Genomic DNA, 72,089 nt, shown 5'->3' on the forward strand with positions numbered 1-72,089 from the left:
ACGTGTTGTTCTGTCTAATGACATTACAAGTGGAAAGATTACAGATTTTAATCGTCTTTAATTTTGTTACGTTATACATTTTAGAAACGTTTCATCCATACAAACACCACAAAACTATTTTCGATTGTATTTCTGAATAGTATGTTACACTTAGTTCACTGTTTTAAATACATCTAATTAAGAAAGTTAGGTGTTAGCATAAACTATTAGCAATCAATAATATTAAATTTAGCACTGTAATAAGATGTTGCACTTTCCCCCGCATCTTGTAAAAATATATTTTCATTGTTCAAATATACATTAAGTCTGACTATCATATAATAAGTTAAATACAAAACTAAAGAAAAAATAGGGTTAAATATAATTCAAAATATTTTGCTAACAATGTTAACTGTTTATGAATAATAAAATGTATTAACTAAGGAGTAGGATGGCACAGTTGTTAGTATGTTTTTTGTTTTGTTTCTTTTTCATAAATACAACAGTAGTACCTGATGTCTCAGTGGCTTTCAAAATTAAATCATGCATGCAAACCTGTGAACTAGAAAGATAACTAAGATATTGTCATGGAAATATAACTATCAAGGAAGCCACAAAAGAGAGTTCTCACCTGAGTAAGGTCTTTATTTCAATATTGCAATATTGGGAGCCCTGCTGCCACTTCGCAAAGTGCAACCAGAGACTCAATTTGTTACAAGCAGTACAGGGTTTTTATAAGACGTTGCGCTGTAAAAAAGTTCAGCACTTGGTCCCTTCTAAAACTTCCCCTTTCTCTAAGAGAAAACAGATTACATCATAGAGCGAGAGAAGAAAAACTAGATTTGTTATTCAAAGCTTATCGGTTACTTTCAGCTAATTCTAATGACCCAGACAGCATATATTGTTTTGGTACATTGTCTTCTAAACTAACCTAAACAGTGTACTTTGTTGACGAACTGTTTTCTAAAATTCTGCACGCACTGTAGCACAGCAGTTACATCCTTGAAATATATTATCTAAAAGCACCAATATATTTTTTTTCAAAGCTCTCTACATTTTTAAGAATCAATTTACTTATTAGATTTCCACTTCAATATCCATCCATTTATAATGGTGGCGAAGTGGTTAGCATTGCTATCTTGCAGCTGAAGAAAGATGTGAAGACGGGGGTTTGAATTTAATCCTTTCTGTAGGGGGTTTAGACTTCTAAGTCACAAGCTGGGGTTTATGGCAGGAAAGGGGGTTAACTGATAAGGATTGCAGATGCAAGCTAGGAACCCCCCTGGGTGTAATGTTAAACTGACCATTTGCCCAGAACATCGTAAACTGGCCAAATACCATGAGCCCCCCTCTTTACCATCAGACCGAGTGACGTCAGAAACGGAGAAGAAAACACTATTTAACCCAAAAGTTTGTAACAGTACGTTGAACAATGCTTCGGTTTTGTTGTTTCTTGCGGGAAACAAGACTTCGGCTTTATTGTTCCTTGCATGCAATAAACTCATCTGTTTTACTTCATCTCAGGATCAAGAACCTTATTTCTTCTGTTACAACAAATTTGGCGTAGTCGGCGGATGCTCCAGAAGGCGCAGAACTTCCCATCGGCAGGAGAGACGGTCAGCGCGCACATAACTAAGAGGTAAGGACTCCTCTTTTATTTAAAAGTCCCGACTCTCTCTGACCGATTGGGAAATCTCTGCTCCCTGCGAGAATCGCCCGAGATGACGGAGTAAACGTGAGTTTCTGAATTCCTCTGGCCCGGGGAAGGCACCGGTGTATGTAATGGGTTGGTTGCTGTAAGCCCAGAATTTGGTCTGGCAGGGGTTCCGCGGTATTGTGTACAGGCGTTCGAAGCTGGTGTATGCCTTAATTGCGCGTGGAGTTTTGAACGGGTTTTGGACCCTTACCGTGAAGTTCAGGACTGGTGTGGGTCTTAATTGCACCCGGAGTTCTGAAGGTCAGAACTGGTTTGGGTCTTAATTGCACCCGGAGTTCTGAGGCTCGGGATCGGTGTGGGCCTTAATTGCGCCCGGGGTTCTGGAGCTGAGTGGTGCATTAAATGCACGTATAATCCAGGATTGGTGTGGGCTTTAATTACGCCCGGGGTCCTGAGATTAGCTACGCCTTGATCGTGCACAGATTGGAGTGGCGTGGTTTCTGGCGTGGCGTGGGTTTTTTTGTTTTAAAGGAAACAGGAGTAGAAGAGATATATGCATGTATGTTTTTGGTGTTTTCCTTGTTTGTGAAATACATATACACACGCACGACACTAACATAAACACACCTCATAATAAAAGAGCAAAGCATTAAGTAGCAGGATTTAAAGGACGTTGAGACCCGAGAATCGCCCTGATTGAGCTCAGTGCGTAAGTCCACCCCGGGGCAAAAGCAGCGATGCTGGCGTTCTGGGGATGGTGAATTACTGATCAAGAAAGGGGGTTTTCGAGGTCTCGTTTCTTACCTGTGAACAGTGCGGTGTAAATCCTCTCTAAAGTCTCTGAGAGGTATTTAGATCCGGAGGTAACAGACGCCCTTGGCTGAATGAGTGCAGGAATGCACAGGTTTTTCAAGTGAAAGCATCCCCCTACTGAATGAGCTGTTACCTCACACACGACAAAAGTAAATCTTAAAGAGACCGAACATGTGCGCTAACTGATGGTTTGAGAAAGTGGTGGAAGGGTCCGTTTAAATATCGGAAAAGTGTAAGTTGACGGAAAAGAAGGAGAAAAATATGGAAAAAGCTATGTTTGTCAGAGGGAATTTGGGGCGAAGACGCCTGTAAAGAAAGCATATGAGTATTGATTGGCAAAAGCACAAGCATGTAGCTCCCACCCTGGTGCACGGCCGGCACCAGTAGTGGCAGATACATGACGAAAAAGAAAGAAATTGGGATGTGACTTAAAAGTGTGTTTACGGGGAAAATAAAAACCCGGAAGAAAATATACTTTACTCGCTACGAAAGAGTATAGAAAAAAAAAGCTAAAAGAGGCAGTACAGGAGAATGAGAAACTAAAGAAGGAATTAACTTCTGGTCACGCTGCACTGGTTAATGTGCTGCAGCCAGCGACTAAGTTATATCCTGCTCTCCCACAGGGGAACAAACAGGCAGGAAACGAAAATAATTGGGATCAATTCCCTCAGTGGCCATATGGAGAAGGGGGGTCTGATTGGGATAACACTTGGTATGAGTGTGATAAAGACGGATCAGGGTCTCCCCTGTTAGAGGGAGGGCGCCCGCAGATCTGTACTCTCACTCGAAGTGGGAAAGGACTTGATGTAGCAGGGGCTGGCGCCGTTGATGACAGCGCCACTCTAACACTGTCTCGCACCCCGTCGAGGGGGTCTGCAATCGCACCTACCTTCCCTGATTTCCCCCATACGATCAAATCCAAAACCGTAAGATATTGACCGGTGGGCTAAAGTACCGCACCCGAAATTAGAAATGCAGCGAACCTGGAGTGCGCTTCAGGAATTAAAAGGATTCATGTAGAAGTAAAACAAGAATACAGCACATTGTATTACGAAGAGAAAAATATATTCTCGATGTGTATGTGTGTTTTATGAATTTGTGTGCCGGCATGTATGTGTGTAACTGTGAGTTTTGGTATACTAAATGACGGTGTGAGTGTGTTTAGCCAGCGGGACTGGCTAGAGACGTAACTAAAGAGACTTGACGAAAATCAACTTAAGGAGATTGGAAAATATAAGAGCGTCTGAAACGTATAAGTACAGTACAGGTGGACGTAAAAGTAGTTAAACAGTTTTTGTATTATTATAAATTATTATAAATTGTAATTTATACAATTAGTTGCAATAGTGGAAACAATTTGGTTTTATTCGAATGTCTCGAAACCAGACATGCTGAAACGCTGTAGGTTTAGAATCGAGACTGGGGAGAATAACGTCTTGTGAGAAAATCTGTTTACCTAACGATTAGATCCTGTAAATCCCTTGTAGCCTCCCTAAGTCTGTCCCAGTCCAGTGGATAAAAATGTACTGTTAATGGAGTGTTGGTTTCTCTGTTAGGGGATACTGGAGCACTACTGTCCTGCTTGTTTCACTCCTCTGTTCAACAGTGTACTATAGAGCAATGTATAGGGGAAGATGGCAGGAGGCCACAGGAGTATTGGAACAGCAAGTTTTACTTGCCGAGTACCAGATTTTAATGGGTGGTTTTATTCCAGATCTATTGGGTTGGAATATTATGCATTACAAAGAATGACTATGCAGAACAGGGTATCACGTAGCTTCAACTGGCTGTGATCACTCAGTATGTTGATGGTATTCTGAGTGCTTCCCCTGATGAGGAAACCCACAAGTCTGAGTTGCTTCAGCTTTAGAATGTCTAATAGAAGCAGTTATGATAAGGCCCTTTTGTGTCTAGCATTGTGAAATTGTAACAGGGCCTGGGTGCAATGTTTTTTACAGGGTGAGCACAACTCTTAACAGATCTGCTTAAGGGGGGAGTGCAGTACAAGGACAAGATTGCCTTGGTTCCCGCAGCAAAAGCCGCCTTTAATAATTTGAAACAAGTTCTCTTACAGGTGCTGAGACTGGGGTTTCCTCAGATGGATCAACCATTCCTTTGTATTATTGCAAGTTGCTGACAGAGGCCACCCAAGGATCCCGCGAGCAGGTCCTGGAGGCGTGGGGACCACCACCTGAAGGAGGGCACAACCTCATCCCAGGAGAGTGGGTGTGGATCAGGAAATTTCCTTCACAGGTTCTCCAGCCCAGGTGGGACGGACCCTACCAGATCCTGTTGACAACCGAGTCTGCGGTTCGAGTGGAAGGAAAAGATCGCTGGATCCACGCGCCACACTGCCGACGAGCCTCATCCCCATTTACAGACTCAGAAAGAAATCATTTCTGTTTATAAGAATAATTGTTGCTGTAGGACTATGTTCCGCAGGAATTAATGATCATCTCTCCCACAAAGGAGAACATGGAATTAATTCCTTTTTAGGCCTCTCCTATCTGACAGCTAAGAAAACCAACCAAAGTGCCTGCTGGGTGTGTGCCACATTACCCAAATATGTACAGGGAGGACTTCCTATGGGAGCCATTCCTTGGCGTCTCGAGGAAGTCATAGGCATGATCATTTGGAGGGATAATTTAGGAGATTTTAATATGACAAACTATGGGGGGTTGCCATAACACGACTTTAACCTGCACAACATTACAATATCTACAGGAGCGAGGCTTAGAGCCCACGAGTTTCACAGGCTCTTACGCTCCTAAATATAACAGAAGCCATACACCACCATACCTGACTCTCAATAAGGAACGTGAGGGAAACATATGTTTTCAGCACACTAATTGGTCTGCACTTGGTTGGATGGAGTCGTTGCAACCTTACCATCGCTGCAAATATATCCACCTCTACCTTCCAAATTCCAGGATGGGATCGGCACACCCCACAATTCAGTATAAGCTTCTTGTTTTCAGAGGCATGGGGAGCGCCAAACGGAACATCTTTCATTTGTGGAAAACGAGCCTACCCATGGTTGCCAGCCCAGTGGTCTGGCTCATGTTATTTAGGATATGTGGTTCCTCATATCCGTGTTCAAATCCACAGCCCCTTCGGACCTAACCACAGACCACAAAGAAAATTGGCTGATTGGGAATATTATTTAGGTATAATATTTCCACAAGCCGGCATGAACTTTCTGAGTCGAGAGTTAATTCAAATGGCCTCGACTTTAGAAGAATTAGCAAATTCTACCTCATCTAGTCTGAAGGCTGTTAATGATGAGATGGTAGCCCTCAGAACAGTGGCCATGCAGAACCGACTAGCTTTAGATTATGTACTGGCGGCCCAAGGAGGAACTTGTGCAGTAATTGACACTGAATGCTGCACATATATTCCTGATAATTCTGAGCACGTCTCAGATCTGGCCCAACACATTTACAATGAGGGACAGAAATATCAGGACTATTATACTGAAAATTGGGGAATTGGGTCTTGGGTAAAGTCTGTGTTTGGGGCCTGGGGTGGAACCTTTTTATAGTGTGTATCTGTAGGAGTAGTATTGTTTATATGTATAATTGTAATCATCACATTCACAAAAACATGTATCACATCTTGCTATAACCGTGGAACGTACAATGACATGGCAATACATACCTGTTCGCCAAGAAAGGAAAGATCTGCCCTGACATTGTATGTATAAAAATAGGCTACACTGACGTATGCCATATTTTATAAGGGGGGAATGAAGAAAGATGTGAAGACGGGGGTTTGAATTTAATCCTTTCTGTAGGGGGTTTAGACTTCTAAGTCACAAGCTGGGGTTTATGGCAGGAAAGGGGGTTAACTGATAAGGATTGCAGATGCAAGCTAGGAACCCCCCTGGGTGTAATGTTAAACTGACCATTTGCCCAGAACATCGTAAACTGGCCAAATACCATGAACCCCCCTCTTTACCATCAGACCGAGTGACGTCAGAAACGGAGAAGAAAACACTATATAACCCAAAAGTTTGTAACAGTACGTTGAACAATACTTCGGTTTTGTTGTTTCTTGCGGGAAACAAGACTTCGGCTTTATTGTTCCTTGCATGCAATAAACTCATCTGTTTTACTTCATCTCAGGATCAAGAACCTTATTTCTTCTGTTACAACACAGCACTGGGGTCCTAGGTTCAATTCCTGCCATCCTGTGTGTGAGGGGTTTACATGTTCTCTCTGGGTTAGATGGTTTTTCTCCATATGTGTGATATGACTCCCTCTCGCACTCCAAAACATACTGGTAAGTTAATTGGTTTATGGGAAAACTGGCCCTGGCGTGTGTGTGTTTGTGTCTGTCTGTCCTGTGATGGACTGGCGCTATGTCCAGGGTGTATTCTGCCTTGTGTCCTTTGCTTACTGGGATAGGCTCCAAATCCTCTGTACTGGATAAAGAGATTAGAAATGGATGGAAGTAAACGCACTGTGTGGATGGAACTATACACAGTGTTAGAAACCCACGATGAAATGGCAGCATCTCACTGAGAATAAAATATTTTATAGTGCTGGCTTAAGGAAACCTTTCCACCTTTCCACCTCTCTTGCACATCAGTATCCATACCTAGTTATTTAAACAAATTGCCTCTAATTATAAACATCTTAATATGCTGGCTCTGTGGATCCGCATCAGCTATGTTTGCCCATTCCTTCAATTCATGTGCATCCAACACACAGTTCAATGCCAGCACCTACACATAATCTAAAATACAATCCTTATTTCAGTATCTATGTAAACATATAGTCTGTTAACTTCATCATCTTCATCAAAAGTATGCCTAACCCCATTAGGAAGTGTTCTTGTTATAAGTGTATTCCTCAGCTTTCCCCAAATTATCTTCTTCTTGCCAACATCTCTAGTCTTTTATCCTGCAATAACTCAGCCAACACTTAAATCTCCAAAAGCTGCTTGTGTTAATTTCTTTAAATCACAAATATCATGTGTAAATACTGGCCATGTAATACTCTGCATTGTGGAATAATAGTTTATTTTAAAGGGAACTAGAGAAATCAAGAAAGGCTTTTTTCTAGAATTAATAAATGCACATCCTGTTCACTGGGGAAATTAAGTCCACACCGAGCAATCTTCAATATGTTCAGAATATGACGGCAAGAATCCTATCAGGGATGCATTACACCTGTTTTCAAGTCCTTGCACTGGTTACCTATCAGATTTCGAGTCAACTTCAAAATCCTTATCCTCCTTATATACTGTCCTACAACTGTTATTATTGATCACCGAATTATTGTACTTGACATGACTTCATTCAGCCTTTCCTGAACGTCTATGACAGGCAGAGAGAGTGCTGTTTCTGGTGCGATCTTTTGCAGCTGACATTTCACTGTTTTAAACGAACAAGAAATTAGATTGCTCATAAATCAGTTATTCTATATAAACACAGCGTAATTGCCCTCCGAAAATCCTCTTTTTCTTGTTCGTTTTAGAGACCTCGATCGAAACTGATTTTAGATGTCAGAAAGGATTTATTTTCTCTGTATTTCCTACATTGCTTTGTCGAGATTTTAACTTTATATCTAACTTTATATCTAGGCTCAGATTTCAACTATAAATCGTACAGTAATTAATAGCAGTAAATACTGATGTTTTGCGCCCTCTTACCACAAAAATATATGTTTTGTAGCTAGGATTAACTTTATTTCGTACGCGTAGCTACTCCGATTCAGACACCGAACAGTTAAAGATGGCGGCAAATCAGACACCCAGAGGGGGGAGGGGGGGGGCGTCTTCTCGCCTCCATAACTAAAATGCCAAATAGGAGTGGCTTAAGCGACATACACAGTCGTGTAACTGACAGATTGAGGTAGCCTATCGTGTAAATTTCGCTTTGTTGCTGATAGGTTAAGCTTTCGAAACTCTGCCCCAAAGTCATGTGACTGATTTTTCGCCCTGTTTCGTTGGTTAAACGCAATGATCACAAGCACCACCATGGTAACTGGGATGTGTAGTTTTTAATTCCGTTTGAATTATAACTGTACGTACTGTCTTCATATTTGGCCAGGGCTTTAAAGAGAAGGCGCGCCAAAAAATTTCGGTGCCGTCGTCTCCGCTTTAAAGGTACCCCCGTGCTGGAAGAATTTGACCTCGGAACGTTTGCCCAGCGTAGTTATAGTGGACATAAAAACAAGAGTTTGCTGGCATTATATCCTAGAAGACACAGACCGGCACCAGACCGGTAACTGCTTGATGAACTAGGGATTGGACAGTTTCCAAGTGCTTGTACAATCGATGGAAATGTTCAAATAAATGTGCAAAAGAAATAAAATAATCATTTATTTCTTTATCATATTGGCTAGCTAATGTCCTCTCTTTGCTAGTTAGTGGCTGTGTTTCTGCGTTGGGTAGCAACGGGTGACTGTTCTCAGGCGGAAGATGTAAACAGCTTAATTTTCATGTTAAATAATTTTTAAAAATTAAAATTCATTCTATACAGCAATCACATATTTGGGTACTGTTTCATAAAACTTTCATGCTTAAAATGTTTAGGGAGAAATGGAAGACTGGTGTGTATTTTTTCTTTAAACTATCAAGACCAGCCATACACAGTACAGTTTATGTACATACAGTAATGTTTATGTTCCTAAATTAATATCGTTTATGACCTTCAGATGCGTTATGCTCCTCTTCTTTTTATGCTCAGCTACTAAAATTTCCCTTTAGTGGTAAAATTCCATATAAATATTCAAAACTAAGCGGATTGAAATGTTCACAGTAAAGACATTAGTAAAGGTGCACAGTAAAGGCACCACGAGTGCCCCTGTCGGTCATTTTGACCAGCCAATCACATACCGCGGTGCCCTACGGTGCCCTGCGGGTTTGTTACTGTACTACGGGTTTTTACCGCTCATTTTGAATGGCTGCATCTGTAGGTTGTCTCTCGCAGTGTTCAGGAATTGCATTCCGAAACTGAGTCAGATCAAAAGTTGTAAGAAAAGCACCTATGGTGTCGGTTCTAACAGCTTTATTGATTCGATGTTAAAGGCCGGAAATGGGGCACAAGACACGCGACCGCAAAAAGCGTCGCCATCTGCTTCCAGCTGCAAAATGCCGTTTGCGGACGCTGAAGCATTTGAACTTGAACTTTATTGCCATATGTAACCGGTACTGGTACAATGGAATTCTTACTTACAGAAGGTCTCTCGATTGTAAAACAAGTGTAAAAAACAAGACAAAGTGCAAACAGTGCATCAAGACAATGTACAAACAAACAATAGACAATGTGCAAGTAAACATGTAGACATTTCTTTCCAAGGCAGCGGGTACAAGCGATCTCGCGTTTTAAAACCACCAGGAAAAGCAGAAAGGCACTTTTCCTTGCTTGCGCCAGCACACAACGATGTGAGGAGGACACCGTAGTCGGCAGGATTCGAACCTGCGCGGGGAAACCCCAATGGATTTCTAGTCCATCGCCTTAACCACTCGGCCACAACTACAGCGAGCACCACCGTTGCTGCGTTCTTGCTACAATCTCACATGGATCGCGAGGCGCCGGCGGAAACATTTTTCAAAGTCAGTCTCCATTAAAAAAAAAACCTTTCCAAAATACAAGCCATGCAGACAGACACGCCTCAGAGGACTTAAGGGTGGCTTCATGTGGGAATGATAAAGCCTCCCCGTCCGGACAGGAAAATGGCACTTTGTTAGACACAAAGAAACAATCAACAACAGACAAATGTCCACAAGCATTTAAGAAGCCGCACCATGTTCTTGCTACAATCACACACGGATCGCGAGACGCCGGCGGAAATCTTTTTCAAAGTCGTTCTCCGTTAAAAAAAAAAAACCTTTCCAAAATACAAACCTTGCAGACAGACACGCCTCAGAGGACTTAAGGGTTGCTTCATGTGGGAATGATAAAGTCTCCCCGTCCGGACAGGAAAATGGCACTTTGTTAGACACAAAAAAACAATCAACAACAGACAAATGTCTACAAGCATTTTAGAAGCCGCACTTGAAATAGCTCTTATATTCATGTTAGACGCAGGAATCGCCTTTTTATTGACGTTCTTACGAACACCATGGAAAGCAAAATAAAGCAAAGCAGAGCAGAACAAAACGAACAAAATAAAACCCTCACGTCCTGCACTTGAATATAATGCCGTTACGTGCCGAAGCGGTATTGGACGTCATCCTAGCACTGCAACCCGGGGCGTACGGTATATGGGAACGAGCACACGTCACGAATCGTCTCTAATCACTCCCTGCACTGTAAGGCGCCTTGAAGCGTGCACCCTCAACATTCATCTTTGCGCATCTGTGAAAGGTAAACTCTTGAGCAAACTCTGAACCAGACGCTCAAACTCCAGCTAGGATTAGGGGTAGCATTCCCACGCTACTTGAACACTTTGTTTACGCTCAGTGCTGGATTTTGGGAACTTTAGGACGAGTGGGACTTTTCTCCTATCTGTCAATTCGTTTTGTTTTGGAGACTCTTGGCTGTCAGTGTTGTATAGTGCAGCGTGAAGAAAACGTTTTCGAAAACTGTGCCGGCTCAAAAGTTGTAAGAAATCCTCTCCAGCTCTTTTAAGTCTCTTCAGTTTTGTCATTTAAAGTGAAACTAGATGTATAACTGGAGCCTCACTTATGCAAATGGTGAGGCTCCAGTTCGACATCTAGTTTCACTTTATATGACAGAAGTACGTCAGACTGCGCCGGACTGGGGGATCACTTCCGGTTATTTTTACCATCTTAAATATTTGAAATCCTCCCCTATGCAATTGTGACACTTCATCTTGGCTCCACCTAGGACACTCTTCAATCTTCCATCACTTCTCTCTTCTCCCGCAACACTCTCGTCTGTCGGCAGTATGTGGCGTCTTTGCATTACCACCAATCTCACCACAGCAAGAAAGCAACGTGTTTTGGCAAGAGAGGAGGAGACTGAGAGGTATGTCTTAACACCGATACTACAGTGCTTAAGTACTGCTCACGTACATGTTTCTTGGTTCATATTATGCATTTCATACGGTCAAATTACTTTTGAGCAACTAATAAGAAGCGCGAAACGGTATGCGTTTTAGTTTCGTTTTGTGCTATGACCCGTAGATTGATTAGAGATATCAAGTACATACAAGTCATTTTTTAAATGTTGTAGTTCGTCTTGAAAAAATGTTACGAGTACATCATCTATCAACAATTACACAGGTTCTGTTTCCATATTGCGGATTTTGGTTACGTAATATTATTTTCTAGATTTCACGTTGTGAATATATGATTTGGGCAAACAGAGCCGCAAAGAAGTACATTATGGGTTGTTGTTGTTTTTTTTGCAGTTTTATCTAGAACAAGCGATGCTTAAACCTTTGTCTGATTCTTGTGAAACTATCCACACGACAGTTACAGTACCTAGGAGTTGACTTCAGTGATGTCACTGATGGGATGTTTCTAAAAATCCATCCTCTGCAAAACGTCTTCTCTAGTTGTCCTGCATATGTATTCGCTAATGAAGCTGTGTGTTCTGAGCCTGGATCTCTACATTTCTGTATGAACCAGCTTAGAGGGCTAAAGACAGCTTGTGTTTAAATTGAGTGTAAGGCAATTTATGCTTCTAAAGTCATGGTCAGCATTTATTATTGTACTGTGCTGTAAACTTGTTCTGTGCCTAGTCACATTATTTTATAGCGTTTTTATAGTGTTATCAAATCCGGTGGCGCTGTGTGTTAGTTTCCTGACTCCCATGTCACATGGTCTGTGATTGAAACCTGTGAAACCGGTTTAATTCGTCACAGCCAGCACTCCGGCAGAGAGGGGGTTGTGCTCGTAAAGTAGAAGCAGGCGAGATTTCCAGCGAAAGACACCTCCCCCCCACCCTCATACGATTCGCATTGTAATTACACATTGTAATTGTATTACACATTGTACACATGCTTAAAAGAGAAGAGAGAAAACGCAAGCCTTCTTCAGGTGTGAGGGTCTTCTGCTCAGAATGAAACGCTAAAATGTAATGTAGGCTCTGAATGGGTTCAATTATGATTTGGGCTTGATTAAGGTCGCTGCCTTTCATCTAAAACCCTACTTGAATCCTTCTAAACTAAAAATTAGTGTTAGTGAGTTCTAAATAAAGAGGTATCCAGGTAACAGTGAAATGGGCGGACAGTCTGGGGAGATCGCCCGTTTTCCATGTAAATAGTTCCCTGGTTCCGCACCCCTTGGTGTTTCTCTCGCTCTCTCTCGGGTCACCTGATCATTAGCTCGAAAGATTTCAGTGCTTTGTGTATATTCTAATGGTAGTGGGGGCAGGGTGTGTGGGAACAGGTTTGGTTGAAATTGCATTGGAGATCTATGTTCTTCACACCTGAAACATTTTCTCTGAAAGCATTTTCTTCGCAGTTTAACCGATCTTGTTACAGCATGTTACAGTTTACTATTATTAACCATATTAATTTTAAGTGCTTAATGCCATTTTTTGACCAGGCACGAATATTCTTAAGTCCATATCTTCGCAAGGGAATCAGTGCGAATTGCAATACTAATTAAATTAAAACTACTAACTACTAACTAATACTAATTAAAACAAACCAGAAACGTGTTGTTCTGTGTAATGACATTACAAGTGGAAAGATTGCAGATTTTAATCGTCTTTAATTTTGTTACGTTATACATTTTAGAAACGTTTCATCCATACAAAGACCACAAAACTATTTTCGATTGTATTTCTGAATAGTATGTTACACTTAGTTCACTGTTTTAAATACATCTAATTAAGAAAGTTAGGTGTTAGCATAAACTATTAGCAATCAATAATATTAAATTTAGCACTGTAATAAGCTGTTGCACTTTCCCCCGCATCTTGTAAAAATATAATTTCATTGTTCAAATATACATTAAGTCTGACTATCATATAATAAGTTAAATACAAAACTAAAGAAAAAATAGGGTTAAATATAATTCAAAATATTTTGCTAACAATGTTAACTGTTTATGAATAATAAAATGTATTAACTAAGGAGTAGGATGGCACAGTTGTTAGTATGTTTTTTGTTTTGTTTCTTTTTCATAAATACAACAGTAGTACCTGATGTCTCAGTGGCTTTCAAAATTAAATCATGCATGCAAACCTGTGAACTAGAAAGATAACTAAGATATCCATTCCTTTATAATGGTGGCGAAGTGGTTAGCATTGCTATCTTGCAGCACTGGGGTCCTAGGTTCAATTCCTGCCATCCTGTGTGTGTGGGGTTTTTACATGTTCTCTCTGGGTTACATGGTTTTTCTCCATATGTGTGATATGACTCCCTCTCGCACTCCAAAACATACTGGTAAGTTAATTGGTTTATGGGAAAACTGGCCCTGGTGTGTGTGTGTTTGTGTCTGTCTGTCCTGTGATGGACTGGCGCTATGTCCAGGGTGTATTCTGCCTTGTGTCCGTTGCTTACTGGGATAGGCTCCAAATCCTCTGTACTGGATAAAGAGATTAGAAATGGATGGAAGTAAAGGCACTGTGTGGATGGAACTATACACAGTGTTAGAAACCCACGATGAAATGGCAGCATCTCACTGAGAATAAAATATTTTATAGTGCTGGCTTAAGGAAACAGCCTTTCCACCTCTCTTGCACATCAGTATCCATACCTAGTTATTTAAACAAATTGCCTCTAATTATAAACATCTTAATATGCTGGCTCTGTGGATCCGCATCAGCTATGTTTGCCCACTCCTTCAATTCATGTGCATCCAACACACAGTTCAATGCCAGCAACTACACATAATCTAAAATACAATCCTTATTTCAGTATCTATGTAAACATATAGTCTGTTAACTTCATCATCTTCATTAAAAGTATGCCTAACCCCATTAGGAAGTGTTCTTGTTATAAGTGTATTCCTCAGCTTTCCCCAAATTATCTTCTTCTTGCCAACATCTCTAGTCTTTTATCCTGCAATAACTCAGCCAACACTTAAATCTCCAAAAGCTGCTTGTGTTAATTTCTTTAAATCACAAATATCATGTGTAAATACTGGCCATGTAATACTCTGCATTGTGGAATAATAGTTTATTTTAAAGGGAACTAGAGAAATCAAGAAAGGCTTTTTTTCTAGAATTAATAAATGCACATCCTGTTCACTGGGGAAATTAAATCCACACTGAGCAATCTTCAATATGTTCAGAATATGACAGCAAGAATCCTATCAGGGATGCATTACACCTGTTTTCAAGTCCTTGCACTGGTTACCTATCAGATTTCGAGTCAACTTCAAAATCCTTATCCTCCTTATACAGATGCAGCCATTCAAAGTGCGCGTTACAGACACGTACCGCAGGTGGCGTCGCTCAGTGTGACGCAAGATGACGCGTGGCACTGCAGTACGTGATTGGTTGACCAACAGGGGCACTCGTGGTCCGTTGGTCTGTCGTAGAAAGACTTACAGTACAGTAAACGTCTTTGCTGTGCCCGTTGTAGATATTGAATTTTACCACTGAAGGGAAATCTTAGTAGCTGAGCATAAAAAGAATAGGAGCATACTGTAACGCGTGTGAAGGCCATAAATGATATTAATTTTGGAACATAAACATACAGTATATAGCTGGTCTTGGTACTTTAAAGAAAAAAATACACACCAGTATTCCATTTCTCCCTAACGATTTTAAGCATCGAAGTATTTAACTAGCATGTGAAATAGCGTGTGAAAAAGTGGTAGTTTTAAGCTTTTCTGCTAATATAATATGGAATCGCGTATCTAAAGAATTTAATAACGGTATTCGTGTGCTGCGACAGGGCTGTGTAGGGCTGTTTCGCCTGCCTGTTCATGCGTGCTGTCTTGTAGCCGACTGGTCTAGGTGCGTGACTACCAGCTGGCAGGTTGTGTGTTCGAATCCAGCTGGTGCTAGACTCTTCTTTTAACAAACATTTCTTCGAAAAAATAGAATAGCGATATTATGGACAATCAATTGACTTTTATATTTCAAAATATCGCAACATGATCGATATTTGCGATATTTTGAACATATCTTCCCTCCTGACAGTGGCTCCTGCTTCTATTGTGTGTGTGTGTGCAACAGAGTAAATTTTTATAGAGAAATGGAGGCTGGACAGTATGCGTTACAATATAAACATTTATATTGATTTAAATCGTGTTCTGATTTAAATCGCAAACGCGTGTTTAATTATATGTGTTTTTTAATCATAATCAGGCTAATGCAACATAAATTGATACAGTATCTTTGTCTTCTAAGTATCTTAATAAACTTTCAGCATAGCTTTCTACCCGTCAAGATTTATATTTCTTGGGATTTTGGGATCAAATGTGGAAGGATTAGATTATAATCGTTTTTATTTGTCAAATACGTGATTGTATTTCTGAATGTTATGTGACACCTACAGCAGTTCACTGCTTTAAATACATCGAATTAAGAAAGTTATGTGTAGCACTTTAGAACTGTTTTCTGAACCAGGGAAAATCTGATCATGTTTCTCTATAACAATAATAAAAAACTTTATTTTACATATCGCCTTTAAAAGTGGCATCTCAAAGCAATACAGTAGATCGAAAAACAGTTAAAAGGGACCAAATTAAATACCAGACAATCGCAAACGCGTTTTCAATAAAATTATTTTATTCATTCAGCAGTTTGTGAGAGGGACATCCAGCAGGGAGAGACACACACACCGGTTTTCATTGACAAAATTGTTTTTTTTCAATTCCTCTTGTCTAACAGGAATGTTTTGTTTGTGGACAGACTGTTAGACAAGAGGAAAAGACCGCCTCCTCCTACGAAGCATTAATCGCGTATCTAAGGAAAATTGCAGTATACCTTTGTTCATGCACATCATTATACAGTACAGTATCTCAATTTGTATTTCGATTAAAAAAAATCGTTTGCCCAGCCACTACTGTTGTTATTGTTTTAATCCTGTAAAGCGTTTCCTTTTTCTGCGTTTTCCATTTCCTTTTTCTGATCACTCGCTTTCTGGATACACATCTCACCTGTCCTGTTCTTTGTTTTCCTGGTTTGCTGATTATGCCTGCTGCGGTCCACTCCTACCCTCACACCTAAAGAATACTATTTTAAATTTCTTGGCGCAGTTCATTAACCCTTGTATGTGCTGTCCGCGCCGAAAATGCAATTAAAAAAAAGTCAAAAAACGCGCTCAAAATACAATTTATAGCTTAATAAGATACACTCCACAGGCAAATTTAATTGTGTGTTAGTTTCCTGACTCCCATTATTTAAACTGCGACACTGATCATTCATCTCTAAATAAACTTTATTTTATATAGCGTTTTATGCGAATAGGTAATTAGATTGCTCATAAACCTAATCGCTTTTTCTACATAAACACAGCGTGATTGCTCTCTGAAAATGCTTTTCCTTTATTTTTAAAGTAGGCTCAGATTTCAACTATAGATCGTATTATTATAAACTTTCTTGGAAAAATGTATTTTATGTAAACCATGTTTGCTATTAATTCATTTAGGGCTAAAATACGTTCATTGTCTTCCAATCGAGTCGAGTTGACATTGGAAGCCTGCCACACCCGGACTGTTAAACCAACGCATTAGCACGTCAAAGCCCGTATTGGTATTGAGCCAGTATTGTCTTTAGTATTCCCCCCCTCTCCCCTCAATTCAATTCAATTCAAGGTGTTATATTTGCATGACAGATGGGTACAAGCAGTGTTGGGTATGTATATTGTAATGCTTTCGGCAGACAGGCACTGTGTAAGAGCCGGCGCACCAGAGGAGCGCACTGAGGGAGCGTCTGCATTTATAACTTAGTTTTTAAAATTAGTCAAGCAATATGAAGCATCTCCTTTTACGTTTAAGTCCCTTAAATACATTGAGCCAGCCACTACTGTTGTTATTGTAGTGGTTTGTCATCACTTAAGATTGCTTTTGATACCATCCTTACACAAAGCAGAAGGGAGATCTTAGTGCCTAAGCATAAAAAGAATAGGAGCATACTGCAACGCGTGTGAAGTCCATAAACGATATTAATTTTGGAACTTAAACATACAGTATATGGCTGGTCTCGGTACTTTAAAGAAAACATACACACCAGTATTCCATTTCTCCCTAAACATTTTAAGCATCGAAGTCTTTAACTAACGCGATACCGGAGTCAACAAGCATACTTTTAGAATTTGATTAAAAGGGAATATAATATGGAATCGCATATCTCAAGAAATTAATAACGATATAATTATGTTCATGTTGCAAAAGAACTGCAACGGACATAAAAACTCCCTTGCCTTTAACAGAGCGTTCCATAATTTCTAACTACGAAAATGCCAGGTGAAAGGATTTGTAAACATATTTTGTTAAAGCGAGTCAGTTTTTTCCGCAACACATAAAAGACATTTTTCCAAGAAAGTTTAGCCTTTGTCACTAATGAAACCACTAAATAAAGACATAAATCTAGAAATCTTAAGATTTGTTTTATTTAATGTTGGTAGCAGGATGAACTGTCAGAGTGTATATTTTGTCGCAGAGTTGCTGCAAGATGTTAACAGTGAAAAAGGTATTTAGAAATGAGTTATTTCAAGATGAAAATTTTCAGAATAATTGCAAATCTAGCAGGATAGAGAAAGCACAGAAAACTGGCAGTTAGATTGATCAGACTAGTATGAAAAGTCATTTAGCAAAGGGAATGAGAAGAGTGACAAACTAGTATACTTTAGATCTTTTTAAATCTGATCATGTTTCCCTATAACAATAATAAAAAACTTTATTTGATATATCACCATTAAAGGTGGCATCTCAAAGCAATACAGTAGATGTAAAAACAGATAAAAGGACCACAGATTACAAAGTAAATGCATATAAGAAAGACAAGCAGTTAGAGGTGCTACCAAAATTAGAAAATGAAGCAGATACAGACACTAAGTCTTCTGAAAAGAAAGGTTCTGAGGTTAGATTTAAACTGGCCCTGGTGTGTGTGTGTTTGTGTCTGTCTGTCCTGTGATGGACTGGCGCTATGTCCAGGGTGTATTCTGCCTTGTGTCCGTCGCTTACTGGGATAGGCTCCAAATCCTCTGTACTGGATAAAGAGATTAGAAATGGATGGAAGTAAAGGCACTGTGTGGATGGAACTATACACAGTGTTAGAAACCCACTATGAAATGGCAGCATCTCACTGAGAATAAAACATTTTATAGGGCTGGCTTAAGGAAACAGCCTTTCCACCTCTCTTGCACATCAGTATCCATACCTAGTTATTTAAACAAATTGCCTCTAATTATAAACATCTTAATATGCTGGCTCTGTGGATCCGCATCAGCTATGTTTGCCCATTCCTTCAATTCATGTGCATCCAACACACAGTTCAAAGCTAGCAACTACACAAAATCTAAAATATGAGCTCTACTTGCCACTTACAATACCAACAGTACCAGCTAACTTTAGTAGTGACATTTTCATGGATCTTTTTAACAATAAAATTTACAACATCAGACTTCAGACACAATTAAACAGGGCTCAAAAAAGTCTGGTACAAACATTTTCAGCATGGAATAAACCTTTACTTTAATGGTATAAACCTTAAATGGATTCATATTCTCAATAAGATTTGGTGCTCAGTAACATGACTTAGAAACTGACAGAAGACATACGTATCATGCTTATCCTTCTATTTTTCATAATTGTAAACTCCTTAAGGCAGTTACATTTTCTCTGTTCTGACCTGGAGTTACAGAGAAATTTAAATTCTAATAAGAGATTTGTAATGAGGAAAGTCATACCAATCACTCATACCAGGATTTGCAATCACAATACAAATACTTTCTTTCTGTATGTGTTTATTTTGCAGTTTGAGTCTATGGCATTCCTTTGGGGGTCTATACTCCAAGGCATGACTTTTTTATGGGAACATGACATTTTTTTAAAGTCTTTTAATGCAAGCTTCATATAAACCCTTAGCAGTGGTTACTGTCTGGAGCAGGTACTTGAATGGCACAGATTCATTGAAATGATTCAATTTCTTTTGAAAATATTTGGGATAATACATATTCCAGAAATCACAGCCGTTGAATTATCCAGAAATTAATTTCTCTCAGGGTGTATTTAACCCCTCATGGATGGCATTGTATGAAATGAGTTTGAAGTTCCCCATTTGCCTCTATTATGAGATGCTGTGGACACTATTTTATACATTTTAGGAGTGTCCATAGGAAGGTATGTTCTAGAAAGAGTGAACTTCTGTTTTGCCATTATTTTTAATAGGGGCGTTACATGTTTACACTTGGTGCTCCTACTAGAGGAGAGGATATGATTAATCTAGGCTTATCACAGAAACTGAAACACATCTGGTTGGTGAGTCTACTGTGGGTAAAATGTTACTGGTACCGCATGTTGTAAAGCTCGGTATTTTCTCTCTTGGCCTGACTTTTTTTAATGTCTGAGTGTTAGAATCCATGTTGTTGCTGGTAAGGGAATGGTAGGTGCTGTGATTGACACAGTCAAAGCCTTGTACAGAGATACCATTGTAGCTGTTTGACAGTATTTTAGATGCCCTTAGTTAAAAGCATGGGAGGAAGTACTGCCAAGGGAAGGGGGGGGAGCAAGGATTTTTTCTTTGATTTTGTGAGGTTATTTTTTGTTATATTGTGTTTCAGAAAGCAAGAAAATAAGATTTACTGTATGATAAAAAGAGAAAGAGCTGGAGTAGATCCTCAGATCAGTTTGCTACCAGCAATCAAACAAAAAAATGGAAAGAATTGTCTCCTCCTGATTGGAACCTTTCTTACTGTCTTATTATAATTTATCAGGCTATCTTTTAATTTCCACTGAGAGAAGGAAGTCACTTGTCATGCAGCTATTTTATTCTTCATTGCACAATATGCTCTAAGTTAGCAAATGAAACATGAAATAAATCAAGAATACGATTAACATGAATGTATAAACATCCAAACTATACTTTATCACATTTAATTATTGGGTTAGCTTTTTATTGAGCCAAAATGTTATAAATGTGTGAACGTCTGTAAAATGGAAATATTTATATTTTTCTCTTTTCTGTTACCTGCCTGACAGCATTTTGTATCCCATTCAGTATATTACTGGAAAATATTAGACCCAACCTAAAGAATTCATGGGGGTAGTGGGACACAGTACTGCAAAGAGTCTCCTAAAGGGACAGAGCTATTAGTACTTATGTGTTTGAGTCTGGAGAATATAGTAAACTCTAAACATTAAGGGAATGCATGGAATCGGAAAATATAAATTGCATAGTACACAAGACTTAACTGGTTTTATTCTAGGAAAGCAGACAAGACTGAGTCATGGGACTCAGAGGATCCAAGGCTAGACTGAGTATAATAGGCTTCGGGCTTCTATTGTGACATCTACTGTAAATTACAAAAATGTTAAAAGTAAACAAAATAAAGTAACTAGAATGTGGTCTGAAATCACCCCTTTAGACACCCCTTTTACTTCACTGGAGTCAGATATGAAAGGCAATAGTCTCCCGTTCTGTCTGCTGTGTGTTGCAGCAGAGGGACTCCCTGCAGCTGAAAGGGGCAGAGTAACTTGCATGCCCTCTAGTACAGTTTACACATGCACGACTTTAAAAGCTAGCAAGACAGGTTTCGATTCACATTAGCTGGCGAGCCTTGTTAAAAAACGAATGATAATGTAACATGCCACTGTTCATGAACAAAGTTATACTGAGATTTCCTAAGATACGTGATTAAAAAATAAATAAATAAAAATTTGAATCTCCTGCGGAACACATTCCATAAGAATCAGCGGTTTTACAGTATATATCGCCTTTAAAGGTGGCTTCTCAAAACGCTTTACGGGATAAAAACAACCAGAACAGCAGCAACAACAATATTGTATGTCGTTGCATTTTGAAAACCAAGTAATAACTTAACTATACAGTACGTGCAAACGTTTCGTATGTTGCTGTCGTGAATGCCTGCGTACCCATAAGTATTTTATTTGCCTTGAGTCTGTCTACAGTATCTCTGTCCCACTACCCCCCTCTCTCCCTCAATTCAATTCAATTCAAGGTGTTTTATTTGCATGACAGATGGGTACAATTCTTGTTGGGAATGTATACTTTGATATTTACACCCGGCGCGGCACCGAGGGAGCGTCTGCATTTATAACTTGGTTTTTAAAATTAGTCAAGCAATATGAAGCATCTCCTTTAACTTTTAAGTCCCTTAAATACATTGAGCACAGCTTTCTCACCATCCTTACACAAAGCAGAAACTGTCCGATGACTCACAGTACAAGTGGAAAGATTACAGATTTTAATCGTCTTTAATTTTGTCTTTAATTTTGCCTGTGGAGTGTATCTTATTAAGCTATAAATTGTATTTTGAGCGCGTTTTTTGACTTTTTTTTAATTGCATTTTCGGCGCGGACAGCACATACAAGGGTTAATGAACTGCGCCAAGAAATTTAAAATAGTATTCTTTAGGTGTGAGGGTAGGAGTGGACCGCAGCAGGCATAATCAGCAAACCAGGAAAACAAAGAACAGGACAGGTGAGATGTGTATCCAGAAAGCGAGTGATCAGAAAAAGGAAATGGAAAACGCAGAAAAAGGAAACGCTTTACAGGATAAAAACAATAACAACAGTAGTGGCTGGGCAAATGATTTTTTTTAATCGAAATACAAATTGAGATACTGTACTGTATAATGATGTGCATGAACAAAGGTATACTGCAATTTTCCTTAGATACGCGATTAATGCTTCGTAGGAGGAGGCGGTCTTTTCCTCTTGTCTAACAGTCTGTCCACAAACAAAACATTCCTGTTAGACAAGAGGAATTGAAAAAAAACAATTTTGTCAATGAAAACCGGTGTGTGTGTCTCTCCCTGCTGGATGTCCCTCTCACAAACTGCTGAATGAATAAAATAATTTTATTGAAAACGCGTTTGCGATTGTCTGGTATTTAATTTGGTCCCTTTTAACTGTTTTTCGATCTACTGTATTGCTTTGAGATGCCACTTTTAAAGGCGATATGTAAAATAAAGTTTTTTATTATTGTTATAGAGAAACATGATCAGATTTTCCCTGGTTCAGAAAAAAGTTCTAAAGTGCTACACATAACTTTCTTAATTCGATGTATTTAAAGCAGTGAACTACTGTAGGTGTCACATAACATTCAGAAATACAATCACGTATTTGACAAATAAAAACGATTATAATCTAATCCTTCCACATTTGATCCCAAAATCCCAAGAAATATAAATCTTGACGGGTAGAAAGCTATGCTGAAAGTTTATTAAGATACTTAGAAGACAAAGATACTGTATCAATTTATGTTGCATTAGCCTGATTATGATTAAAAAACACATATAATTAAACACGCGTTTGCGATTTAAATCAGAACACGATTTAAATCAATATAAATGTTTATATTGTAACGCATACTGTCCAGCCTCCATTTCTCTATAAAAATTTACTCTGTTGCACACACACACACAATAGAAGCAGGAACCGCTGTCAGAAGGGAAGATATGTTCAAAATATCGCAAATATCGATCATGTTGCGATATTTTGAAATATAAAAGTCAATTGATTGTCCATAATATCGCTATTCTATTTTTTCGAAGAAATGTTTGTTAAAAGAAAAGTCTAGCACCAGCTGGATTCGAACACACAACCTGCCAGCTGGTAGTCACGCACCTAGACCAGTCGGCTACAAGATAGCACGCATGAACAGGCAGGCGAAACAGCCCTACACAGCCCTGTCGCAGCACACGAATACCGTTATTAAATTCTTTAGATACGCGATTCCATATTATATTAGCAGAAAAGCTTAAAACTACCACTTTTTCACACGCTATTTCACATGCTAGTTAAATACTTCGATGCCTAAAATCGTTAGGGAGAAATGGAATACTGGTGTGTATTTTTCCTTTAAAGTGCCGATTCCTGGAATCTGACTGGCTGACACCCCTCTGAAGTGGTTCCATAAAATCTGGTATACGGAAAAGAAAGCGTTGATAAATACAAGTGTCTTTTAATACACTCTTTGCTGTGCTCTTGAGGATCCTTGTGATATTTTAAGCTCTAGTTGAATGATAGGTGTCGCATTTTAAATCATTTTCGTAGTTAGAAATTATGAAACGCCCTGTTAAAAGCAAGGAAGTTTTTATGCCCGTTGAAGTAAAACAAAATGCCTGACAAAGTATGGCTTGGACAGATTCCAAGTGCTTGTACAAATGTGCTAAAGAAATTATACTTTGAGTATACAGCTTGTCCAAAGTCATCCATTATTAATACTATTAGTAATATCTTCAGTAAAGGCTTTGATGCATAAATATTTCTGATAAAGGTAGGTTGTGTACTTTTGTCCAACTGAGCAATCTTGCTTTCATAAAATATACCAACATTTTAATGACTGATGATTAACATGCTGTAATACACAGTTCAAAATTAAAGGCTCAAATGCTGTACATGAGAGGTTAAGCTCCCCCTGGCGGTTTTACAAGGCGACGCCGGATAGTTAACCACGTGACACCACGTTAACTGTGTCATACTGCGTGATACTGCGACACGCCCACCGGGGTATGCCGCGAAATACCTCACTCATTTTGAATGGCTGCATCTGTATACTGTCCTACAACTGTTATTATTGATCACCGAATTATTGTACTTGACATGACTTCATTCAGCCTTTCCTGAACGTCTATGACAGGCAGAGAGAGTGCTGTTTCTGGTGCGATCTTTTGCAGCTGACATTTCACTGTTTTAAACGAACAAGAAATTAGATTGCTCATAAATCAGTTATTCTATATAAACACAGCGTAATTGCCCTCCGAAAATCCTCTTTTTCTTGTTCGTTTTAGAGACCTTGATCGAAACTGATTTTAGATGTCAGAAAGGATTTATTTTCTCTGTATTTCCTACATTGCTTTGTCGAGATTTTAACTTTATATCTAACTTTATATCTAGGCTCAGATTTCAACTATAAATCGTACAGTAATTAATAGCAGTAAATACTGATGTTTTGCGCCCTCTTACCACAAAAATATATGTTTTGTAGTTGGGATTAACTTTATTTCGTACGCGTAGCTACTCCGATTCGGACACCGAACAGTTAAAGATGGCGGCAAATCAGACACCCAGAGAGGGGGCGTCTTCTCGCCTCCATAACTAAAATGCCAAATAGGAGTGGCTTAAGCGACATACACAGTCGTGTAACTGACAGTTTGAGGTAGCCTATCGTGTAAATTTCGCTTTGTTGCTGATAGGTTAAGCTTTCGAAACTCTGCCCCAAAGTCATGTGACTGATTTTTCGCCCTGTTTCGTTGGTTAAACGCAATGATCACAAGCACCACCATGGTAACTGGGATGTGTAGTTTTTAATTCCGTTTGAATTATAACTGTACGTACTGTCTTCATATTTGGCCAGGGCTTTAAAGAGAAGGCGCGCCAAAAAATTTCGGTGCCGTCGTCTCCGCTTTAAAGGTACCCCCGTGCTGGAAGAATTTGACCTCGGAACGTTTGCCCAGCGTAGTTATAGTGGACATAAAAACAAGAGTTCGCTGGCATTATATCCTAGAAGACACAGACCGGCCCCAGACCGGTAAATGCTTGATGAACTAGGGATTGGACAGTTTCCAAGTGCTTGTACAATCGATGGAAATGTTCAAATAAATGTGCAAAAGAAATAAACAAAATAATCATTTATTTCTTTATCATATTAGCTAGCTAATATCCTCTCTTTGCTAGTTAGTGGCTGTGTTTCTGCGTTGGGTAGCAACGGGTGACTGTTCTCAGGCGGAAGATGTAAACAGCTTAATTTTCGTGTTAAATAATTTTTAAAAATTAAAATTCATTCTATACAGCAATCACATATTTGGGTACCGTTTCATACAACTTTCATGCTTAAAATGTTTAGGGAGAAATGGAAGACTGGTGTGTATTTTTTCTTTAAACTATCAAGACCAGCCATACACAGTACAGTTAATGTACATACAGTAATGTTTATGTTCCTAAATTAATATCGTTTATGACCTTCAGATGCGTTATGCTCCTCTTCTTTTTATGCTCAGCTACTAAAATTTCCCTTTAGTGGTAAAATTCCATATAAATATTCAAAACTAAGCAGATTGAAATGTGCACAGTAAAGACATTAGATGATTAAATCTTTTCACTACCAACCAATGCACCACGAGTGCCCCTGTCGGTCATTTTGGCCAGCCAATCACTTACCGCGGTGCCCTACGGTGCCCTGCGGGTTGGTTACTGTACCACGGGTTTTTACCGCTCATTTTGAATGGCTGCATCTGTAGGTTGTCTCTCGCAGTGTTCAGGAATTGCATTCCGAAACTGAGTCAGATCAAAAGTTGTAAGAAAAGCACCTATGGTGTCGGTTCGAACAGCTTTATTGATTCGATGTTAAAGGCCGGAAATGGGGCACAAGACACGCGACCGCAAAAAGCGTCGCCATCTGCTTCCAGCTGCAAAATGCCGTTTGCGGACGCTGAAGCATTTGAACTTGAACTTTATTGCCATATGTAACCGGTACTGGTACAATGGAATTCTTACTTACAGAAGGTCTCTCGATTGTAAAACAAGTGTAAAAAACAAGACAAAGTGCAAACAGTGCATCAAGACAATGTACAAACAAACAATAGACAATGTGCAAGTAAACATGTAGACATTTCTTTCCAAGGCAGCGGGTACAAGCGATCTCGCGTTTTAAAACCACCAGGAAAAGCAGAAAGGCACTTTTCCTTGCTTGCGCCGGCACACAACGACGTGAGGAGGACACCGTAGTCGGCAGGATTCGAACCTGCGCGGGGAGACCCCAATGGATTTCTAGTCCATCGCCTTAACCACTCGGCCACGACTACAGCAAGCGTCGCCGTTGCTGCGTTCTTGCTACAATCTCACATGGATCGCGAGGCGCCGGCGGAAACCTTTTTCAAAGTCGTTCTCCATTAAAAAAAAAACCTTTTCAAAATACAAGCCTTGCAGACAGACACGCCTCAGAGGACTTAAGGGTGGCTTCATGTGGGAATGATAAAGTCTCCCCGTCCGGACAGGAAAATGGCACTTTGTTAGACACAAAGAAACAATCAACAACAGACAAATGTCCACAAGCATTTAAGAAGCCGCACCATGTTCTTGCTACAATCTCACACGGATCGCGAGACGCCGGCGGAAATCTTTTTCAAAGTCGTTCTCCGTTAAAAAAAAAAACCTTTCCAAAATACAAACCTTGCAGACAGACACGCCTCAGAGGACTTAAGGGTTGCTTCATGTGGGAATGATAAAGTCTCCCCGTCTGGACAGGAAAATGGCACTTTGTTAGACACAAAAAAACAATCAACAACAGACAAATGTCTACAAGCATTTTAGAAGCCGCACTTGAAATAGCTCTTACATTCGTGTTAGACGCAGGAATCGCCTTTTTATTGACGCTCTTACAAATGCCATGGAAAGCAAAACAAAGCAAAGCAGAGCAGAACAAAACGAACAAAATAAAACCCTCATGTCCTGCACTTGAATATAATGCCGTTACGTGCCGAAGCGGTATTGGACGTCATCCTAGCACTGCAACCCGGGGCGTACGGTATATGGGAACGAGCACACGTCACGAATCGTCTCTAATCACTCCCTGCACTGTAAGGCGCCTTGAAGCGTGCACCCTCAACATTCATCTTTGCGCATCTGTGAAAGGTAAACTCTTGAGCAAACTCTGAACCAGACGCTCAAACTCCAGCTAGGAATAGGGGTAGCATTCCCACGCTACTTGAACACTTTGTTTACGCTCAGTGCTGGATTTTGGGAACTTAAGCACGAGTGGGACTTTTCTCCTATCTGTCAATTCGTTTTGTTTTAGAGACTCTTGGCTGTCTGTGTTGAATAGTGCAGCGTGAAGAAAACGTTTTCGAAAACTGTGCCGGCTCAAAAGTTGTAAGAAATCCTCTCCAGCTCTTTTAAGTCTCTTCAGTTTTGTCATTTAAAGTGAAACTAGATGTATAACTGGAGCCTCACTTATGCAAATATTGCAAATTTACATAAGTGAGGCTCCAGTTCGACATCTAGTTTCACTTTATATGACAGAAGTACGTCAGACTGTGCCGGACTGGGGGATCACTTCCGGTTATTTTTACCATCTTAAACATTTGAAATCCTCCCCTAGGCAATTGTGACACTTCATCTTGGCTCCACCTTGGACACTCTTCAATCTTCCATCACTTCTCTCTTCTCCCACAACACTCTCGTCTGTCGGCAGTATGTGGCGTTTTTGAATTACCACCAATCTCACCACAGCAAGAAAGCAACGGGTTTTGGCAAGAGAGGAGGAGACTACCTGGCCCGAACGGGGATCGAACCCGCGTCCTTGGCGTTATTAGCACCACGCTCTAACCAACTGAGCTAACAGGCCTCGTGCCCGCTGTCCTCTCTGTGCTGCAAAAAATGGAATTCAGGGAAGTTTCTTTTGTCCTTCTTTGAATAGAAAGCCCTGCGATTCAGTGTACGGGCTTTCTCGTGCTGTTTAATTGTTCTTGTAACCCAAATCCTACACTGGCCTGAAGTGCCCCCCCATTTCACAGCATTTTTCAGCTGATTTCAAATGTACCTAAAGGAGAAGCATTATTGAAGACCATCAATTACCAAGAGCTTTTGTCAAAGGTTTTGGTGGTCACTTTTAATGACCACAGAGAGCTATGACCTCGGTTTTACATCTCATCCAAAAGACGGCGCCTTTTTACCACACAGCGTCTCCGTCACTATACTGGGGCATTGGGACCCGCACAGACCTCAGGGTGAGCACCCCACCCCTGGCTCCATTAACACCGCTTCCAGCTGTAAGCTTTGCTTTTCCCTGTAGGTCACCCTCATCCGGGTACTGACCTGGCTCACACCTTCTAAGCTTTAGTGGGTTTTCAGTTGCGAGTTGAAAGGGGATGCAAGTGATGGAGCCGCTCGCTGCAAAAGCCACTGCATTGGCCGGGAATCGAAACCCAGCCTCCCGCATGGCAGGCGAGAATTCTACCACTGAACCACCAATACACGCTGCAAGGGGCTCCAAAAAAGACGCTTTTTTACCACTCTGTGCTGGATGTTGGGTCCCAAGGGAACTTCTGGACGAGTGAGAATTTTCTGCTATCAAAATTTGGTTTCGGAGACTTTTGGCAGCCTACAGATGCAGCCATTCAAAATGCGCGGGCGATACCGCATTATTTTGCGGTACGCTGTACGCAGTCTACCGCAAGCTTCCGGTAAATACCGCGAGTTACCGTAAATTCTCCTATAATACGACAAGCAAAATAATAGTATCCGGAATTTCCGCAAGGTGGAGCTAATAAAGCTCAACCTCTCATGTTTGAGCTGTGGCCATCAAAGTCTTTAACGAAGATATTACTAATAGTATGAATAATGAATGACCTTGGACAAGCTGTAAGTGTAAACTCAAAGTATTGCCCTGGTCAACATTCTTTTTTTCATTGACCGTCTTTGTAAAAGTAACACCACAGCATTTCGCAATCACGCATTTGTTTCCAATCATGCAAAGTACAGTAATTTTTGAGAATCGATTCACCATGCCTTTCACATGCTCATAAAAGAGATTGATTTAGGAACATAAACATATTACCGTATGAAAACTGTACTGTATACAGTATGTATATGTATATTTAATGTCTTAACTGTGCCCGTTTAAGTATTGAATATTCATATCTAATTTTACCACTGAAGGGAAATCTTAGTAGCTGAGCATAAAAAGAATAGGAGCATACTGCAACGCGTGTGAAGGCCATAAACGATATTAATTTTGGAACATAAACATAGAGTATATGGCTGGTCTCGGTACTTTAAAGAAAACATACACGAAACATGGTTTCATTATGACCAGAATCGGTCTTGAGATATTTTTAACTTGATTTACAGTATTTGAGAGGTATGTCTTAACACCGATACTACAGTGCTTAAGTACTGCTCACGTATATGTTTCTAGGTTTATATTATGCATTTCATACGGTCAAATTACTTTTGAGCAACTAATAAGAAGCGCGAAACGGTATGCGTTTTAGTTTCGTTTTGTGCTGGGACCCGTGGATTGATTAGAGATATCAAGTACATACAAGTCATTTTTTAAATGTTGTAGTTCGTCTTGAAAAAATGTTACGAGTACATCATCTATCAACAATTACACAGGTTCTGTTTCCATATTGCGGATTTTGGTTACGTAATATTATTTTCTAGATTTCACGTTGTGAATATATGATTTGGGCAAACAGAGCCGCAAAGAAGTACATTATGGGTTGTTGTTGTTTTTTTTGCAGTTTTATCTAGAACAAGCGATGCTTAAACCTTTGTCTGATTCTTGTGAAACTATCCACACGACAGTTACAGTACCTAGGAGTTGACTTCAGTGATGTCACTGATGGGATGTTTCTAAAAATCCATCCTCTGTAAAACGTCTTCTCTAGTTGTCCTGCATATGTATTCGCTAATGAAGCTGTGTGTTCTGAGCCTGGATCTCTACATTTCTGTATGAACCAGCTTAGAGGGCTAAAGACAGCTTGTGTTTAAATTGAGTGTAAGGCAATTTATGCTTCTAAAGTCATGGTCAGCATTTATTATTGTACTGTGCTGTAAACTTGTTCTGTGCCTAGTCACATTATTTTATAGCGTTTTTATAGTGTTATCAAATCCGGTGGCGCTGTGTGTTAGTTTCCTGACTCCCATGTCACATGGTCTGTGATTGAAACCTGTGAAACCGGTTTAATTCGTCACAGCCAGCACTCCGGCAGAGAGGGGGTTGTACTCGTAAAGTAGAAGCAGGCGAGATTTCCAGCGAAAGACACCTCCCCCCCACCCTCATACGATTCGCATTGTAATTACCCATTGTAATTGTATTACACATTGTACACATGCTTAAAAGAGAAGAGAGAAAACGCAAGCCTTCTTCAGGTGAGAGGGTCTTCTGCTCAGAATGAACTTGAACTTTATTGCCATATGTAACCGGTACTGGTACAATGGAATTCTTACTTACAGAAGGTCTCTCGATTGTAAAACAAGTGTAAAAAACAAGACAAAGTGCAAACAGTGCATCAATACAATGTACAAACAAACAAAAGACAATGTGCAAGTAAACATGTAGACATTTCTTTCCAAGGCAGCGGGTACAAGCGATCTCGCGTTTTAAAACCACCAGGAAAAGCAGAAAGGCACTTTTCCTTGCTTGCGCCGGCACACAACGACGTGAGGAGGACACCGTAGTCGGCAGAATTCAAACCTGCGCGGGGAGACCCCAATGCATTTCTAGTCTATCACCTTAACCACTCGGCCACGACTACAGCGAGCGCTGCCGCTGCTGCGTTCTTGCTACAATCTCACATGGATCGCGAGGCGCCGGCGGAAACCTTTTTCAAAGTCGTTCTCCATTAAAAAAAAAACCTTTCCAAAATACAAGCCTTGCAGACAGACACGCCTCAGAGGACTTAAGGGTGGCTTCATGTGGGAATGATAAAGTCTCCCCGTCCGGACAGGAAAATGGCACTTTGTTAGACACAAAGAAACAATCAACAACAGACAAATGTCCACAAGCATTTAAGAAGCCGCACCATGTTCTTGCTACAATCTCACACGGATCGCGAGACGCCGGCGGAAATCTTTTTCAAAGTCGTTCTCCGTTAAAAAAAAAAACCTTTCCAAAATACAAACCTTGCAGACAGACACGCCTCAGAGGACTTAAGGGTTGCTTCATATGGGAATGATAAAGTCTCCCCGTCTGGACAGGAAAATGGCACTTTGTTAGACACAAAAAAACAATCAACAACAGACAAATGTCTACAAGCATTTTAGAAGCCGCACTTGAAATAGCTCTTACATTCGTGTTAGACGCAGGAATCGCCTTTTTATTGACGCTCTTACAAACGCCATGGAAAGCAAAACAAAGCAAAGCAGAGCAGAACAAAACGAACAAAATAAAACCCTCATGTCCTGCACTTGAATATAATGCCGTTACGTGCCGAAGCGGTATTGGACGTCATCCTAGCACTGCAACCCGGGGCGTACGGTATATGGGAACGAGCACACGTCACGAATCGTCTCTAATCACTCCCTACACTGTAAGGCGCCTTGAAGCGTGCACCCTCAACATTCATCTTTGCGCATCTGTGAAAGGTAAACTCTTGAGCAAACTCTGAACCAGACGCTCAAACTCCAGCTAGCATTAGGGGTAGCATTCCCACGCTACTTGAACACTTTGTTTACGCTCAGTGCTGGATTTTGGGAACTTTAGGACGAGTGGGACTTTTCTCCTATCTGTCAATTCGTTTTGTTTTAGAGACTCTTGGCTGTCTGTGCTGTATAGTGCAGCGTGAAGAAAACGTTTTCGAAAACTGTGCCGGCTCAAAAGTTGTAAGAAATCCTCTCCAGCTCTTTTAAGTCTCTTCAGTTTTGTCATTTAAAGTGAAACTAGATGTATAACTGGAGACTCACTTATGCAAATATTGCAAATTTACATAAGTGAGGCTCCAGTTCGACATCTAGTTTCACTTTATATGACAGAAGTACGTCAGACTGTGCCGGACTGGGGGATCACTTCCGGTTATTTTTACCATCTTAAACATTTGAAATCCTCCCATAGGCAATTGTGACATTTCATCTTGGCTCCACCTAGGACACTCTTCAATCTTCCATCACTTCTCTCTTCTCCCACAACACTCTCGTCTGTCGGCAGTATGTGGCGTCTTTGAATTACCACCAATCTCACCGCAGCAAGAAAGCAACGGGTTTTGGCAAGAGAGGAGGACACTACCTGGCCCGAACGGGGATCGAACCCGCGTCCTTGGTGTTATTAGCACCACGCTCTAACCAACTGAGCTAACAGGCCTCATGCCTGCTTTTCTCTCTGTGCTGCAAAAAATGGAATTCAGGGAAGTTTCTTTTGTCCTTCTTTGAATAGAAAGCCCTGCGATTCAGTGTACGGGCTTTCTCGTGCTGTTTAATGGTTCTTGTAACCCAAATCCTACACTGGCCTGAAGTGCCCCCCCATTTCACAGCATTTTTCAGCTGATTTCAAATGTACCTAAAGGAGAAGCATTATTGAAGACCATCAATTACCAAGAGCTTTTGTCAAAGGTTTTGGTGGTCACTTTTAATGACCACAGAGAGCTATGACCTCGGTTTTACATCTCATCCAAAAGACAGCGCCTTTTTACCACACAGCGTCTCCGTCACTATACTGGGGCATTGGGACCCGCACAGACCTCAGGGTGAGCACCCCACCGCTGGCTCCATTAACACCGCTTCCAGCTGTAAGCTTTGCTTTTCCCTGTAGGTCACCCTCATCCGGGTACTGACCTGGCTCACACCTTCTAAGCTTTAGTGGGTTTTCAGTTGCGAGTTGAAAGGGGATGCAAGTGATGGAGCCGCTCGCTGCAAAAGCCACTGCATTGGCCGGGAATTGAACCCGGGCCTCCCGCGTGGCAGGCGAGAATTCTACCACTGAACCACCAATGCACGCTGCAAGGGTCTACAAAAAAGACGCTTTTTTACCACTCTGTGCTGGATGTTGGGTCCCAAGGGAACTTCTGGACGAGTGAGAATTTTCTGCTATCAAAATTTGGTTTCGGAGACTTTTGGCAGCCTACAGATGCAGCCATTCAAAATGCGCGGGCGATACCGCATTATTTTGCGGTACGCTGTACGCAGTCTACCGCAAGCTACCGGTAAATACCGCGAGTTACCGTAAATTCTCCTATAATACGACAAGCAAAATAATAGTATCCGGAATTTCCGCAAGGTGGAGCTAATAAAGCTCAACCTCTCATGTTTGAGCTGTGGCCATCAAAGTCTTTAACGAAGATATTACTAATAGTATTAATAATGAATGACCTTGGACAAGCTGTAAGTGTAAACTCAAAGTATTGCCCTGGTCAACATTCTTTTTTTCATTGACCGTCTTTGTAAAAGTAACACCACAGCATTTTGCAATCACGCATTTGTTTCCAATCATGCAAAGTACAGTAATTTTTGAGAATCGATTCACCATGCCTTTCACATGCTCATAAAAGAGATTGATTTAGGAACATAAACATATTACCGTATGAAAACTGTACTGTATACAGTATGTATATGTATATTTAATGTCTTAACTGTGCCCGTTTAAGTATTGAATATTCATATCTGATTTTACCACTGAAGGGAAATCTTAGTAGCTGAGCATAAAAAGAATAGGAGCATACTGCAACGCGTGTGAAGGCCATAAACGATATTAATTTTGGAACATAAACATAGAGTATATGGCTGGTCTCGGTACTTTAAAGAAAACATACACGAAACATGGTTTCATTATGACCAGAATCGGTCTTGAGATATTTTTAACTTGATTTACAGTATTTGAGAGGTATGTCTTAACACCGATACTACAGTGCTTAAGTACTGCTCACGTATATGTTTCTAGGTTTATATTATGCATTTCATACGGTCAAATTACTTTTGAGCAACTAATAAGAAGCGCGAAACGGTATGCGTTTTAGTTTCGTTTTGGGCTGGGACCCGTGGATTGATTAGAGATATCAAGTACATACAAGTCATTTTTTAAATGTTGTAGTTCGTCTTGAAAAAATGTTACGAGTACATCATCTATCAACAATTACACAGGTTCTGTTTCCATATTGCGGATTTTGGTTACGTGATATTATTTTCTAGATTTCACGTTGTGATTATATGATATGGGCAAACAGAGCCGCAAAGAAGTACATTATGGGTTGCTGTTGTTTTTTTTGCAGTTTTATCTAGAACAAGCGATGCTTAAACCTTTGTCTGATTCTTGTGAAACTATCCACACGACAGTTACAGTACCTAGGAGTTGACTTCAGTGATGTCACTGATGGGATGTTTCTAAAAATCCATCCTCTGTAAAACGTCTTCTCTAGTTGTCCTGCATATGTATTCGCTAATGAAGCTGTGTGTTCTGAGCCTGGATCTCTACATTTCTGTATGAACCAGCTTAGAGGGCTAAAGACAGCTTGTGTTTAAATTGAGTGTAAGGCAATTTATGCTTCTAAAGTCATGGTCAGCATTTATTATTGTACTGTGCTGTAAACTTGTTCTGTGCCTAGTCACATTATTTTATAGCGTTTATATAGTGTTATCAAATCCGGTGGCGCTGTGTGTTAGTTTCCTGACTCCCATGTCACATGGTCTGTGATTGAAACCTGTGAAACCGGTTTAATTCGTCACAGCCAGCACTCCGGCAGAGAGGGGGTTGTGCTCGTAAAGTAGAAGCAGGCGAGATTTCCAGCGAAAGACACCTCCCCCCCCACCCTCATACGATTCAAATTGTATTACAGCATTGTAATTACACATTGTAATTGTATTACACATTGTACACATGCTTAAAAGAGAAGAGAGAAAACGCAAGCCTTCTTCAGGTGTGAGGGTCTTCTGCTCAGAATGAAACGCTAAAATGTAATGTAGGCTCTGAATGGGTTCAATTATGATTTGGGCTTGATTAAGGTCGCTGCCTTTCATCTAAAACCCTACTTGAATCCTTCGAAACTAAAAATCAGTGTTTGTGAGTTCTAAATAAAGAGGTATCCAGGTAACAGTGATACGGGCGGACAGTCTGGGGAGATCGCCCGTTTTCCATGTAAATAGTTCCCTGGTTCCGCACCCCTTGGTGTTTCTCTCGCTCTCTCTCGGGTCACCTGATCATTAGCTCGAAAGATTTCAGTGCTTTGTGTATATTCTAATGGTAGTGGGGGCAGGGTGTGTGCGAACAGGTTTGGTTGAAATTGCATTGGAGATCTATGTTCTTCACACCTGAAACATTTCCTCTGAAAGCATTTTCTTCGCAGTTTAACCGATCTTGTTACAGCATGTTACAGTTTACTATTATTAACCATATTAATTTTAAGTGCTTAATGCCATTTTTTGACCAGGCACGAATATTCTTAAGTCCATATCTTCGCAAGGGACTCAGTGCGAATTGCAATACTAATTAAATTAAAACTACTAACTACTAACTAATACTAATTAAAACAAACCAGAAACGTGTTGTTCTGTCTAATGACATTACAAGTGGAAAGATTACAGATTTTAATCGTCTTTAATTTTGTTACGTTATACATTTTAGAAACGTTTCATCCATACAAACACCACAAAACTATTTTCGATTGTATTTCTGAATAGTATGTTACACTTAGTTCACTGTTTTAAATACATCTAATTAAGAAAGTTAGGTGTTAGCATAAACTATTAGCAATCAATAATATTAAATTTAGCACTGTAATAAGCTGTTGCACTTTCCCCCGCATCTTGTAAAAATATATTTTCATTGTTCAAATATACATTAAGTCTGACTATCATATAATAAGTTAAATACAAAACTAAAGAAAAAATAGGGTTAAATATAATTCAAAATATTTTGCTAACAATGTTAACTGTTTATGAATAATAAAATGTATTAACTAAGGAGTAGGATGGCACAGTTGTTAGTATGTTTTTTGTTTTGTTTCTTTTTCATAAATACAACAGTAGTACCTGATGTCTCAGTGGCTTTCAAAATTAAATTATGCATGCAAACCTGTGAACCAGAAAGATAACTAAGATACCCATCCATTTATAATGGTGGCGAAGTGGTTAGCATTGCTATCTTGCAGCACTGGGGTCTTAGGTTCAATTTCTGCCATCCTGTGTGTGTGGGGTTTACATGTTCTCTCTGGGTTACATGGTTTTTCTCCATATGTGTGATATGACTCCCTCTCGCACTCCGAAACATACTGGTAAGTTAATTGGTTTATGGGAAAACTGGCCCTGGTGTGTGTGTGTTTGTGTCTGTCTGTCCTGTGATGGACTGGCGCTATGTCCAGGGTGTATTCTGCCTTGTGTCCGTTGCTTACTGGGATAGGCTCCAAATCCTCTGTACTGGATAAAGAGATTAGAAATGGATGGAAGTAAAGGCACTGTGTGGATGGAACTATACACAGTGTTAGAAACCCACGATGAAATGGCAGCATCTCACTGAGAATAAAATATTTTATAGTGCTGGCTTAAGGAAACAGCCTTTCCACCTCTCTTGCACATCAGTATCCATACCTAGTTATTTAAACAAATTGCCTCTAATTATAAACATCTTAATATGCTGGCTCTGTGGATCCGCATCAGCTATGTTTGCCCATTCCTTCAATTCATGTGCATCCAACACACAGTTCAATGCCAGCAACTACACATAATCTAAAATACAATCCTTATTTCAGTATCTATGTAAACATATAGTCTGTTAACTTCATCATCTTCATCAAAAGTATGCCTAACCCCATTAGGAAGTGTTCTTGTTATAAGTGTATTCCTCAGCTTTCCCCAAATTATCTTCTTCTTGCCAACATCTCTAGTCTTTTATCCTGCAATAACTCAGCCAACACTTAAATCTCCAAAAGCTGCTTGTGTTAATTTCTTTAAATCACAAATATCATGTGTAAATACTGGCCATGTAATACTCTGCATTGCGGAATAATAGTTTATTTTAAAGGGAACTAGAGAAATCAAGAAAAGCTTTTTTTCTAGAATTAATAAATGCACATCCTGTTCACTGGGGAAATTAAATCCACACTGAGCAATCTTCAATATGTTCAGAATATGACAGCAAGAATCCTATCAGGGATGCATTACACCTGTTTTCAAGTCCTTGCACTGGTTACCTATCAGATTTCGAGTCAACTTCAAAATCCTTATCCTCCTTATATACTGTCCTACAACTGTTATTATTGATCACCGAATTATTGTACTTGACATGACTTCATTCAGCCTTTCCTGAACGTCTATGACAGGCAGAGAGAGTGCTGTTTCTGGTGCGATCTTTTGCAGCTGACATTTCACTGTTTTAAACGAACAAGAAATTAGATTGCTCATAAATCAGTTATTCTATATAAACACAGCCCTCCGAAATCTATATAAATTGCCCTCTGAAAATCCTCTTTTTCTTGTTCGTTTTAGAGACCTTGATCGAAACTGATTTTAGATGTCAGAAAGGATTTATTTTCTCTGTATTTCCTACATTGCTTTGTCGAGATTTTAACTTTATATCTAAATTTATATCTAGGCTCAGATTTCAACTATAAATCGAACAGTAATTAATAGCAGTAAATACTGATGTTTTGCGCCCTCTTACCACAAAAATATATGTTTTGTAGTTGGGATTAACTTTATTTCGTACGCGTAGCTACTCCGATTCGGACACCGAACAGTTAAAGATGGCGGCAAATCAGACACCCAGAGAGGGGGGGGGGGGGGCGTCTTCTTGCCTCCATAACTAAAATGCCAAATAGGAGTGGCTTAAGCGACATACACAGTCGTGTAACTGACAGTTTGAGGTAGTCTATCGTGTAAATTTCGCTTTGTTGCTGATAGGTTAAGCTTTCGAAACTCTGCCCCAAAGTCATGTGACTGATTTTTCGCCCTGTTTCGTTGGTTAAACGCAATGATCACAAGCACCACCGTGGTAACTGGGATGTGTAGTTTTTAATTCCGTTTGAATTATAACTGTACGTACTGTCTTCATATTTGGCCAGGGCTTTAAAGAGAAGGCGCGCCAAAAAAATTCGGTGCCGTCGTCTCCGCATTAAAGGTACCCCCGTGCTGGAAGAATTTGACCTCGGAACGTTTGCCCAGCGTAGTTATAGTGGACATAAAAACAAGAGTTCGCTGGCATTATATCCTAGAAGACACAGACCGGCACCAGACCGGTAAATGCTTGATGAACTAGGGATTGGACAGTTTCCAAGTGCTTGTACAATCGATGGAAATGTTCAAATAAATGTGCAAAAGAAATAAACAAAATAATTATTTATTTCTTTATCATATTGGCTAGCTAATGTCCTCTCTTTGCTAGTTAGTGGCTGTGTTTCTGCGTTGGGTAGCAACGGGTGACTGTTCTCAGGCGGAAGATGTAAACAGCTTAATTTTCGTGTTAAATAATTTTTAAAAATTAAAATTCATTCTATACAGCAATCACATATTTGGGTACCGTTTCATAAAAATTTCATGCTTAAAATGTTTAGGGAGAAATGGAAGACTGGTGTGTATTTTTTCTTTAAACTATTGTAGTGGCAATGCTTGTTAATAAGACAGAATTAAGCGTTGGTATGCTCCTAAAGGAGGCCCCATCTCACCCTCCATCTCTGTGGTGCAGCCACAGAGAAAGAATTCATGCAAGCTGATTTAAGATGTTTTTCTTTTGATAAGAAGCAAGCTCCCAGACGGGGATGCAATTAGCTAAGCCTGGCTATCATGATCAATGGTCATCCACTGGCGCCTATCTGTCTAGGGAGTGCCGAATGGACATCTGGACTGCATTTCTAAGTGTCAAGAGTAAGTGACTTATATCTCACCTTGACCAACCAATCAGGGACTGGCAGGGCGTGGTAATACCACGTGGGTCTCCAATGCCCGCCAAACTCTCAACCAATCAGCACACATCTGGGTCTTGATCAAAAAGGGAGCGCAAGCTCAGTTCTGGGCTCTCCTTGGCCATTTTCACGCATCCTCAGAGACAATCACGTGACAACTGCTGTTGTCTGCAAAAGGACTTGGACTTTGTTCTAAGCGCGAGGCCGAGGATCCCGTACGTATTCAGAATTCTACCAACGTGAATGCTCCGCTTGATCAACGGCAGCCTACAGTTGGACCCTCGTCGACAACCTGAATAGCTTATTCAGAAGCAGCGCTGGACCGGGAACGAACCAGCTTCTTCCCAGGCAAAAGAGTGACTTGTGAGGACTCGCGGTCACACTCTGTGCATAGAGACTTTCTACTAGCCAGCCGGACTGCTGGTAGATCCCTTCGGAGCAACGACTGCCCTGCGCGCCGCAGTCAGATTCCTCCGCCCGTCCTACTCCGAGCTGCACCTCGACTGGTTGGCCGGTAGCCAGAGGACGCCGACACAACGCCCATTGGACAACCGCTGCAACAGAGCCTGTCAGCTGGTTTGGTGTTCGTGCCGGGAAATTCCAAATCCAAACACAGTGGATAAGTAAACCCCATGTTCTACATTGCGTCTCGAGAATTTAATTGTACCTCAACACAAGTTGTTATCAATTTAATTCATGAGTAATGTATTTACTTCCGAGTTTAGAGTAACAGTGGGTAATAACACTGATTAGCGATTTGGTAACCGAACGATATATATTGACATATATTCTCTGTTGTGTATCTCTTTGTGTTTGCATCTCTTCGAGATTATATACCTTGTATATTGATAACCCTCACAGTAAGGTCTGCCGCTCGTATCCAGGCAGACTAGTATATGTTTGGTGCACAGTTTATATTAATAAATGTATCTCGTGTATTGAACCCGTGTGTGTGCGTTGTTAGTTGTTCTGACGATTGATTTTCTAAAAGCCCCAACGAACAACCTCGTGATTACTGCTACAATTGATAATTGTCTCAGTAAACCCATCAAACCACTACATTTAATGGCGTCCCTGGGTGGGCGAGTTTAGAATGAAATGAGAATCAATCGCACAGAATAACTGATATTGCTGTGAGTTCAAGTTCAGCACAGCACCGCGGCTTCTATACGCGAATACCGGGTGTGCTGATAACTGCGTAAAGAAATCCCCCTGTTTTCTAGCGTTTAGTGTAACGTGTACTGATTGGAAATCCATCTGCTCGGGTGTTTAGATTCCATACTGTATTTTGGTAAAAGAAAAAAAAGTAATACTCTTAAAGTTTCTCTGACGTAATGACAATGGCTGCTAAAATGTCTGAAGTGGAGTCGCTTATAAGTACTATTTCTAGCGACGACAATCCTGGTTACTGGAGCGGTATCGAAAAGTTGAACTTTGATGATATTGAGAAGCTGCAAGTAGATTTAGTAGCTAAGGTAGCGAACCAGCTTAACACAGGAGGGTCCGTGAACGCAGTTCAGGTCCTATCGAGTTTCGCCTTAAATCTAGCTAAACAGCTGGAACTGTCTTTGTCCGAGCTGACAAAGTTTCAAAAGCTTCAGGGAAAGCTAGAAAGATATAAGGCGGAGCGAGTTGAGTTGTTGGATATAATCAGAGAAAAGAGAGTGAAAAATGAGGAAAGTGAAGACAGACTCAGGGAAGTTTTAGGTAAATTAGATGACCTGTCTGCTAGAGAAACTGCGGCTGAGGTAGCTAGGAGAGACCTGGAAGCGAGCTTGAAAGAAAAAGAAAAAGAAATTGAGCGTTTAAATGAGCTCAGCCAGGAAAGGCAAAAGGAGTTAGATGCTGCCGTACTGGAAGCAAAACAGGCTAGATCCCACTTGCATGCCAGCCCACCTAGCAGCCCGGAGCGCTCACCCAGCGCGCCGGGAGGAGGTTTCTCCCGGCCAGGGTCTGTGGTCGGATCGGCATGGGGGAGATCGCCGAGTCCTGCGCGAGACGCAAGGGCGATGCAATTCAGGCATAGACCCCCTGCTCCTGATCACGGCCGTCCCCCTGCCCGCGGAGAAACCGTAAAAATTAACCTCCACTCCCTGAGGCAGTTAGCCAAAGATGTAGAAAGGTTTGACCCGTCAGTGTCAGGGAATAATGTGGAAACCTACATCGATGAGCTGAGACATACTTTGCAGTTTATGCCCGGAGCATCCGAACAGGAAAAGGCTATGTTAGTAAGGAAAACTACTAGCCGAGCGGTCCACGAGTGGATGTCTAGACAAGGACCGGAGGTCTGTAATAGCTTTGAGGAGCTGTGTCAGGCAATGATCGGAGAATTTTCGGCTTTTATCGATCCCATAGCTGCCGTGGCCGCTGCGCACCATATTAAGCACGAAAAAGCTGAAGCCCCTCGCGACTATTATGAGAGGCTTAGGCGCACTTATTTTGCAGGGCGGAATGAAGAGGGTTGCGAAGAGAACGTGAATTTCAAAGGTTTATTCATTGCTAATCTGCATCCCTCAATCAGGAAAATGATTGTGATGCACACTGATGCAAAAGCGATGAAAATGGCTGACATTAGAAGGTTGGCTCAAAAAGCCTGGGGAGCTGAAGTCTCTGCTTCCTCAGAGCGAAAACCTGCTAAAACGGCCGTGTTCGCCACTAAAGCCAGCAGGGTTGACGACTCGCCTCAGCTCGAGGGAGCTGAGGTTCCTGAGCCCGCTAAGCCCCGGCGCAAAATAGGCAGGCAGGACCGCACTAAGCGTCAGAGCCGCCGTGAGCGCTACGGGGAAGGCAAGGGCACAGGCAGAGCCTATCAGAAGGCTGGACGAAGGGAGTCGACTGCAACCCGCCTGGACAGGCTTGAACAAGCCCTGCTTGAGAGATCAGGACAGGGTAAACCTTCCGCACTGAATGCCGGAAGCGTGAATGAGCTTAGTGGGACCACGCCCCTTCTCACTGGAGGAGGCGGGGATCCATCCCAAACCCCTCCCTCAGTCTATCTGATTGGGTGGGAGGGTTCCTGCCTGGAAGAAGGCTGTGACTCTGAGTTGGGCGCTGACCCCGCCCCTGAAGTCAAAGAAAAGGCAGGCTTCCAACAATTCTTAGGGAATCTCAGCCAGAAAGGCAAAGCAAGGCGTATTTATATCAAGGTTTCTCTTGAAAACGTCTTAGATAGAGAAGCACTGGTTGACACTGGGGCTGAAATTAGTTTGATGTCAGCCGATCTACTCAGCGAGCTCAAACGAGTAGCGAAAGGAAAAGGCATCAGACTTAAGGTAGAACCGTGTAAGATAGATATTTCCAGCTATACCCAGGATCATGCCAGGATCACACACCGAGTGTGGGTGGCACTTAGGTTCGGGCCAATGAACGTGGTGCATCCTGTTTACATCTCTAGGTTTAAAACAGAGCCACTACTCATTGGCCAAGACCTGCTTGACAGGCTGGAGCCTCTGGTGGACTGCCAGCGTGGAAAATTGTGGGCTCAGGTCAAGCACCCTAAGCCTGTCGTACAGCAAAAAGGGGGGTTCAGTGGTTATGCTGTGATCACACAGTGCCCACTGAACACCATAGCTGAGTTGGAGGATTCTCCTGGTTCCTCTGGACGAGAAATAAATGTCTCTTCTTGCTTTCCAAAACTACAGGGAAGTCCTGCCCAGGCCAGCACTCCCACGGTCTCCCAACTACAGGAGCAGTGCTCCGAGCAGCTGCTTGACCCGCCAGGTAAAGCACACCCCTTTTTCATCCCTGAAGAAGAGTGGATCTCCCTGTCCGGTAATGAATGGGAGTCCTTTCTGTGCGCCCTGGTACCTCAGGGGGACAAGGACTACCACCCCATGGTGGTGGGAGGGGTCCAGGTGGCAGAAGTGCAGGTTGATGATGTAATTCTCAGCCTCAGCTCTGAGAAGTCCATAATCAGTGAAGGTCTGTTCGAGGACCTGTCGCGAAGCCGTCAGGTGACCCTGGTGACGCAATCACAGGGTCTGTGGTGGGCACCCCCACCTCATAGGTCCATTTGGAGCAAAGGAAGCTGTGCAGCTTCCATCTCCATCGGAAAAAGGAAGTTTGCTCACTACTTCCAGGTAGCACCTCAGCTGACCCATTCGGTCTGTATTGGTGCAGACCTGTTGGTTCGACTGGGCGCCCAGCTGGACACAGTAAACAGTGTGCTGTGGACACGGGTGAACCCAGATGCCCACTCTCTAAGCGGCGACCCCGAGAACATTCGGTCAGGTCAGACGATTCCTCAGGCCTGCCAGGTAGTAAACGAATCGGACCTGATCGTTCCTGCGTCAACAGCAGGGTTTCCGGTACGCCTTGTCCTAAAGAAGGGACAGAGGATGGATGCTGGCCGAGATCAGGCATGTGTTGACCCAGCTCTCCCGTGCAGGGGCCAAACTGTCTCTGGCTAAGGGACAGTGGTGTAGGACCCAAGTGGAGTACGTGGGACTATTGGTTGGAGCCCAAGGCATACAGCCACAGTCCAGCAGAGTCCAAGCTATCCAGAATATGAAGTCGCCCACTAACCTGTCTGAACTGCGCAGCTTTCTGGGAGTATGTAATTATTCCCGGCAGTTCATTGAGGATTACGCTGAAATAGCAAGGCCCCTCCACAAGCTGCTGCAGAAAGACGTGCCCTTTGAGTGGGGACCTTCCTCAGAACAGGCTGTGATGGAGCTGAAGCGCAGACTCGGTAGTGCGCCGTGCTTGGCCTACCCTGACAAAAATAAGGTCTTCTACCTTGAAGCAGGGTTCTCAGAGCACTGCCTTGGGGCTGCTCTGAGTCAGGAATATGACCAAGAGCGAAGGGTGGTGGCGTATGCCAGTCGAGCCCTGAACCCAGTGGAGCAAAAGTTCTTGGACTGCGAGAAGGCCCTGTTGTCTACGGTCTGGTCGGTAGAACACTTCCGTAGTTATGTAGGGGGACAAAAGATCATCATCGAAACCTGCCACCAACCTGTGACATTCCTGCATAGCCAGAGACTGAAAGCGGGCAGGGTGTCAAATAGCAGGATTGTGGCATGGATGATGGCCCTACAAGGCTATGAGATAGAGGTACGTTATGCACAGAGCAAGAAAATGTACCTGGGACAGGGCCTGGCTTTGGGCCAAGTGTGTCACGGCTGTGACACTGACATGGAAGCTCCAGAAACAATTCCCGCTGCTGAGCTACCGAACAATCACCGGTACTACGATGAAAACGTGGGCCAGGGCTTACCCATGGCCTATGTTGACGGTTGCTCTTTTCGCCACGAACAGCAGGTGCTAGCAGGGGTAGGAGTAGTCTGGCAAGACAATACTCCCTGTGGGCCGACCCGCTATAAGCTAGGACCAAAGACTAGTCAGTATGCGGAAGTAGCTGGGGTGCTGATCACCCTCCAGCAGGCCCTGACAAATGGCCTTAAACAATTTGTCATCTGTAGTGACTCGAACTACGCCCGACATAGCTTCGTGTCCCATCTTCCGTATTGGAAGGGTACCGGCATGAAAAATGCCCGGGGCAAGGAAGTAAAGAACAAAGAGTTGTTCCTGGCCAGTGACAAGCTCACGACCGAGGCTGGAATGATGGTTTACTGGAGGAAGGTGAAGGGACACTCCCAGGTGAAGGGACCCGACAAAGACGGGAATGATGAGGCCGACCGGCTGGCTAAATCTGGCGCCTTAGAGGGTGAACCCTGGCAGTTCCAGCAGGAATGGCTACCCCCAGAAACCGTGGCTGAGGTCAAGGCGGTCACCCGAAGCAGGGCTAGACAGGATGTCGGAGCTGACCCTCAATCTGTAGTGCTTGGGTCACAGGGTTTTAACACCGATCTTGCGGAAATGCAGAAACAGGACCCAGCAATTGGGCTAATGTATCAGCATATCGCTGACCCAGTGCGTCAACCTCTTTCGGAGCAGGTGCTGAGCCAGTCTCCAGAGCTGAAGGAGCTGGCAGAGGTGAAAGACAACCTAAAAATTATAAAGGGGTTGTTGGTTTGTGTACCAGTTGCACAAGGTGTCCCAAAGTGGGTAGTTCCCCGCTGCCATCGGGGGGTCATGATCCAACACGCTCATGACGAGCCCTGTGGGGGTCACCGGGGAATCAAGGCCACGTACGACACTATCCAGCAGGTGGCATTCTGGCCTCACATGGGCCAAGACATCGCCGCGTATGTAAAGGGGTGTCTGACGTGTAGCCAGTTCCAACCATCACGGCCCTTGCACCGTGCACCACTCCAGAAAAAGGGCATGACATTCCCCTGGTCCAATCTACAAATGGATTGGGTGGGGCCGCTGGTGAGGTCATCCAGAGGGAACAAATATTTCCTCACGGTTACGTGTGCATTCACAAAATGGATTGAGTGCCTCCCAGCACCCAACGACACGGCAGAGACAACTGCAGTGCTGTTGGTGAACCATGTGTTCAGTCGATGGGGACTCCCCCTGACCGTGGACTCGGATCGGGGAACCCATTTCACAGCTACAGTAATGGCAACCCTGTGGAATATGCTTGGGGTCAAGGCCCAGTTGCATATCTCCTACCACCCTCAATCCTCGGGCCAGGCAGAAAGGGCAAACCGAACGGTGGTTAGTATGCTCAAAAAGTTTGTCTCCACCAGCAGTAGGGACTGGGACATTAAGCTGCCCCTGGTTCTGATGGCCATCCGAGCCACGCCCCATTGCTCTACGGGGGTCCCACCTTTTGAGATGATGACAGGTCGGAAGATGACTCTTCCCCTACACTGTCTTTATGGGGTGGAGGACCTGAGCACGACGGGGGCTGCTACGGCCCATCAGTATGTGTCAGCAAGCACATCTGCAGGCAACCTTTGCTTTTGCCCAGAACAATCTGGGAAGGAGTGCAGAGGGTAGGAAAGCATACTATGACCGAAAGGCAGTTAACCAGGAACTCCAAGTAGGAGACAAGGTCCTGTACTTCCAATTTGCCAAACCCACAGGGGTGGCCCGGAAATTCTTACCCAGTTGGACAGGACCCCACGAGATTGTCGATAAGGTATCACCGGTAGCTTATCGAATTCGGATTGAAAAAGGAAGGCAATCTCTGGTCTATAAGTGGGTGCATCGCAACCACCTCCGGTTGTATCGCCCACCTCAAATGGCGCCGGAGGACACAGAATAGGGTTAAAAGTCTAAACCCGATCAAGAGGGGGGTGCCCCTTTGTAGCTGCAGGTAGTTAGGTACTGTAGTGTAGGTCCTCCTAGGAAAATATATTCAAAATTATAGTGGAACTGTACCATGTGCCTCATCTGTGTTCCAGAATGGGAATCCTAAAACTGCCACGGCTGGTCCTGACAGTGCTGTGGATCGCTTCGACACAGCCCCTTGAAGTTGTGGAACCCGGTCCTCCTACCGGCATAGTCCTGCAGGACGCTCCCGGATTGTTGTTAACAAATTGCAGAACATATACTCAGCGAGTGTATGTGCGGCTGGACCCAAGTGATGTGTTTCGGAAGCACATCAACATGAACAGTAGGGTGTCCCATCATGGCAGGCAGTGGGCTAAGGATGCTGTATGGCATGCCCAGCTAGACACTATACACATGCTCCGCCAGCTGAGGAAGGCAACAGTCAGCCAGGAGGAGATGACAGGCCTCAGCCGCCCCAAAAGGTTCTTGGGGGGTCTGATTGCTGCGGCCTCCGCCGTGGGCTCGCTATTTTCAGCTGGTCTGTTTGCTGCTTACACTGTCACCCTGACCACCCTGAGAAGGCAGGTGTCTGGGTTACTTAAGGAAATGCCAGAAATTCAGGACAGGCTGTATCAACAGCAGCAGCGGCTGGAAAGCCTAGGGAAAACCTTACAGGGCACAATATTAGCAGTAAACCTTCATGCAGCAGTGTTAAATAACACCCTCCACACCGTGGGCAGGATTGTCGACGTGTTACAGTGGGATTATGCTTACGTGCAACAGGTCAGGATGCTGATGCAGGATTTGCTTAGGGAGCTTAGTGCCAAGATAACTAGCTTAGCCATGGGACAGATTCCAACTTACTTGGTTCCACTGTCCTTAGTAGAAGAAGTACTTAGGACAACCACTTCTGAGATGGTGCAGCCATTACAGGTACATTTTGCATACAGTCTAGGCAGTGCCATTCCTATACATGTCAACCCTGAAGCCAAGGAAATAGGTTTCCTGTTGAACCTTCCCATCGTGAGTGGCAAGGATATCTATAGACTCAAGTCTATATCGAACGTTGGCTTCTGGAGGGGGGACATGCATGTGAAGTTGACCACCCCACCGCTCGTAGCTTACCAGGAGGATGATCCAAATTTGTATCTTGTTCCAAACCTGGAACTGTGTATATCAACCAAGGATATCCACTGGGTATGCCCAAGTAAGCCATTCCTTAGGGACACAACTCAGAGGTTGTGTGGTATCAGAAAGGGGGCTGCCACTGAAAAGTGTAAAGCCACAGTGACGAGCAAAAGTGAGGTTAACGAACCCCAGTTTGAGCAGGTGGGAAAGAAATGGCTGGTCAGCACACCACAGTTAACGGTTACAATAACATATGACAGGCATGATACAGCTACCGAAGTGCAGCTACCCAACCAAACAGTTTTTCTACAAGTTCCTGAAGGAGCGATAGTGCATCTCAACGATTTAGCACTGTATCACCTGGAGTCAGAACTATACGAAACGGAACTCGAGATTGTGGACGCTTTCAGAGGACACGGCATTGACTTGGATGAGAGAATCCAAGAGACAGTAAGTCTTGAGGGTGTACAGGTAGTCGAATTTGTTCTTAACGACACAAACTTAAAAACTACACTGGTAGGTCCCAAGCACAGTCGTTGTGGATCCTCTGGGGCGCTAGGAACAATAAACGTGGTCATCTTGACACTGCTGCTGGGTAGCTGGATCATGGCTGGGGTAATGTGTTGGATGCTGTTCTCTTGTATCAAAGCCTTGCGGGGTAGTTTGAATGAGACAAAGGGAGCAATGGTTTATCACCGAAATCAGGTAACCACTCCCAAACGTCTGCCTGCTGCAGAGCTATCCGATACTGATAGTGAACTGCCGGAAGTTTAAGGTCTAGAGCTAATGATGATGCCCAATGCCTCATTCCTAGGTACCTTATAACTGAGAGCAGGTATACGCAACGTTCTTTCCAACACTATTTCCTGTACAAATTCTCGAGAGGTAATGTGAATATTGGGTGGTAGAATCCACCGTGGTACAACAAACATCACTTAACTCTGTTTTTGTTTTGAAGGCAACAACGCCTCAGGACCTCGTGACCTTCAAAAAGGGGGGATATGTAGCGGCAATGCTTGTTAATAAGACAGAATTAAGCGTTGGTATGCTCCTAAAGGAGGCCCCATCTCACCCTCCATCTCTGTGGTGCAGCCACAGAGAAAGAATTCATGCAAGCTGATTTAAGATGTTTTTCTTTTGATAAGAAGCAAGCTCCCAGACGGGGATGCAATTAGCTAAGCCTGGCTATAATGATCAATGGTCATCCACTGGCGCCTATCTGTCTAGGGAGTGCCGAATGGACATCTGGACTGCATTTCTAAGTGTCAAGAGTAAGTGACTTATATCTCACCTTGACCAACCAATCAGGGACTGGCAGGGCGTGGTAATACCACGTGGGTCTCCAATGCCCGCCAAACTCTCAACCAATCAGCACACATCTGGGTCTTGATCAAAAAGGGAGCGCAAGCTCAGTTCTGGGCTCTCCTTGGCCATTTTCGCGCATCCTCAGAGACAATCACGTGACAACTGCTGTTGTCTGCAAAAGGACTTGGACTTTGTTCTAAGCGCGAGGCCGAGGATCCCGTACGTATTCAGAATTCTACCAACGTGAATGCTCCGCTTGATCAACGGCAGCCTACAGTTGGACCCTCGTCGACAACCTGAATAGCTTATTCAGAAGCAGCGCTGGACCGGGAACGAACCAGCTTCTTCCCAGGCAAAAGAGTGACTTGTGAGGACTCGCGGTCACACTCTGTGCATAGAGACTTTCTACTAGCCAGCCGGACTGCTGGTAGATCCCCTCGGAGCAACGACTGCCCTGCGCGCCGCAGTCAGATTCCTCCGGCCTTCCTACTCCGAGCTGCACCTCAACTGGTTGGCCGGTAGCCAGAGGACGCCGACACAACGCCCATTGGACAACCGCTGCAACAGAGCCTGTCAGCTGGTTTGGTGTTCGTGCCGGGAAATTCCAAATCCAAACACAGTGGATAAGTAAACCCCATGTTCTACATTGCGTCTCGAGAATTTAATTGTACCTCAACACAAGTTGTTATCAATTTAATTCATGAGTAATGTATTTACTTCCGAGTTTAGAGTAACAGTGGGTAATAACACTGATTAGCGATTTGGTAACCGAACGATATATATTGACATATATTCTCTGTTGTGTATCTCTTTGTGTTTGCATCTCTTCGAGATTATATACCTTGTATATTGATAACCCTCACAGTAAGGTCTGCCGCTCGTATCCAGGCAGACTAGTATATGTTTGGTGCACAGTTTATATTAATAAATGTATCTCGTGTATTGAACCCGTGTGTGTGCGTTGTTAGTTGTTCTGACGATTGATTTTCTAAAAGCCCCAACGAACAACCTCGTGATTACTGCTACAATTGATAATTGTCTCAGTAAACCCATCAAACCACTACACTATCAAGACCAGCCATACACAGTACAGTTTATGTACATACAGTAATGTTTATGTTCCTAAATTAATATCGTTTATGACCTTCAGATGCGTTATGCTCCTCTTCTTTTTATGCTCAGCTACTAAAATTTCCCTTTAGTGGTAAAATTCCATATAAATATTCAAAACTAAGCGGATTGAAATGTGCACAGTAAAGACATTAGATGATGAAATCTTTTCACTACCAACCAATGCACCACGAGTGCCCCTGTCGGTCATTTTGGCCAGCCAATCACTTACCGCGGTGCCCTACGGTGCCCTGCGGGTTGGTTACTGTACCACGGGTTTTTACCGCTCATTTTGAATGGCTGCATCTGTAGGTTGTCTCTCGCAGTGTTCAGGAATTGCATTCCGAAACTGAGTCAGATCAAAAGTTGTAAGAAAAGCACCTATGGTGTCGGTTCTAACAGCTTTATTGATTCGATGTTAAAGGCCGGAAATGGGGCACAAGACACGCGACCGCAAAAAGCGTCGCCATCTGCTTCCAGCTGCAAAATGCCGTTTGCTGAAGCTGAAGCATTTGAACTTGAACTTTATTGCCATATGTAACCGGTACTGGTACAATGGAATTCTTACTTACAGAAGGTCTCTCGATTGTAAAACAAGTGTAAAAAACAAGACAAAGTGCAAACAGTGCATCAAGACAATGTACAAACAAACAATAGACAATGTGCAAGTAAACATGTAGACATTTCTTTCCAAGGCAGCGGGTACAAGCGATCTCGCGTTTTTAAACCACCAGGAAAAGCAAAAAGGCACTTTTCCTTGCTTGCGCCGGCACACAACGACGTGAGGAGGACACCGTAGTCAGCAGGATTCGAACTTGCGCGGGGAGACCCCAATGGATTTCTAGTCCATTGCCTTAACCACTCGGACACGACTACAGCGAGCGCCGCCATTGCTGCGTTCTTGTTACAATCTCACATGGATCGCGAGGCGCCGGCGGAAACCTTTTTCAAAGTCGTTCTCCATTAAAAAAAAAACTTTTCCAAAATACAAGCCTTGCAGACAGACACACCTCAGAGGACTTAAGGGTTGCTTCATGTGGGAATGATAAAGTCTCCCCGTCCGGACAGGAAAATGGCACTTTGTTAGACACAAAAAAACAATCAACAACAGACAAATGTCTACAAGCATTTTAGAAGCCGCTCTTGAAATAGCTCTTACATTCGTGTTAGACGCAGGAATCGCCTTTTTATTGACGCTCTTACGAACGCCATGGAAAGCAAAACAAAGCAAAGCAGAGCAGAACAAAACGAACAAAATAAAACCCTCACGTCCTGCACTTGAATATAATGCCATTACGTTCCGAAGCGGTATTGGACGTCATCCTAGCACTGCAACCCGGGGCGTACGGTATATGGGAACGAGCACACGTCACGAATCGTCTCTAATCACTCTCTGCACTGTAAGGCGCCTTGAAGCGTGCACCCTCAGCATTCATCTTTGCGCATCTGTGAAAGGTAAACTCTTGAGCAAACTCTGAACCAGACACTCAAACTCCAGCTAGCATTAGGGGTAGCATTCCCACGCTACTTGAACACTTTGTTTACGCTCAGTGCTGGATTTTGGGAACTTTAGGACGAGTGGGACTTTTCTTCTATCTGTCAATTCGTTTTGTTTTGGAGACTCTTGGCTGTCTGTGTTGTATAGTGCAGCTTAAATAAAACGTTTTCGAAAACTGTGCCGGCTCAAAAGTTGTAAGAAATCCTCTCCAGCTCTTTTAAGTCTCTTCAGTTTTGTCATTTAAAGTGAAACTAGATGTATAACTGGAGCCTCACTTATGCAAATGGTGAGGCTCCAGTTCGACATCTAGTTTCACTTTATATGACAGAAGTACGTCAGACTGCGCCGGACTGGGGGATCACTTCCGGTTATTTTTACCATCTTAAACATTTGAAATCCTCCCCTAGGCAATTGTGACACTTCATCTTGGCTCCACCTAGGACACTCTTCAATCTTCCATCACTTCTCTCTTCTCCCGCAACACTCTCGTCTGTCGGTAGTATGTGGCGTCTTTGCATTACCACCAATCTCACCACAGCAAGAAAGCAACAGGTTTTGGCAAGAGAGGAGGAGACTGCCTGGCCCAAACAGGGATCGAACCAGAGACTTTGGCGTCACTAGCACCACGCTCAAACCAACTGAGCTAACAGGCCTTGTTCCCACTGTCCTCTCTGTGCTGCAAAAAATGGAATTCAGGGAAGTTTATTTTGTCCTTCTTTGAATAGAAAGCCCTGCAATTTAGTGTACGGGCTTTCTCGTGCTGTTTAATGGTTCTTCAAAAATTCAAATTCAAATCCTACACTGGCCTGAAGTGCCCCCCCATTTCACAGCATTTTTCAGCTGATTTAAATGTACCTAAAGGAGAAGCATTATTGAAGACCATCAATTACCAAGAGCTTTTGTCAAAGGTTTTGGTGGTCACTTTTAATGACCACAGAGAGCTATGACCTCGGTTTTACATCTCATCCAAAAGACAGCGCCTTTTTACCACACAGCGTCTCCGTCACTATACTGGGGCATTGGGACCCGCACAGACGTCAGGGTGAGCGTCCCACCGCTGGCTCTATTAACACCGCTTCCAGCTGTAAGCTTTGCTTTTCCCTGTAGGTCATCCTCATCTGGGTACTGACCTGGCTCACAGCTTCTAAGCTTCAGTGGGTTTTCAGTTGCGAGTTGAAAGGGGATGCAAGTGATGGAGCCGCTCGCTGCAAAAGCCACTGCATTGGCCAGGAATCGAACCCGGGCCTCCCGCGTGGCAGGCGAGAATTCTACCACTGAACCACCAATGCACACTGCAAGGGTCTACAAAAAAGACACTTTTTTACCACTCTGTGCTGGATGTTGGGTCCCAAGGGAACTTCTGGACGAGTGAGAATTTTCTGCTATCAAAATTTGGTTTCGGAGACTTTTGGCAGCCTACAGATGCAGCCATTCAAAATGCGCGGGCGATACCGCATTATTTTGCGGTACGCTGTACGCAGTCTACCGCAAGCTACCGGTAAATACCGCGAGTTACCGTAAATTCTCCTATAATACGACAAGCAAAATAATAGTATCCGGAATTTCCGCAAGGTGGAGCTAATAAAGCTCAACCTCTCATGTTTGAGCTGTGGCCATCAAAGTCTTTAACGAAGATATTACTAATAGTATTAATAATGAATGACCTTGGACAAGCTGTAAGTGTAAACTCAAAGTATTGCCCTGGTCAACATTCTTTTTTTCATTGACCGTCTTTGTAAAAGTAACACCACAGCATTTTGCAATCACGCATTTGTTTCCAATCATGCAAAGTACAGTAATTTTTGAGAATCGATTCACCATGCCTTTCACATGCTCATAAAAGAGATTGATTTAGGAACATAAACATATTACCGTATGAAAACTGTACTGTATACAGTATGTATATGTATATTTAATGTCTTAACTGTGCCCGTTTAAGTATTGAATATTCATATCTGATTTTACCACTGAAGGGAAATCTTAGTAGCTGAGCATAAAAAGAATAGGAGCATACTGCAACGCGTGTGAAGGCCATAAACGATATTAATTTTGGAACATAAACATAGAGTATATGGCTGGTCTCGGTACTTTAAAGAAAACATACACGAAACATGGTTTCATTATGACCAGAATCGGTCTTGAGATGTTTTTAACTTGATTTACAGTATTTGAGAGGTATGTCTTAACACCGATACTACAGTGCTTAAGTACTGCTCACGTATATGTTTCTAGGTTTATATTATGCATTTCATACGGTCAAATTACTTTTGAGCAACTAATAAGAAGCGCGAAACGGTATGCGTTTTAGTTTCGTTTTGTGCTGGGACCCGTGGATTGATTAGAGATATCAAGTACATACAAGTCATTTTTTAAATGTTGTAGTTCGTCTTGAAAAAATGTTACGAGTACATCATCTATCAACAATTACACAGGTTCTGTTTCCATATTGCGGATTTTGGTTACGTAATATTATTTTCTAGATTTCACGTTGTGAATATATGATTTGGGCAAACAGAGCCGCAAAGAAGTACATTATGGGTTGTTGTTGTTTTTTTTGCAGTTTTATCTAGAACAAGCGATGCTTAAACCTTTGTCTGATTCTTGTGAAACTATCCACACGACAGTTACAGTACCTAGGAGTTGACTTCAGTGATGTCACTGATGGGATGTTTCTAAAAATCCATCCTCTGTAAAACGTCTTCTCTAGTTGTCCTGCATATGTATTCGCTAATGAAGCTGTGTGTTCTGAGCCTGGATCTCTACATTTCTGTATGAACCAGCTTAGAGGGCTAAAGACAGCTTGTGTTTAAATTGAGTGTAAGGCAATTTATGCTTCTAAAGTCATGGTAAGCATTTATTATTGTACTGTGCTGTAAACTTGTTCTGTGCCTAGTCACATTATTTTATAGCGTTTTTATAGTGTTATCAAATCCGGTGGCGCTGTGTGTTAGTTTCCTGACTCCCATGTCACATGGTCTGTGATTGAAACCTGTGAAACCGGTTTAATTCGTCACAGCCAGCACTCCGGCAGAGAGGGGGTTGTACTCGTAAAGTAGAAGCAGGCGAGATTTCCAGCGAAAGACACCTCCCCCCCACCCTCATACGATTCGCATTGTAATTACACATTGTAATTGTATTACACATTGTACACATGCTTAAAAGAGAAGAGAGAAAACGCAAGCCTTCTTCAGGTGTGAGGGTCTTCTGCTCAGAATGAACTTCAACTTGAACTTTATTGCCATATGTAACCGGTACTGGTACAATGGAATTCTTACTTACAGAAGGTCTTACGATTGTAAAACAAGTGTAAAAAACAAGACAAAGTGCAAACAGTGCATCAAGACAATGTACAAACAAACAATAGACAATGTGCAAGTAAACATGTAGACATTTCTTTCCAAGGCAGCGGGTACAAGCGATCTCGCGTTTTAAAACCACCAGGAAAAGCAGAAAAGCACTTTTCCTTGCTTGCGCCGGCACACAACGACGTGAGGAGGACACCGTAGTCGGCAGGATTCGAACCTGCGCGGGCAGACCACAATGGATTTCTAGTCCATCGCCTTAACCACTCGACCACGACTACAGCAAGCGTCGCCGTTGCTGCGTTCTTGCTACAATTTCACATGGATCGCGAGGCGCCGGCGGAAACCTTTTTCAAAGTCGTTCTCCATTAAAAAAAAAACCTTTCCAAAATACAAGCCTTGCAGACAGACACGCCTCAGAGGACTTAAGGGTGGCTTCATGTGGGAATGATAAAGTCTCCCCGTCCGGACAGGAAAATGGCACTTTGTTAGACACAAAGAAACAATCAACAACAGACAAATGTCCACAAGCATTTAAGAAGCCGCACCATGTTCTTGCTACAATCTCACACGGATCGCGAGACGCCGGCGGAAATCTTTTTCAAAGTCGTTCTCCGTTAAAAAAAAAAACCTTTCCAAAATACAAACCTTGCAGACAGACACGCCTCAGAGGACTTAAGGGTTGCTTCATATGGGAATGATAAAGTCTCCCCGTCTGGACAGGAAAATGGCACTTTGTTAGACACAAAAAAACAATCAACAACAGACAAATGTCTACAAGCATTTTAGAAGCCGCACTTGAAATAGCTCTTACATTCGTGTTAGACGCAGGAATCGCCTTTTTATTGACGCTCTTACAAACGCCATGGAAAGCAAAACAAAGCAAAGCAGAGCAGAACAAAACGAACAAAATAAAACCCTCATGTCCTGCACTTGAATATAATGCCGTTACGTGCCGAAGCGGTATTGGACGTCATCCTAGCACTGCAACCCGGGGCGTACGGTATATGGGAACGAGCACACGTCACGAATCGTCTCTAATCACTCCCTGCACTGTAAGGCGCCTTGAAGCGTGCACCCTCAACATTCATCTTTGCGCATCTGTGAAAGGTAAACTCTTGAGCAAACTCTGAACCAGACGCTCAAACTCCAGCTAGCATTAGGGGTAGCATTCCCACGCTACTTGAACACTTTGTTTACGCTCAGTGCTGGATTTTGGGAACTTTAGGACGAGTGGGACTTTTCTCCTATCTGTCAATTCGTTTTGTTTTGGAGACTCTTGGCTGTCAGTGTTGTATAGTGCAGCGTGAAGAAAACGTTTTCGAAAACTGTGCCGGCTCAAAAGTTGTAAGAAATCCTCTCCAGCTCTTTTAAGTCTCTTCAGTTTTGTCATTTAAAGTGAAACTAGATGTATAACTGGAGCCTCACTTATGCAAATGGTGAGGCTCCAGTTCGACATCTAGTTTCACTTTATATGACAGAAGTACGTCAGACTGCGCCGGACTGGGGGATCACTTCCGGTTATTTTTACCATCTTAAATATTTGAAATCCTCCCCTATGCAATTGTGACACTTCATCTTGGCTCCACCTAGGACACTCTTCAATCTTCCATCACTTCTCTCTTCTCCCGCAACACTCTCGTCTGTCGGCAGTATGTGGCGTCTTTGCATTACCACCAATCTCACCACAGCAAGAAAGCAACGTGTTTTGTCAAGAGAGGAGGAGACTGAGAGGTATGTCTTAACACCGATACTACAGTGCTTAAGTACTGCTCACGTACATGTTTCTTGGTTCATATTATGCATTTCATACGGTCAAATTACTTTTGAGCAACTAATAAGAAGCGCGAAACGGTATGCGTTTTAGTTTCGTTTTGTGCTATGACCCGTGGATTGATTAGAGATATCAAGTACATACAAGTCATTTTTTAAATGTTGTAGTTCGTCTTGAAAAAATGTTACGAGTACATCATCTATCAACAATTACACAGGTTCTGTTTCCATATTGCGGATTTTGGTTACGTAATATTATTTTCTAGATTTCACGTTGTGAATATATGATTTGGGCAAACAGAGCCGCAAAGAAGTACATTATGGGTTGTTGTTGTTTTTTTTGCAGTTTTATCTAGAACAAGCGATGCTTAAACCTTTGTCTGATTCTTGTGAAACTATCCACACGACAGTTACAGTACCTAGGAATTGACTTCAGTGATGTCACTGATGGGATGTTTCTAAAAATCCATCCTCTGTAAAACGTCTTCTCTAGTTGTCCTGCATATGTATTCGCTAATGAAGCTGTGTGTTCTGAGCCTGGATCTCTACATTTCTGTATGAACCAGCTTAGAGGGCTAAAGACAGCTTGTGTTTAAATTGAGTGTAAGGCAATTTATGCTTCTAAAGTCATGGTCAGCATTTATTATTGTACTGTGCTGTAAACTTGTTCTGTGCCTAGTCACATTATTTTATAGCGTTTTTATAGTGTTATCAAATCCGGTGGCGCTGTGTGTTAGTTTCCTGACTCCCATGTCACATGGTCTGTGATTGAAACCTGTGAAACCGGTTTAATTCGTCACAGCCAGCACTCCGGCAGAGAGGGGGTTGTGCTCGTAAAGTAGAAGCAGGCGAGATTTCCAGCGAAAGACACCTCCCCCCCACCCTCATACGATTCGCATTGTAATTACACATTGTAATTGTATTACACATTGTACACATGCTTAAAAGAGAAGAGAGAAAACGCAAGCCTTCTTCAGGTGTGAGGGTCTTCTGCTCAGAATGAAACGCTAAAATGTAATGTAGGCTCTGAATGGGTTCAATTATGATTTGGGCTTGATTAAGGTCGCTGCCTTTCATCTAAAACCCTACTTGAATCCTTCTAAACTAAAAATTAGTGTTAGTGAGTTCTAAATAAAGAGGTATCCAGGTAACAGTGAAATGGGCGGACAGTCTGGGGAGATCGCCCGTTTTCCATGTAAATAGTTCCCTGGTTCCGCACCCCTTGGTGTTTCTCTCGCTCTCTCTCGGGTCACCTGATCATTAGCTCGAAAGATTTCAGTGCTTTGTGTATATTCTAATGGTAGTGGGGGCAGGGTGTGTGGGAACAGGTTTGGTTGAAATTGCATTGGAGATCTATGTTCTTCACACCTGAAACATTTTCTCTGAAAGCATTTTCTTCGCAGTTTAACCGATCTTGTTACAGCATGTTACAGTTTACTATTATTAACCATATTAATTTTAAGTGCTTAATGCCATTTTTTGACCAGGCACGAATATTCTTAAGTCCATATCTTCGCAAGGGAATCAGTGCGAATTGCAATACTAATTAAATTAAAACTACTAACTACTAACTAATACTAATTAAAACAAACCAGAAACGTGTTGTTCTGTGTAATGACATTACAAGTGGAAAGATTGCAGATTTTAATCGTCTTTAATTTTGTTACGTTATACATTTTAGAAACGTTTCATCCATACAAAGACCACAAAACTATTTTCGATTGTATGTCTGAATAGTATGTTACACTTAGTTCACTGTTTTAAATACATCTAATTAAGAAAGTTAGGTGTTAGCATAAACTATTAGCAATCAATAATATTAAATTTAGCACTGTAATAAGCTGTTGCACTTTCCCCCGCATCTTGTAAAAATATAATTTCATTGTTCAAATATACATTAAGTCTGACTATCATATAATAAGTTAAATACAAAACTAAAGAAAAAATAGGGTTAAATATAATTCAAAATATTTTGCTAACAATGTTAACTGTTTATGAATAATAAAATGTATTAACTAAGGAGTAGGATGGCACAGTTGTTAGTATGTTTTTTGTTTTGTTTCTTTTTCATAAATACAACAGTAGTACCTGATGTCTCAGTGGCTTTCAAAATTAAATCATGCATGCAAACCTGTGAACTAGAAAGATAACTAAGATATCCATTCCTTTCTAATGGTGGCGAAGTGGTTAGCATTGCTATCTTGCAGCACTGGGGTCCTAGGTTCAATTCCTGCCATCCTGTGTGTGTGGGGTTTTTACATGTTCTCTCTGGGTTACATGGTTTTTCTCCATATGTGTGATATGACTCCCTCTCGCACTCCAAAACATACTGGTAAGTTAATTGGTTTATGGGAAAACTGGCCCTGGTGTGTGTGTGTTTGTGTCTGTCTGTCCTGTGATGGACTGGCGCTATGTCCAGGGTGTATTCTGCCTTGTGTCCGTTGCTTACTGGGATAGGCTCCAAATCCTCTGTACTGGATAAAGAGATTAGAAATGGATGGAAGTAAAGGCACTGTGTGGATGGAACTATACACAGTGTTAGAAACCCACGATGAAATGGCAGCATCTCACTGAGAATAAAATATTTTATAGTGCTGGCTTAAGGAAACAGCCTTTCCACCTCTCTTGCACATCAGTATCCATACCTAGTTATTTAAACAAATTGCCTCTAATTATAAACATCTTAATATGCTGGCTCTGTGGATCCGCATCAGCTATGTTTGCCCACTCCTTCAATTCATGTGCATCCAACACACAGTTCAATGCCAGCAACTACACATAATCTAAAATACAATCCTTATTTCAGTATCTATGTAAACATATAGTCTGTTAACTTCATCATCTTCATTAAAAGTATGCCTAACCCCATTAGGAAGTGTTCTTGTTATAAGTGTATTCCTCAGCTTTCCCCAAATTATCTTCTTCTTGCCAACATCTCTAGTCTTTTATCCTGCAATAACTCAGCCAACACTTAAATCTCCAAAAGCTGCTTGTGTTAATTTCTTTAAATCACAAATATCATGTGTAAATACTGGCCATGTAATACTCTGCATTGTGGAATAATAGTTTATTTTAAAGGGAACTAGAGAAATCAAGAAAGGCTTTTTTTCTAGAATTAATAAATGCACATCCTGTTCACTGGGGAAATTAAATCCACACTGAGCAATCTTCAATATGTTCAGAATATGACAGCAAGAATCCTATCAGGGATGCATTACACCTGTTTTCAAGTCCTTGCACTGGTTACCTATCAGATTTCGAGTCAACTTCAAAATCCTTATCCTCCTTATACAGATGCAGCCATTCAAAGTGCGCGTTACAGACACGTACCGCAGGTGGCGTCGCTCAGTGTGACGCAAGATGACGCGTGGCACCGCAGTACGTGATTGGTTGACCAACAGGGGCACTCGTGGTCCGTTGGTCTGTCGTAGAAAGACTTACAGTACAGTAAACGTCTTTGCTGTGCCCGTTGTAGATATTGAATTTTACCACTGAAGGGAAATCTTAGTAGCTGAGCATAAAAAGAATAGGAGCATACTGTAACGCGTGTGAAGGCCATAAATGATATTAATTTTGGAACATAAACATACAGTATATAGCTGGTCTTGGTACTTTAAAGAAAAAAATACACACCAGTATTCCATTTCTCCCTAACGATTTTAAGCATCGAAGTATTTAACTAGCATGTGAAATAGCGTGTGAAAAAGTGGTAGTTTTAAGCTTTTCTGCTAATATAATATGGAATCGCGTATCTAAAGAATTTAATAACGGTATTCGTGTGCTGCGACAGGGCTGTGTAGGGCTGTTTCGCCTGCCTGTTCATGTGTGCTGTCTTGTAGCCGACTGGTCTAGGTGCGTGACTACCAGCTGGCAGGTTGTGTGTTCGAATCCAGCTGGTGCTAGACTCTTCTTTTAACAAACATTTCTTCGAAAAAATAGAATAGCGATATTATGGACAATCAATTGACTTTTATATTTCAAAATATCGCAACATGATCGATATTTGCGATATTTTGAACATATCTTCCCTCCTGACAGTGGCTCCTGCTTCTATTGTGTGTGTGTGTGCAACAGAGTAAATTTTTATAGAGAAATGGAGGCTGGACAGTATGCGTTACAATATAAACATTTATATTGATTTAAATCGTGTTCTGATTTAAATCGCAAACGCGTGTTTAATTATATGTGTTTTTTAATCATAATCAGGCTAATGCAACATAAATTGATACAGTATCTTTGTCTTCTAAGTATCTTAATAAACTTTCAGCATAGCTTTCTACCCGTCAAGATTTATATTTCTTGGGATTTTGGGATCAAATGTGGAAGGATTAGATTATAATCGTTTTTATTTGTCAAATACGTGATTGTATTTCTGAATGTTATGTGACACCTACAGCAGTTCACTGCTTTAAATACATCGAATTAAGAAAGTTATGTGTAGCACTTTAGAACTTTTTTCTGAACCAGGGAAAATCTGATCATGTTTCTCTATAACAATAATAAAAAACTTTATTTTACATATCGCCTTTAAAAGTGGCATCTCAAAGCAATACAGTAGATCGAAAAACAGTTAAAAGGGACCAAATTAAATACCAGACAATCGCAAACGCGTTTTCAATAAAATTATTTTATTCATTCAGCAGTTTGTGAGAGGGACATCCAGCAGGGAGAGACACACACACCGGTTTTCATTGACAAAATTGTTTTTTTTCAATTCCTCTTGTCTAACAGGAATGTTTTGTTTGTGGACAGACTGTTAGACAAGAGGAAAAGACCGCCTCCTCCTACGAAGCATTAATCGCGTATCTAAGGAAAATTGCAGTATACCTTTGTTCATGCACATCATTATACAGTACAGTATCTCAATTTGTATTTCGATTAAAAAAAATCGTTTGCCCAGCCACTACAGTTGTTATTGTTTTTATCCTGTAAAGCGTTTCCTTTTTCTGCGTTTTCCATTTCCTTTTTCTGATCACTCGCTTTCTGGATACACATCTCACCTGTCCTGTTCTTTGTTTTCCTGGTTTGCTGATTATGCCTGCTGCGGTCCACTCCTACCCTCACACCTAAAGAATACTATTTTAAATTTCTTGGCGCAGTTCATTAACCCTTGTATGTGCTGTCCGCGCCGAAAATGCAATTAAAAAAAAGTCAAAAAACGCGCTCAAAATACAATTTATAGCTTAATAAGATACACTCCACAGGCAAATTTAATTGTGTGTTAGTTTCCTGACTCCCATTATTTAAACTGCGACACTGATCATTCATCTCTAAATAAACTTTATTTTATATAGCGTTTTATGCGAATAGGTAATTAGATTGCTCATAAACCTAATCGCTTTTTCTACATAAACACAGCGTGATTGCTCTCTGAAAATGCTTTTCCTTTATTTTTAAAGTAGGCTCAGATTTCAACTATAGATCGTATTATTATAAACTTTCTTGGAAAAATGTATTTTATGTAAACCATGTTTGCTATTAATTCATTTAGGGCTAAAATACGTTCATTGTCTTCCAATCGAGTCGAGTTGACATTGGAAGCCTGCCACACCCGGACTGTTAAACCAACGCATTAGCACGTCAAAGCCCGTATTGGTATTGAGCCAGTATTGTCTTTAGTATTCCCCCCCTCTCCCCTCAATTCAATTCAATTCAAGGTGTTATATTTGCATGACAGATGGGTACAAGCAGTGTTGGGTATGTATATTGTAATGCTTTCGGCAGACAGGCACTGTGTAAGAGCCGGCGCACCAGAGGAGCGCACTGAGGGAGCGTCTGCATTTATAACTTAGTTTTTAAAATTAGTCAAGCAATATGAAGCATCTCCTTTTACGTTTAAGTCCCTTAAATACATTGAGCCAGCCACTACTGTTGTTATTGTAGTGGTTTGTCATCACTTAAGATTGCTTTTGATACCATCCTTACACAAAGCAGAAGGGAGATCTTAGTGCCTAAGCATAAAAAGAATAGGAGCATACTGCAACGCGTGTGAAGTCCATAAACGATATTAATTTTGGAACTTAAACATACAGTATATGGCTGGTCTCGGTACTTTAAAGAAAACATACACACCAGTATTCCATTTCTCCCTAAACATTTTAAGCATCGAAGTCTTTAACTAACGCGATACCGGAGTCAACAAGCATACTTTTAGAATTTGATTAAAAGGGAATATAATATGGAATCGCATATCTCAAGAAATTAATAACGATATAATTATATTCATGTTGCAAAAGAACTGCAACGGACATAAAAACTCCCTTGCCTTTAACAGAGCGTTCCATAATTTCTAACTACGAAAATGCCAGGTGAAAGGATTTGTAAACATATTTTGTTAAAGCGAGTCAGTTTTTTCCGCAACACATAAAAGACATTTTTCCAAGAAAGTTTAGCCTTTGTCACTAATGAAACCACTAAATAAAGACATAAATCTAGAAATCTTAAGATTTGTTTTATTTAATGTTGGTAGCAGGATGAACTGTCAGAGTGTATATTTTGTCGCAGAGTTGCTGCAAGATGTTAACAGTGAAAAAGGTATTTAGAAATGAGTTATTTCAAGATGAAAATTTTCAGAATAATTGCAAATCTAGCAGGATAGAGAAAGCACAGAAAACTGGCAGTTAGATTGATCAGACTAGTATGAAAAGTCATTTAGCAAAGGGAATGAGAAGAGTGACAAACTAGTATACTTTAGATCTTTTTAAATCTGATCATGTTTCCCTATAACAATAATAAAAAACTTTATTTGATATATCACCATTAAAGGTGGCATCTCAAAGCAATACAGTAGATGTAAAAACAGATAAAAGGACCACAGATTACAAAGTAAATGCATATAAGAAAGACAAGCAGTTAGAGGTGCTACCAAAATTAGAAAATGAAGCAGATACAGACACTAAGTCTTCTGAAAAGAAAGGTTCTGAGGTTAGATTTAAACTGGCCCTGGTGTGTGTGTGTTTGTGTCTGTCTGTCCTGTGATGGACTGGCGCTATGTCCAGGGTGTATTCTGCCTTGTGTCCGTCGCTTACTGGGATAGGCTCCAAATCCTCTGTACTGGATAAAGAGATTAGAAATGGATGGAAGTAAAGGCACTGTGTGGATGGAACTATACACAGTGTTAGAAACCCACTATGAAATGGCAGCATCTCACTGAGAATAAAACATTTTATAGGGCTGGCTTAAGGAAACAGCCTTTCCACCTCTCTTGCACATCAGTATCCATACCTAGTTATTTAAACAAATTGCCTCTAATTATAAACATCTTAATATGCTGGCTCTGTGGATCCGCATCAGCTATGTTTGCCCATTCCTTCAATTCATGTGCATCCAACACACAGTTCAAAGCTAGCAACTACACAAAATCTAAAATATGAGCTCTACTTGCCACTTACAATACCAACAGTACCAGCTAACTTTAGTAGTGACATTTTCATGGATCTTTTTAACAATAAAATTTACAACATCAGACTTCAGACACAATTAAACAGGGCTCAAAAAAGTCTGGTACAAACATTTTCAGCATGGAATAAACCTTTACTTTAATGGTATAAACCTTAAATGGATTCATATTCTCAATAAGATTTGGTGCTCAGTAACATGACTTAGAAACTGACAGAAGACATACGTATCATGCTTATCCTTCTATTTTTCATAATTGTAAACTCCTTAAGGCAGTTACATTTTCTCTGTTCTGACCTGGAGTTACAGAGAAATTTAAATTCTAATAAGAGATTTGTAATGAGGAAAGTCATACCAATCACTCATACCAGGATTTGCAATCACAATACAAATACTTTCTTTCTGTATGTGTTTATTTTGCAGTTTGAGTCTATGGCATTCCTTTGGGGGTCTATACTCCAAGGCATGACTTTTTTATGGGAACATGACATTTTTTTAAAGTCTTTTAATGCAAGCTTCATATAAACCCTTAGCAGTGGTTACTGTCTGGAGCAGGTACTTGAATGGCACAGATTCATTGAAATGATTCAATTTCTTTTGAAAATATTTGGGATAATACATATTCCAGAAATCACAGCCGTTGAATTATCCAGAAATTAATTTCTCTCAGGGTGTATTTAACCCCTCATGGATGGCATTGTATGAAATGAGTTTGAAGTTCCCCATTTGCCTCTATTATGAGATGCTGTGGACACTATTTTATACATTTTAGGAGTGTCCATAGGAAGGTATGTTCTAGAAAGAGTGAACTTCTGTTTTGCCATTATTTTTAATAGGGGCGTTACATGTTTACACTTGGTGCTCCTACTAGAGGAGAGGATATGATTAATCTAGGCTTATCACAGAAACTGAAACACATCTGGTTGGTGAGTCTACTGTGGGTAAAATGTTACTGGTACCGCATGTTGTAAAGCTCGGTATTTTCTCTCTTGGCCTGACTTTTTTTAATGTCTGAGTGTTAGAATCCATGTTGTTGCTGGTAAGGGAATGGTAGGTGCTGTGATTGACACAGTCAAAGCCTTGTACAGAGATACCATTGTAGCTGTTTGACAGTATTTTAGATGCCCTTAGTTAAAAGCATGGGAGGAAGTACTGCCAAGGGAAGGGGGGGGAGCAAGGATTTTTTCTTTGATTTTGTGAGGTTATTTTTTGTTATATTGTGTTTCAGAAAGCAAGAAAATAAGATTTACTGTATGATAAAAAGAGAAAGAGCTGGAGTAGATCCTCAGATCAGTTTGCTACCAGCAATCAAACAAAAAAATGGAAAGAATTGTCTCCTCCTGATTGGAACCTTTCTTACTGTCTTATTATAATTTATCAGGCTATCTTTTAATTTCCACTGAGAGAAGGAAGTCACTTGTCATGCAGCTATTTTATTCTTCATTGCACAATATGCTCTAAGTTAGCAAATGAAACATGAAATAAATCAAGAATACGATTAACATGAATGTATAAACATCCAAACTATACTTTATCACATTTAATTATTGGGTTAGCTTTTTATTGAGCCAAAATGTTATAAATGTGTGAACGTCTGTAAAATGGAAATATTTATATTTTTCTCTTTTCTGTTACCTGCCTGACAGCATTTTGTATCCCATTCAGTATATTACTGGAAAATATTAGACCCAACCTAAAGAATTCATGGGGGTAGTGGGACACAGTACTGCAAAGAGTCTCCTAAAGGGACAGAGCTATTAGTACTTATGTGTTTGAGTCTGGAGAATATAGTAAACTCTAAACATTAAGGGAATGCATGGAATCGGAAAATATAAATTGCATAGTACACAAGACTTAACTGGTTTTATTCTAGGAAAGCAGACAAGACTGAGTCATGGGACTCAGAGGATCCAAGGCTAGACTGAGTATAATAGGCTTCGGGCTTCTATTGTGACATCTACTGTAAATTACAAAAATGTTAAAAGTAAACAAAATAAAGTAACTAGAATATGGTCTGAAATCACCCCTTTAGACACCCCTTTTACTTCACTGGAGTCAGATATGAAAGGCAATAGTCTCCCGTTCTGTCTGCTGTGTGTTGCAGCAGAGGGACTCCCTGCAGCTGAAAGGGGCAGAGTAACTTGCATGCCCTCTAGTACAGTTTACACATGCACGACTTTAAAAGCTAGCAAGACAGGTTTCGATTCACATTAGCTGGCGAGCCTTGTTAAAAAACGAATGATAATGTAACATGCCACTGTTCATGAACAAAGTTATACTGAGATTTCCTAAGATACGTGATTAAAAAATAAATAAATAAAAATTTGAATCTCCTGCGGAACACATTCCATAAGAATCAGCGGTTTTACAGTATATATCGCCTTTAAAGGTGGCTTCTCAAAACGCTTTACGGGATAAAAACAACCAGAACAGCAGCAACAACAATATTGTATTTCGTTGCATTTTGAAAACCAAGTAATAACTTAACTATACAGTACGTGCAAACGTTTCGTATGTTGCTGTCGTGAATGCCTGCGTACCCATAAGTATTTTATTTGCCTTGAGTCTGTCTACAGTATCTCTGTCCCACTACCCCCCTCTCTCCCTCAATTCAATTCAATTCAAGGTGTTTTATTTGCATGACAGATGGGTACAATTCTTGTTGGGAATGTATACTTTGATATTTACACCCGGCGCGGCACCGAGGGAGCGTCTGCATTTATAACTTGGTTTTTAAAATTAGTCAAGCAATATGAAGCATCTCCTTTAACTTTTAAGTCCCTTAAATACATTGAGCACAGCTTTCTCACCATCCTTACACAAAGCAGAAACTGTCCGATGACTCACAGTACAAGTGGAAAGATTACAGATTTTAATCGTCTTTAATTTTGCCTGTGGAGTGTATCTTATTAAGCTATAAATTGTATTTTGAGCGCGTTTTTTGACTTTTTTTTAATTGCATTTTCGGCGCGGACAGCACATACAAGGGTTAATGAACTGCGCCAAGAAATTTAAAATAGTATTCTTTAGGTGTGAGGGTAGGAGTGGACCGCAGCAGGCATAATCAGCAAACCAGGAAAACAAAGAACAGGACAGGTGAGATGTGTATCCAGAAAGCGAGTGATCAGAAAAAGGAAATGGAAAACGCAGAAAAAGGAAACGCTTTACAGGATAAAAACAATAACAACAGTAGTGGCTGGGCAAACGATTTTTTTTAATCGAAATACAAATTGAGATACTGTACTGTATAATGATGTGCATGAACAAAGGTATACTGCAATTTTCCTTAGATACGCGATTAATGCTTCGTAGGAGGAGGCGGTCTTTTCCTCTTGTCTAACAGTCTGTCCACAAACAAAACATTCCTGTTAGACAAGAGGAATTGAAAAAAAACAATTTTGTCAATGAAAACCGGTGTGTGTGTCTCTCCCTGCTGGATGTCCCTCTCACAAACTGCTGAATGAATAAAATAATTTTATTGAAAACGCGTTTGCGATTGTCTGGTATTTAATTTGGTCCCTTTTAACTGTTTTTCGATCTACTGTATTGCTTTGAGATGCCACTTTTAAAGGCGATATGTAAAATAAAGTTTTTTATTATTGTTATAGAGAAACATGATCAGATTTTCCCTGGTTCAGAAAAAAGTTCTAAAGTGCTACACATAACTTTCTTAATTCGATGTATTTAAAGCAGTGAACTACTGTAGGTGTCACATAACATTCAGAAATACAATCACGTATTTGACAAATAAAAACGATTATAATCTAATCCTTCCACATTTGATCCCAAAATCCCAAGAAATATAAATCTTGACGGGTAGAAAGCTATGCTGAAAGTTTATTAAGATACTTAGAAGACAAAGATACTGTATCAATTTATGTTGCATTAGCCTGATTATGATTAAAAAACACATATAATTAAACACGCGTTTGCGATTTAAATCAGAACACGATTTAAATCAATATAAATGTTTATATTGTAACGCATACTGTCCAGCCTCCATTTCTCTATAAAAATTTACTCTGTTGCACACACACACACAATAGAAGCAGGAACCGCTGTCAGAAGGGAAGATATGTTCAAAATATCGCAAATATCGATCATGTTGCGATATTTTGAAATATAAAAGTCAATTGATTGTCCATAATATCGCTATTCTATTTTTTCGAAGAAATGTTTGTTAAAAGAAAAGTCTAGCACCAGCTGGATTTGAACACACAACCTGCCAGCTGGTAGTCACGCACCTAGACCAGTCGGCTACAAGATAGCACGCATGAACAGGCAGGCGAAACAGCCCTACACAGCCCTGTCGCAGCACACGAATACCGTTATTAAATTCTTTACGCGATTCCATATTATATTAGCAGAAAAGCTTAAAACTACCACTTTTTCACACGCTATTTCACATGCTAGTTAAATACTTCGATGCTTAAAATCGTTAGGGAGAAATGGAATACTGGTGTGTATTTTTCCTTTAAAGTGCCGATTCCTGGAATCTGACTGGCTGACACCCCTCTGAAGTGGTTCCATAAAATCTGGTATACGGAAAAGAAAGCGTTGATAAATACAAGTGTCTTTTAATACACTCTTTGCTGTGCTCTTGAGGATCCTTGTGATATTTTAAGCTCTAGTTGAATGATAGGTGTCGCATTTTAAATCATTTTCGTAGTTAGAAATTATGAAACGCCCTGTTAAAAGCAAGGAAGTTTTTATGCCCGTTGAAGTAAAACAAAATGCCTGACAAAGTATGGCTTGGACAGATTCCAAGTGCTTGTACAAATGTGCTAAAGAAATTATACTTTGAGTATACAGCTTGTCCAAAGTCATCCATTATTAATACTATTAGTAATATCTTCAGTAAAGGCTTTGATGCATAAATATTTCTGATAAAGGTAGGTTGTGTACTTTTGTCCAACTGAGCAATCTTGCTTTCATAAAATATACCAACATTTTAATGACTGATGATTAACATGCTGTAATACACAGTTCAAAATTAAAGGCTCAAATGCTGTACATGAGAGGTTAAGCTCCCCCTGGCGGTTTTACAAGGCGACGCCGGATAGTTAACCACGTGACACCACGTTAACTGCGTCATACTGCGTGATACTGCGACACGCCCACCGGGGTATGCCGCGAAATACCTCACTCATTTTGAATGGCTGCATCTGTATACTGTCCTACAACTGTTATTATTGATCACCGAATTATTGTACTTGACATGACTTCATTCAGCCTTTCCTGAACGTCTATGACAGGCAGAGAGAGTGCTGTTTCTGGTGCGATCTTTTGCAGCTGACATTTCACTGTTTTAAACGAACAAGAAATTAGATTGCTCATAAATCAGTTATTCTATATAAACACAGCGTAATTGCCCTCCGAAAATCCTCTTTTTCTTGTTCGTTTTAGAGACCTTGATCGAAACTGATTTTAGATGTCAGAAAGGATTTATTTTCTCTGTATTTCCTACATTGCTTTGTCGAGATTTTAACTTTATATCTAACTTTATATCTAGGCTCAGATTTCAACTATAAATCGTACAGTAATTAATAGCAGTAAATACTGATGTTTTGCGCCCTCTTACCACAAAAATATATGTTTTGTAGTTGGGATTAACTTTATTTCGTACGCGTAGCTACTCCGATTCGGACACCGAACAGTTAAAGATGGCGGCAAATCAGACACCCAGAGAGGGGGCGTCTTCTCGCCTCCATAACTAAAATGCCAAATAGGAGTGGCTTAAGCGACATACACAGTCGTGTAACTGACAGTTTGAGGTAGCCTATCGTGTAAATTTCGCTTTGTTGCTGATAGGTTAAGCTTTCGAAACTCTGCCCCAAAGTCATGTGACTGATTTTTCGCCCTGTTTCGTTGGTTAAACGCAATGATCACAAGCACCACCATGGTAACTGGGATGTGTAGTTTTTAATTCCGTTTGAATTATAACTGTACGTACTGTCTTCATATTTGGCCAGGGCTTTAAAGAGAAGGCGCGCCAAAAAATTTCGGTGCCGTCGTCTCCGCTTTAAAGGTACCCCCGTGCTGGAAGAATTTGACCTCGGAACGTTTGCCCAGCGTAGTTATAGTGGACATAAAAACAAGAGTTCGCTGGCATTATATCCTAGAAGACACAGACCGGCACCAGACCGGTAAATGCTTGATGAACTAGGGATTGGACAGTTTCCAAGTGCTTGTACAATCGATGGAAATGTTCAAATAAATGTGCAAAAGAAATAAACAAAATAATCATTTATTTCTTTATCATATTAGCTAGCTAATATCCTCTCTTTGCTAGTTAGTGGCTGTGTTTCTGCGTTGGGTAGCAACGGGTGACTGTTCTCAGGCGGAAGATGTAAACAGCTTAATTTTCGTGTTAAATAATTTTTAAAAATTAAAATTCATTCTATACAGCAATCACATATTTGGGTACCGTTTCATACAACTTTCATGCTTAAAATGTTTAGGGAGAAATGGAAGACTGGTGTGTATTTTTTCTTTAAACTATCAAGACCAGCCATACACAGTACAGTTAATGTACATACAGTAATGTTTATGTTCCTAAATTAATATCGTTTATGACCTTCAGATGCGTTATGCTCCTCTTCTTTTTATGCTCAGCTACTAAAATTTCCCTTTAGTGGTAAAATTCCATATAAATATTCAAAACTAAGCAGATTGAAATGTGCACAGTAAAGACATTAGATGATTAAATCTTTTCACTACCAACCAATGCACCACGAGTGCCACTGTCGGTCATTTTGGCCAGCCAATCACTTACCGTGGTGCCCTACGGTGCCCTGCGGGTTGGTTACTGTACCACGGGTTTTTACCGCTCATTTTGAATGGCTGCATCTGTAGGTTGTCTCTCGCAGTGTTCAGGAATTGCATTCCGAAACTGAGTCAGATCAAAAGTTGTAAGAAAAGCACCTATGGTGTCGGTTCGAACAGCTTTATTGATTCGATGTTAAAGGCCGGAAATGGGGCACAAGACACGCGACCGCAAAAAGCGTCGCCATCTGCTTCCAGCTGCAAAATGCCGTTTGCAGACGCTGAAGCATTTGAACTTGAACTTTATTGCCATATGTAACCGGTACTGGTACAATGGAATTCTTACTTACAGAAGGTCTCTCGATTGTAAAACAAGTGTAAAAAACAAGACAAAGTGCAAACAGTGCATCAAGACAATGTACAAACAAACAATAGACAATGTGCAAGTAAACATGTAGACATTTCTTTCCAAGGCAGCGGGTACAAGCGATCTCGCGTTTTAAAACCACCAGGAAAAGCAGAAAGGCACTTTTCCTTGCTTGCGCCAGCACACGACGACATGAGGAGAACACCGTAGTCGGCAGGATTCGAACCTGCGCGGGGAGACCCCAATGGATTTCTAGTCCATCGTCTTAACCACTCGGCCACGACTACAGTGAGCACCGCTGTTGCTGCGTTCTTGCTACAATCTCACATGGATCGCGAGGCGCTGGCGGAAACCTTTTTCAAAGTCGTTCTCCATTAAAAAAAAAACCTTTCCAAAATACAAGCCTTGCAGACAGACACGCCTCAGAGGACTTAAGGGTGGCTTCATGTGGGAATGATAAAGTCTCCCCGTCCGGACAGGAAAATGGCACTTTGTTAGACACAAAGAAACAATCAACAACAGACAAATGTCCACAAGCATTTAAGAAGCCGCACCATGTTCTTGCTACAATCTCACACGGATCGCGAGACGCCGGCGGAAATCTTTTTCAAAGTCGTTCTCCGTTAAAAAAAAAAACCTTTCCAAAATACAAACCTTGCAGACAGACACGCCTCCGAGGAACTAAGGGTTGCTTCATGTCGGAATGATAAAGTCTCCCCGTCCGGACAGGAAAATGGCACTTTGTTAGACACAAAAAAACAATCAACAACAGACAAATGTCTACAAGCATTTTAGAAGCCGCACTTGAAATAGCTCTTACATTCGTGTTAGATGCAGGAATCGCCTTTTTATTGACGCTCTTACGAACGCCATGGAAAGCAAAACAAAGCAAAGCAGAGCAGAACAAAACGAACAAAATAAAACCCTCACGTCCTGCACTTGAATATAATGCCGTTACGTGCCGAAGCGGTATTGGACGTCATCCTAGCACTGCAACCCGGGGCGTACGGTATATGGGAATGAGCACACGTCACGAATTGTCTCTAATAACTCCCTGCACTGTAAGGCGCCTTGAAGCGTGCACCCTCAACATTCATCTTTGCGCATCTGTGAAAGGTAAACTCTTGAGCAAACTCTGAACCAGACACTCAAACTCCAGCTAGCATTAGGGGTAGCATTCCCACGCTACTTGAACACTTTGTTTACGCTCAGTGCTGGATTTTGGGAACTTTAGGACGAGTGGGACTTTTCTCCTATCTGTCAATTCGTTTTGTTTTGGAGACTCTTGGCTGTCTGTGTTGTATAGTGCAGCGTGAAGAAAACGTTTTTGAAAACTGTGCCGGCTCAAAAGTTGTAAGAAATCCTCTCCAGCTCTTTTAAGTCTCTTCAGTTTTGTCATTTAAAGTGAAACTAGATGTATAACTGGAGCCTCACTTATGCAAATGGTGAGGCTCCAGTTCGACATCTAGTTTCACTTTATATGACAGAAGTACGTCAGACTGCGCCGGACTGGGGGATCATTTCCGGTTATTTTTAC

The 72,089-nt window shown here is 41.4% G+C and overlaps 7 non-coding genes across 7 annotated transcripts; all 7 read right to left on the reverse strand.

Moving 5' to 3' along the window:
• Positions 1 to 9,854: 9,854 nt before the first annotated feature.
• Positions 9,855 to 9,936, reverse strand: trnas-aga (transfer RNA serine (anticodon AGA)). The gene has a single exon. It is a non-coding gene; the product is annotated as a tRNA-Ser (tRNA).
• A 16,244-nt stretch (positions 9,937 to 26,180) lies between these two features.
• Positions 26,181 to 26,262, reverse strand: trnas-aga (transfer RNA serine (anticodon AGA)). The gene has a single exon. It is a non-coding gene; the product is annotated as a tRNA-Ser (tRNA).
• A 1,467-nt stretch (positions 26,263 to 27,729) lies between these two features.
• Positions 27,730 to 27,803, reverse strand: trnai-aau (transfer RNA isoleucine (anticodon AAU)). The gene has a single exon. It is a non-coding gene; the product is annotated as a tRNA-Ile (tRNA).
• Positions 27,804 to 32,187: 4,384 nt separating this feature from the next.
• Positions 32,188 to 32,261, reverse strand: trnai-aau (transfer RNA isoleucine (anticodon AAU)). The gene has a single exon. It is a non-coding gene; the product is annotated as a tRNA-Ile (tRNA).
• Positions 32,262 to 32,819: 558 nt separating this feature from the next.
• trnag-gcc (transfer RNA glycine (anticodon GCC)) lies at positions 32,820 to 32,890 on the reverse strand. Its single transcript has one exon. It is a non-coding gene; the product is annotated as a tRNA-Gly (tRNA).
• Positions 32,891 to 52,165: 19,275 nt separating this feature from the next.
• trnag-gcc (transfer RNA glycine (anticodon GCC)) lies at positions 52,166 to 52,236 on the reverse strand. The gene has a single exon. It is a non-coding gene; the product is annotated as a tRNA-Gly (tRNA).
• Positions 52,237 to 70,757: 18,521 nt separating this feature from the next.
• On the reverse strand, positions 70,758 to 70,839 carry trnas-aga (transfer RNA serine (anticodon AGA)). The gene has a single exon. It is a non-coding gene; the product is annotated as a tRNA-Ser (tRNA).
• Between the last annotated feature and the right edge of the window lie 1,250 nt (positions 70,840 to 72,089).

The sequence above is a fragment of the Atractosteus spatula genome, assembly GCF_055471065.1.
Source record: "Atractosteus spatula isolate fAtrSpa1 chromosome 16 unlocalized genomic scaffold, fAtrSpa1.hap1 SUPER_16_unloc_2, whole genome shotgun sequence".
Lineage (NCBI taxonomy): Eukaryota > Metazoa > Chordata > Actinopteri > Semionotiformes > Lepisosteidae > Atractosteus > Atractosteus spatula.